General features: G+C 33.0%; 3 protein-coding genes and 2 long non-coding RNA genes across 7 annotated transcripts; 2 read left to right on the top strand and 3 right to left on the bottom strand.

Annotated features, from left to right (window-relative positions):
* Window positions 1–29,318: 29,318 nt before the first annotated feature.
* Window positions 29,319–30,221, bottom strand: LOC145157954 (uncharacterized). The gene has a single exon (XM_079076926.1). It carries the CDS (start codon window positions 30,219–30,221, stop codon window positions 29,319–29,321), a length of 903 nt encoding a protein of 300 aa, XP_078933052.1.
* A 619-nt stretch (window positions 30,222–30,840) lies between these two features.
* On the top strand, window positions 30,841–32,665 carry LOC145159704 (uncharacterized). Of its 3 annotated transcripts, none has more exons than XR_013737858.1 (4): window positions 30,841–30,998; window positions 31,094–31,181; window positions 31,342–31,419; window positions 32,415–32,665. It is a non-coding gene; the product is annotated as an uncharacterized LOC145159704 (long non-coding RNA). The 3 variants fall into 3 exon arrangements; XR_013737857.1 differs by having other exon boundaries at window positions 30,842–30,998; window positions 31,107–31,181; XR_013737856.1 differs by lacking the exon at window positions 30,841–30,998 and having other exon boundaries at window positions 31,005–31,181.
* Window positions 32,666–33,454: 789 nt separating this feature from the next.
* Window positions 33,455–34,922, bottom strand: LOC145159703 (uncharacterized). Its single transcript, XM_079078724.1, has 3 exons — window positions 34,794–34,922; window positions 33,947–34,051; window positions 33,455–33,852 (listed from the first exon to the last, which is right to left on the bottom strand). Exons 1-3 carry the CDS (start codon window positions 34,806–34,808, stop codon window positions 33,655–33,657), a joined length of 318 nt encoding a protein of 105 aa, XP_078934850.1. The 5' UTR covers window positions 34,809–34,922; the 3' UTR covers window positions 33,455–33,654.
* Window positions 34,923–40,628: 5,706 nt separating this feature from the next.
* Window positions 40,629–42,566, bottom strand: LOC145159702 (uncharacterized). The gene is made up of 3 exons (XR_013737855.1): window positions 42,243–42,566; window positions 41,937–42,038; window positions 40,629–41,765 (listed from the first exon to the last, which is right to left on the bottom strand). It is a non-coding gene; the product is annotated as an uncharacterized LOC145159702 (long non-coding RNA).
* Window positions 42,567–53,407: 10,841 nt separating this feature from the next.
* LOC145157953 (uncharacterized) lies at window positions 53,408–53,926 on the top strand. Its single transcript, XM_079076925.1, has one exon. The coding sequence runs from the start codon at window positions 53,408–53,410 to the stop codon at window positions 53,924–53,926; it is 519 nt and encodes a 172-aa protein (XP_078933051.1).
* Window positions 53,927–72,089: the final 18,163 nt, after the last annotated feature.

The raw sequence follows: 72,089 nt of genomic DNA, 5'->3' as shown, positions 1-72,089 counted from the left end.
CTTTATATAATTATACTTATTAATGAGATTATGTCCTATCAAATCTATTCGGTTAATGACCCTACACCATACAAGAGAGCGGTGGGTAAGAATGGATACCCAATGACGCTCAGTTTATTAGTCACTTCCTTAAACTTCCCTTATAGTATGACTTCTTGAATGAGGCGTACTAACGATTTGACTGACTTGTCTTATACATATAATGTATTAAAATTTTAATTATATATAGTATAACGTGTATTTTAAAACATTTAAAATACAAGGTTTAATCCTTTAATTATACATTTAATTAAATCAATAATGAGACCCTCCCTCCTAGAGGTTGAGGGTTCAAGTCTCATTGGAGATATATGTGGTATTAGGAGTAGTTTAGGAGTAGTGTAGATTTGTCGTTCTAAAAAAAATTAATCTTATTATTAATAATTATCAAGTCTAAGGATATCTCCTAACATTTAGGGTTTTAATTATTTATCTAATATAGGCAAAAAAACATATTATGGAAGATATTGAACCAGATAATTACCAATTAACAACCATATAAATCATATTAGGCAAGAAATTCTGAAAACCTAGATCTGGCAAGATGTCACATTGTGAGAACCAGATGCTCACAACGTGAGAAACAGTTTTCCAAATCCAACAATTGGATAATACTACGAATTTGACATTAATTATTAAAATTAATTAGTATCTAAATTAATCATTTACACATTTAAAATTAATTATATTAATCAATTAGACAGTTAATCAAGTGAAAGATTTATCACCTAATTTATAGGATTTTATTTAATTATCAAATATGCAGCAGATTCGGATTTGGTAGATATTTAAGGCAGATAATCACCAAATTAAAGGCATGCAAATCAGATTGGGCAAATAAAATCGAAATTTTCGAAGTCGATTGATCTCACATCGTGAGTATAAACTCTCACGTTGTGAGATCCATAAAACAAAATAAAAAATAAAAAATAAAAAATAAAAAAACTTGTATGATCGATTCACCAATGTGCAATTAGATGAAAGATAGCCATAGGCTCTAATACCATTGATGGAAAACGTAAGTTACAAAACAATGATCCAAGTGGAAAAACCTTTAATAGTTAAATAATTAGGTCACATGCAACCTATGGAGGATCTATGTCTTTCATGTAAAGGCAACATACTATGAACTATCAAACTACAAAAATTCCAAATGAAATCTGAATTCATAAAGAGAATTTACATACCTTATTGATTGTTGTAGAAAAAAAAATCAAGAATCCTTTCTTCAAAGCTTTTGGAAGTGAGCACCACAAGTGTCGTGCCTCTGATGGCTCACACCCAACCCTAGCAACTAAGATACTTGAAGAGAGAGAGAGATAGAGAGAGAGAGAGAGGAAATAGGTAATTAATTTTTGTCTATTTCTAGAGAATTATGAGTGGCCGAAAATTGAAGTACTAGGGGTCCTTTTATAGTACACCTTGGAAACACAAGATAACCCTAAAATGAATAAAATGATGTTTATTCAAATTGGCAATTATCCAGCTTTCTATTTATCTGCAAGAAAATTTCCAAATGTCCTGGAATACCCTAATTTCGTCCACCTCCTTCCAAGTAAGGTTCTAGACTCTTTCATGTTCAACTATTAAACAATTTCACTTTAACCCTTGCACTTTCAATTAATACAACTAATCCCAAAATTAATCCCAATTAATTTTTTAATTAATTATTAATTAAATAATATGATTTTTAATTAATATATTACCTTCATAACATATTAATAAATTCATTTTGATTTCTAATTAATTTATTAATCACATAATAAATTAATAAATTAGTCTCTCTCTAAAAGTCATCATATTTAATTACTAGGTTTGAGGGCAACCCAAAATGACTTTGCTAATAATTCAAGATTATATTAATTTTGTTGTTGATTTAGACACCTAATCCAACAATAGCTACCAAACATAAAATTTATCCTAAAGTTTTAGCAAGCTAACAATATAGTATAATATCTAATATTTTGAGTGAGCAAAGTAGCGATATAAAATATATTATTTGAAAATAATGTTTATAATACAACGATATAACGATTTGTAATAAAATAACATGCATTCCCCCCTATATTTTATAAAACGAAGGAAGAAGGGGCATTGAACTCACCCTTGAAGCGTGATACTGTTGATGTAGGGTAGAATCGAGACTGGGACTTGAAGATTGTCTCGGGATCGACTAGACTCAAAATTTATAATAATATATAACTAAAATATAAAAATCAATTTTTCTAACTTTTATAAGAGATTTTTGAAGCAAATTCGAGAGGAAAAGAGATAATTGGTTGTGAGGGAATGAGGGGCAGGAAGCGCTCTTTTATAGGCAAATTTTTGAGGTGCACCCCGTGCATTTGGCGTGCACCACATGCAAATGAGAGGTGCCTAGGGGGTGTCACGTGTCAATTTCTTGGTGGTCCGTGTCGCCCATCTAGAAGACGGTGTGTGATGCAACATCCTTGTGCTGGACGCTTTACGCAAAACTTCAAAATCCGTAACTTCTTAATACGAGCTCCGTTTTCGACGTTCTTTATATCCATGCGTAGCTCTCGACGGGTACTTCAACTTTCCTTTAGGTTGTATTGGCGAATTCCGACTTTTATTTTTAGCCCTTATTTTTACATGATTTAATGATTTTATAAAAATCATAGCTCTCTCGTATGGACTCCGATTTTGGCGTTTCTTTTAAAAGAACTCATATTTTAAAGAGAAATATGATTATCGTCTTGGTAACTTTACCTAAAAGTCAATCATTCTCTCCATACCTTTTGACGTTAAAAACTTGAACTACACGACTGATTTTTATATCTTATAAAGTTCATATCTCCTTCATATGAACGCTGGTTTTACAAAATTTATATTTTCGGGACCGGGAAGATGCGCACTTTCTAAATATATAATAAAATATATACGCTTTGGTGTACTAATTTTTACAACTTACGGACGATTTTGTTGATTTTTCCTATTTTTCTTAATACGAAACTAAAGATTTTTATCATATATTGATATATTTTATGTATTAAGTCAATTATATTCGATGTTGGTCACTTTTCGTCAATAACGATCGGTGCCAAAAGTCGTAATTGTTACATTCTTTCCCCGTTTAAGGAATTTCATCCCCGAAATTCAACTAGGAGTGCTTGACGCGAATGCACAATTGGGAGAATATTGTGAATATATTTTCAATCATTATTAATCATCCTTATTATTTAGTTCTAGATTTTTGAACTGGTGATTAATGTTTTATTTTATAAACAATCACTTATCAATTACGATAGTCGTGATTATCATTTTATCTTATCACCTATCATTAGAGTATTTTTCTAAGATAATAGTGATTTTATTTTATAAACAATCACATATCATTTACGATAATAGTGATTATTATTTTATTTTATAAAAAATCACCTATTATTAGGGTATTTCTCTTAGATAATAGTGATTTTATTTTATAAACATTCACCTGTCATTTACGATAGTCATGATTATTATTTTATCTTATATATAATCAACTATCATTAGGGTATTTTCTTTAGATAATAGTGATTTTATTTTATAAACAATCACATATCATTTACGATAGTCGTGATTATGTCTAGAGGGGAAATATTACTTATTAAGTCTTTAGATTGAGAGTGGCCCCTCAATCAAGTACTTACTGATACCAAGAGTGAGAGTCAGAGTGATCCTTCAGTCAAGTACTTACTACTGATACCAATAGTGGGAATGAGAGTGATCCTTGAGTCAAGTACTTACTTATACCAAGAGTGAGCGTAAGAGTGTCTATAATAACTGAAAGGTTTCTTAATAATTCTTTTTAGAATTTTCAAAGGATCATAGTATTACCAGAATGATTCTTTTACCTTTCATTATCATCCGTTTTAATGTTATCTAGTAGAACGCTATCTAGTTATTTTGTGAATATTATCACATGATGTTAAAATTAGACAGTTTTTCGACCATTTGATTCCAATCTATTACGGTTAGACTCGGATGAGAGTTGTGCAGTATAGATGAACCATACTTTCTAAAACTATTTAAATTTGCAATCATATAATCTATGTATCCATCCTATAATTAATAACATGAATTTCTTAGATTTATATTTTAATGTGTTTTTATCGAACGTTTATAAAACTATACTGTTATCTAGTTTTCTCGTAAGTTATAAGGAAGGGCTTACCAATTCTTAGGGGAAGATTATGAGCAGCGTCTCTCATGCCAACGATAAAAGAAAACAGTCGAAAACGTAGCTCGTATGCGAAAGATATGGACGAAACTTAGTCCCTACTCTTCGAGCGCGATAAATTCGATACAGTTTTGTAAATCGGAGATAGAATGAAAATTAGCCAACGGGGTCTAAATGAAAGTTGTATTACTCGTAAATACCAACGCGTGGATATAAAGAACGTTAAAAACGGAGTTCGTATGAACAAGTTATAATTTTTAATAGCATATTTACGTATTAAAATAAAGTGTATATATATATATATATATATATATATATATATATATATATATACACATATGTATATATATCATTAGAAAGGTATCGACGATGCGGTCGTTATAAGACTAGTGTTGAGTACTTTCGACATTAGTTTAGTACAAATATCATTAAATCTATTTAAAATAGTATTATAAAGGGGTGCTTAGTTGTTTATATAACTATAAGGTCATTAAGTAACTATGAGGGTAGTTTTTAAAAATTCAATTACTATAAATAAGAGCCCTAGGCTCTCATATTTCTTGTACTATTCTCTTGATTCAAGAGTCTTTTTCTTCTTATCCCCCGAGCATTTCAGTCCCTCGTGATTCGACTTCTCTTTTTGTAGTTTTAGTATAGTAAGGTGAGCGCTGAAGCGCTGCAAGAATCTTTCATAGAAAGATTCAGCGACAAAGTTCTGCCCCTGCAGAGCCCGACTCCTAACTAAAACCCCCCTTGTAAGTAAGTTATGTTTACCCTACTTTTAAGTATAGCTTATAATTAATATTAGTATTGTTATTATGAACTTATAATAAATATTTGGGCTATTATTATGACTTATATAACTGTCGTTATAATGCCTTTTTAACTACTCGTGGTACGGGGAATCCGGTTTGAATGTCCGCTTGGGTTTTTGGATTTCAGAAGTGTTATTATGTCAAAATGGTCCTACCATCCGGTGTTTCATGTCTGGCCCTGTCTGTACATAGTGGTTGAGAAGTATTGTTTAACGCTTATATAATAATAATAATATTAAGACTAATAATTAGTCTCGGTGAATATTAGACTAAACTCTAGTGGTAATAATACTAGGTTTCGTCAAAGGAAATTGTTTTTTAGACGCGAAGCGTTGTCTAAACTCAGAATCACCACCTTAACAGGTGAGTGCATAGTTACTTTCATCTTACACATAGATATGAAGTATTCTATATAAATTATGTGCTATGTGTGCATATTATCTGAATACTTGTTGTCTATGTTGGATGAATAATTTTATACATGTTTTAAATGATTTAAACTGTATATGTATTTTATATCTACAACATGTGTTGGTTAAAACATGGGTAGATGTAATAGTTGGTGTGTGATGAAATAAAATGATGAGAGACCTCGATGTTGACGATGTTTTAGTCATCTAGCAGAGTATAGATGACGACCACGAACTCTTCTAGACAGTCCAATGGAACGCTAGCAGGCTCGTACCTGTAGGTGTTTGTGAACGATGTGTTCACCGGTGTACTCCATCCCCCTCATGGTTTCCTTAAGGACATTTATTGTTGAGGAACCCCCTTAGTAGTAGTGTCCATCCCGATGATAATCCTTAGGCTAGGTCCCTTATGATAGGGGTGTTAGGGACGTAAAGTGAGGATAACGGGAACGGGTAATCGGGTTGTTTAGTTAGATGAATTTAATAAACTTTTTTATTGTGGGTTGAAAACCCTATATGCTCACCAGGCTCCCAAGCCTGACCCACTCAGTTTCTTGTATTACAGGTAGTGGCACACGAGCATATATGTGATGTTCGGATGAGGGATTACGGATTAGGCCAGTAGATATAAATAAATGTTGTAAGGCCTATGTTGTTTTGTTTATGCTTTTGATCTGTATCGAACATGACATCCCGAGATTTTGATATAATGAAATACATTTCTTCAGAAATGCTTTGATAAATCTTTATCATATTTTCTTTTGGGAACAAATTCCGCAACACTTTTCTGTAAAAGGTTACTCTGATTTTCAAACAAAGCATAAACAAAATCGGTCTTTTCTGGCCGTGAAAATGGGGATGTCACGCCTAAGCAAAGTATTAGGGTTTTCACCTCAAAACCCTAGCAGCCACAACTATAAATAGACCCTCATATATGGAGAAATCGGCCCTAAGCTATTCTAAGAGAACCCTGGCCGAATTCCACCTCTCTCCTAATTCATCCTTTGCAAGAGTGTTTGTGACTCCATTAGAGGTGCAACACTTGGGGCACTAAGCTTTCAAAGGTCTAGGAGTTCTTGTTATTGCTACATAACAAGTAAGGTAATGTTCTAATCCTTTCATACATGTAATTTTCGAAATTGGTATGCTAGAATTAGGGTTAATGCTTTGGACGCGAATTTGCATGTATAACTTGAGAAAAACCTAGATCCAAAGCATTAGGGTTGCATGTACACCATAGGAATGTTGTGTTGGATTATGTGTCTAAGCCCATAACTATTTTGGTATGTACTTGACCTAATTATGAGCAGGGTCCTTTTGGGTTGCCTTCACCATAGCAACTGATAGGATGAATTAAGGAGAAAGAGGATTATATATGATTTATTAATATATTATATGAATAATATATTAAAAGAGAAATCATTTTGTTTAATTAATATTGATCAAGAATTAATTTAGAATTAATTTTGTGGTCAAAAGAGATTAATTAAATAAATGGGACTGATACTGTAATTATAAGATAGTTACAAAGTTGGGCTTAAGGTCCATAAGGTATCAATGGATGAATTCTATATGAGAGTCCATATAGAAATCGTCCAAGGGGCCTTCTGGAAGGTGTTGGATTAGTGTCTAAGTCCATAACTATTTTGGTATGTACTTGACCCGATTATGAGCATGGTCCTTTTGGGTTGCCTTCACCATAGCAATATGTAGGATGAATTAAGGAGAGAGAAAGGTTTAATTATGATTTATTAATATATTATGAGAATAATATATTAAAGGAAAAATCATATTGTTTAATTAATATTAGTCAAGAATTAATTGATAATTAATTTTGTGGCTAAAAGAGATTAATTAAACTTAAGGGACTGGAATTGTAATTATAAGATAATTGCAAGAGTGGGCTAATGGACTCCATAGAGTGGAGTGGACGAAATTTATGGGGAAGCCCATAAGATTTCGTCCATGACTCTAAAGAAAGGGATACATGGGTTGCTTAGGGCCTAAGCAGTCAAATTAGGGTTTCCTAGTTGAAAACCCTAATAGCCTACATGTATATATAGGACCCTTAAGCCCCAAAAACGTGGACAACTCTTAGATTAGGGTTTCTGGACGTTTTGGCTGCCTCCTCTCTCCTCCCTCTTCATCCAAGTTGCTTAGTGGTGTTTGTGACTCCATTAGAGGTGCAACAATTGAGGCACTAAGTTTTCTGAAGCAAATCAAAGCAAGGATTGATTGTTATTGCTATATAACAATCAAAGGTAATTACTAAACCCTTATTTCAGTTCTTATTTGATAGATCTAGGGTTTGTAAGTCTTGGATTCAAAGCATGTACAATAGAGAAACCTAGATCCAAGCATTAGGGTTTGTATGAGCACATAGGATTGTTCTTATGCATAAAACCCATCAGTGGTATCAGAGCCTTGATTGGTTTCAATTGTATGTGATGCTTAACTGTTTTGTTTGCTGAAAAAAAACGTTTTCTTGCCTCTGCCCGACTCAACTCGGCGAGTCAGTATTTGGACTCGGCGAGTTGGCCCTACTCGGCGAGTTCAGAGCTGACTCGGCGAGTTTGTGCGTCAGGCAGAGGATATTTCGAGATTTTGTTGCTATTTTGACTTTGATTTGATGCCTAAATCGTTTTTGAAGTTAAAATCCGAATTTTATCTTAATTAAATGATTATCCTTGCCAAAACAATCGATAATTTCAAATCTTTTGAATATTAGTTGTTTATTTGATAAATATGGATTATTTAAAGTTATTTGGTAATTATCTAATGACTAAAATTAGATTAGGTCAAATATAGATAATCACTAAATTAATTATTTGATTTATATTATTTGTTATTTGATCCATAGTAAGTTTGAATAGTTTCAAATTACTCCCTTTAGGTTTTATAGTTTAAATTTGAACTTAAAAGTTTTGTTTTTCAAATTTAAATAGTTAAACCCTAATGTTTTGAAATGTTTCAAAACTTGCCCTCAAGTTTTGGAATTTAAAATTTTGATTAATAGTTTAATTATGTATATTTAAATTCTAAAACTCTAGTATTTTGAAAAGTTCAAATTACACCCTCATGGTTTTGTTAAGTTAATTAAAAGTTTAATTAAAAGAGAAAGTTAATAAAATCACCTAGTATTTTAAAAGTGTAAAATACACCCTATACTATATATATGTAACATTAAAAGTCTAATATTATATATGAGTAAAGAGTCAGTCTTACCGTTAGTAGGCCTCATTCACGAAGCTGGTCTACAAGGGGTGTTTAAGGAAATTGCCTATAAAATGGCGATTGAATGGGTATCCACTCTTACCCACCGCACTCTTGACTAGTGGAGGGTCGTTAGCCGAACGGGTAGGATAGGACGAAACCTTCCATTATAAGTATAATGAAGTACAAAGTAACTAAATGCTTTTATAAATTCCCAAATCATAGTTACTTTAGGAAAATATGTGGAATTGTATGCTAATCCATGGAATTACACTTTGTACTTTTGTCGAAACGTTAGTGGAGCGTGTGTGGTTAACCGGCACACTAATTTGGGTTTGGCATTGGTGGCGAAGGCTGATTCGATGTCTGTCATAGATCAATGGAGCGTGTGTGGTTAACTCGCACATTGATTAGGTGAGCATGACATTGAGTGCACCAAGTACATTCGCATGGTTATTCACACCTTATTTGTGATCCTCGGCATCCCAGTCACAAATAGAAGGGCATAATCGAGATAAAACATGCCATTGAAAAGTTCAATGAATCTCAAAAGATCTAGGAGTTTCAATTCATTTAAAACTTAAATTTCTTTTTTGCTTTTCATGGTGGAAATTGGTAAATCGTCATTTACCTACCTTCAAATATTCTGCAACTAGATTACGGCATCCCTCCTCTAGGTTGTAGAATGTTGTGTTGGATCCTAGCCTTGATGTTTCATTTGGGTGTTACATCAAGGATTCTTATCAACTAACTTGAATATTCTCCCGTTTTGTAGATGTCTAAATCTTACAATGGTCTTCCCAAGTCCCTTGGAACAAGCTTTCCAAATGAAGATGGCGTTCCTCGATACGATCAAGGAAATGAGAGTCATGCTTCACTTCCTCCACCTCCTCCAATTATTCTCCCTAACCCACAAGTTCAAAGGCTTGAAAAGTTCAAGCTCACTCAAGCCCTTTTGGCAAGTAAACACGAAGATAGGAAACCTGTGTGTGCACACGTCTTAGAGATGAAGTCACACATTGATAGGTTAAGAATGATGGGTGTCGATATCTCAGAAATGTTGGCTGTTGACTGGGTTCTTCAGTCACTTCCTGAATCATATAGTAAGTTCGTTAGAGAGTACTATATTATGGACCATGACGTGACCCTCATTGATTTGACCTATTTGCTTATAGCTGCTGAATCAGAAATGATTTGGCGTGCTAATCGAGCAAATTTGTCTGGCAAATCAAACTCCCAAACTTCAATGGACATTGATAATAGTGATATTGGAAATCCAGAAAAGGTAAATTCTGAGATAGTTCCTTGTGCCATTCCAAAAGAGTCCATCTGCTTCTACTGCCAAGAGAAGGGGCATTGGAGACGAAGCTGTCCTGTTTACCTGAGAGATCTAAGAGATGGGAGAGTCAAGACGTATGGCTCTACTTCAGGTAAAATCCAATAACTAACTCTATAAGTTCCTATTCTTTGATTTTCAATACATGATGTGATAAGATTACATTTTGATGTTTTGTAGGATCGAAGAAAAGAGAGGAATCTTAAGGGAAGAAGTAAGCTGAATCTGATCGTGAAGAAATGGATTTCGATCGCATTGCTTGAAGATCGGATTTTTGAGCTACTACTTTAGAGTTAGAATAGATTGCTTAGAAATTGAAATAGCATAGTTTTCATTTGAATTGCATTGTAAGGACAAGTTTTTCCGCAATAAAATGAATTTTGATTTCGTCCTATTTATTTATCCTTGCAATGGCATATGTGAAAATGGATGTTTATGTATTTCTAATTTTAGCAATGTTGAATTGGATGTGATTCTTGATTATGTTATTTGTGAAATGTCGAAGATTCTCATCGCCCAAGTTTCAGTTGGACAGAAACTTGGAATCATGGAACTTGGTTGCGTGATGAATGAGAAACTTTATATTTGGAAATTAGACTAATTCTTTGACAAAGTGTCAAGAGAAGGACTAGGAGATCGAGTACACTAGGTTGTGCGTTGATCAAGTCCACCACAAGAGTGATAAAGATATTCGTCATGATTTACTAAAGTTTATTAAATATGGTTATACTTATAAGATTAAGTATAATTCTGAGTTGATTGAAAGAGTTTCAATCAATAGCAGAACGAATAAGAAGAATCGAGTAGGCAGAAAGATAAAAGTTTCTCCATTCCAAGAAGAAGGGAGAGTACCTTTTATTGTGTTTTATGATAAGTCTTAATGATTAAGAACCATATCTCAATAGATCCTCTAAGTGAGTCTTAGTGCAATTGCATGTCTAAGAAGAGGAATCGAGAATTGTAGAAATGGTTAAATCAAGAAGTCTATCATACTTCGTTCCAATATCAAGTCTTAGAGTCAAGATTCTGACATGAGTGACAAGTCTTAAGTAGGTTTATAACACTCGACAAATGTGGAATTTGGAAAAGTTTTCTTATTCTTGCACATTTGAAATTGGTAAGTTGTGATGTCTTGGATAAGACAAAGACCAACCAGGACCAATTGTGTGAAGTGTTGAACTTGACAAAAGGCTACACTAACTCTTGAATATTTGTTTGTCAAGAAATGTTTCTTGACAAGAGAATCTTATATGTCAAGGATTCAGTGGGAGTCTTAATGGTCTTGAAAAGTTTCAAGAACAAATCAAGAGTAAACCTAGTTGATCATCACTAGCACACGACTTGAGGTCTAAAGCCTATCGTGGATGACATACTCTTTTTTTTTTGTGCCATTCCAATTGAGTTAATTATGCATGTGAGTTCTTTGAGTTCTCATTTGAATGCATAAAGACAAAGCACCTTGATCAATGGAAAGTACATTGATACGAAAGGGTGAGTTGCTTGGAAGACATGGTGGGCATTCATGTTACCATGAGGCAAGAAATCAAGATTGAACAAGTTCAGTCCATATGGTTCTAGATTTGCCGCAAACTTTCGTTTTGACAAATTCACATGGATAGGAACACATACATCATAAAATCTAAGTGTCATAAGGTTTTCCTCCTTCATGAAAATGATTGTGAGGAAATGCTTTCACTAAGAGAGATTTTAAGAAGATAGCAATTGAGAAAATTGTATTCTCAAATTCGATTATGATTACGACATCCCTTTTCATAGTTCGAATTGTGAGATTTGGCAATTGATCTGAACATTTGGGACTTAGTAACATAAATTCTGAATTGTTTAGACACACATGTGAGATATCTAAGGCAAAGGTGTATGAGCTTAAAAAGCTTAGATAAAGGCTTATCAAAGCATTAGGTATTAGAAATATGAACTTAAGGAATTCAATAAGCATTGTTTTCTAGAAGTTCAATTGTTTTCTGAATACATGTCAAAGCTAGTGGGAGCATAAGTGTTATGCTGGTAAGAAGATAATCATCATGTTAGTGGGAGCATGATTATTATGGTAAGTATTGCAAGTTAGCAATATTAATTATAGAAAACAAAGATTCACTTTGCAAAGTTGCAAGGGTTGAAAAGTTGTTTTGCTATAATTAAGGGAGAGAATATTATACTTCGTTTCAAAATTCTAAAGCTTAGATCAAGAAATGTTAATAAATTTAGTCAAGGATACATAGTGCATTCTCAAAATTCGATTATGATTACGGAATCCCTCTTCATAGTTCGAATTGCGGGAACATGGCACATAAAATATTATGGCAGAAGGCTGATAAAGTATCACGTCTTTATATGAGACATTATGCATCGTGTCCAATACGCTTCGGGTATAGGATCGATTGCATATGCTATAATATTTGACCATTCTAAAATTTTCCAAATGCCTAGGGCATTAAGAAGGAAAAGGGACTAGAACTGGTTCTGACTAAAATAATTAAACAACTATCAAAGGACCATCTGAGGTTCACTGAGGATTTGTCACTTGTGAGTAGTTGGAAGTATAGTACTTGATGGACTATATTGACATTATTATGAATAGATAAGATTCTATGAAGAATGAGGTGTCATATGGCAAATATGGAAATGTTTCCATTAATGGGAGTTGGATATTAAGAAATATGTCTAGATTAGAAACTTTTATGCAAAAAGGATGTTCAAAGGAATGTACTTTGAGTGAGAGACATCACATCTATATAATTGTTTGTAACAATTTCAGATAGAGTATTTTGTGATTTCATTGGCCAAGTCTTGATGTCTTTTGTGCTATGACTTTACGAAAAGATCGTTGCATAAAATGTTAGAATCTGACATATTGGGGACTGTGAAATGAGTTTCATTGGAAAAGTTTTCCAAGTGATCTATTTCATAAAGTATGGACCATAGGAAACCAAAGTGTGCATGCTTGGAGCATGAGACAATTGTGGTTATAATTCGAGTGATAAGTTGATTTTCTGAAACAGTAAACAATGAATAATGAGTAATCAATATGGTGTTTAAATAAAAGTGTTTTTATTTACGCTCAAAGGTTTTGGGGCCATATAGGATTAATATTATTATTGCGTTTCATTTTGCATGTTTTGACTTCCAGAATAACTAGGTTATTCGAACCTCCACAGTCGGTCATACGTTGGAAGTAAGTATGAAGGAAGACTGTCATGAATCTGTCTGTAGATTGTCTAAAGTGTTTAGACATAGCACAAGTTTGCTGCAGAGTTCATGAGTGCTTTGATAAGATTAAAGTATTGGATTAAACCCACGCTCATTTGAATCACTTCATGGTTTTATCACGAGTGATTGGTGAGACGATAATATTGTATATTCTTGAAACCAAGACGTGTGAGTTGTTACTTGCTGATCAGTTGAACATTGATGATAAGTAAACGCACCAGTAACTTGGTGTTATAAAACTTATTGGTGTGTGTGATTCGATTAGTAGGTGCAAGCAAGCATTTGAGTCAAAGTTTATCCATTCCTTTTACCCAAAGTGGGATAAAAGCGATATCTGTGGGCCCCTCGATGATTTAGTGATGACAAAGGAAAGTGCTCGGCCGGGCCAGGACTGATTTGATTTGTTCAATTAGTCAGTTGTCATATATCGGAAATCGGGAAACGACACGTAGACTGAGAGAATGATTTCAAACCATGTCTCATGTCTATACGATATCTTGTAGAATGGAGGAATATATAATCCCTTATCTAAAGGACACGCGTATCTGATAAGATCAGAGTTGACAGCGGCTTTGAAAGCTACGATTGCTGATCAGGTTCTGAAGTCATACGCATAATAGTTATTAGACTTATCCAAGTGGGAGACTGTTGGATTAGTGTCTAAGTCCATAACTATTTTAGTATGTACTTGACCCGATTATGAGCATGGTCCTTTTGGGTTGCCTTCACCATAGCAATATGTAGGATGAATTAAGGAGAGAGAAAGGTTTAATTATGATTTATTAATATATTATGAGAATAATATATTAAAGGAAAAATCATATTGTTTAATTAATATTAGTCAAGAATTAATTGATAATTAATTTTGTGGCTAAAAGAGATTAATTAAACTTAAGGGACTGGAATTGTAATTATAAGATAATTGCAAGAGTGGGCTAATGGACTCCATAGAGTGGAGTGGACGAAATTTATGGGGAAGCCCATAAGATTTCGTCCATGACTCTAAAGAAAGGGATCCATGGGCTGCTTAGGGCCTAAGCAGTCAAATTAGGGTTTCCTAGTTGAAAACCCTAATAGCCTACATGTATATATAGGACCCTTAAGCCCCAAAAACGTGGACAACTCTTAGATTAGGGTTTCTGGACATTTTGGTTGCCTCCTCTCTCCTCCCTCTTCATCCAAGTTGCTTAGTGGTGTTTGTGACTCCATTAGAGGTGCAACAATTGAGGCACTAAGTTTTCTGAAGCAAATCAAAGCAAGGATTGATTGTTATTGCTATATAACAATCAAAGGTAATTACTAAACCCTTATTTCAGTTCTTATTTGATAGATCTAGGGTTTGTAAGTCTTGGATTCAAAGCATGTACAATAGAGAAACCTAGATCCAAGCATTAGGGTTTGTATGAGCACATAGGATTGTTCTTATGCATAAAACCCATCAGAAGGATCTTTAGGCTACTTAAGGACTAAGCAACTGGATTAGGGTTTCCAAGTTGATAACCCTAGAAGCCTCAACTATATAAGGACCCTTAAGGCTCCCAAAAACATGGCTAAGCTTTCTTAGAAGATCTTGGACGTTTTTGTGCCTCTTACCTCTCCCTCTTGTTCATACTTATTGCTAGTGGTGTTTGTGACACCATTAGAGGTGCAACACTTGGGGCACTAGGCTTTCAGAAGTCAAGATCAAGAAGGTTTGTGATTGTTATTGCTACATAACAATCAAGGTAATATTCCTAACCTTATTCATATGTTAATTTCGATTATACATTATAGTATGCTAGATCTAGGGCTTATGAGTTTTCGATGATTATTGCATATATAACTAGATAAACTAGATCCAAAGCTTTAGGGTTTGCATGTGCACCATACGATTGATGTAATGCTCAAAAACCATCAGTAGTATCAGAGCCTAGGGTAGTTTTTCTGTTATATGATGCAAAAGTTAAGTTTTTCAAAGCTGAAAAATTGCGAATTTCGAATCTGACCAGACTCACCTCGTAAACACAGTCTGACAGTAGATTTCGAATTTTTTGCCCTAATTTGATTTGGATAATTACCATAAATTGTCTTTCCAAATAAAAATCAGATTTTTCAATTATGGTAATTGATATCCTAATCAAATTAATGGATAAATGCCAATTTAAGATAATTACTTGTTTTATAAGATAAAGATTAATTATTTGTATTTTGATTTGAATTATATTGTAAGAAAAAAATTGAATTAGGTCAAATTATGTGATAATTATTAATTATATGATATTTAATTATTTTTTAAATTTGATCTAAAAGATATTTTGAAAAGTTTCAAAATTTTCCCTCATGTTTTTGGAATTTAAAATTTGATTAAAAGATATTAATTTTCAAATATTAAATTCTAGAACCCTAGTGTTTTGAAAAGCTCAGATTACACCCTTATGGTTTTTTAAATTAATTAAGTGTTTAATTAAAAGAGATAATTAATAGATCCATAATAATATGGTTTAAGATTAATAAAATTAAAAGTCTAATTTATTAATAATTTAAGCCAATAAGTATTTTAAAAGTGTAAAATACACCCTTATACTATATAAAATTAAAAGTCTAATATATTATCTATGTATAAGTAAAGAGTCAGTCTTACCGTTAGTAGGCCTCATTCACGAAGTTGGTCTATAAGGGGTGTTTAAGGAAGCGGCCTGTAAAATGACCGTCATTGGGTATCCACTCTTACCCACCGCACCCTTGACTAGTGGATGGTCGTTAGCCGAACGGGTAGGATAGGACACAACCTTCCATTATAAGTATAATGAAATACGCAGTAACTGAACACTTTTACAAATTCCCAAATCTTAGTTACTTTAGGAAAAATGTGGAGTTGGTGCTAATCCATGAAATTGCACATTGCACCTTGTTGGTCGTTAGTGGAGCGTGTGTGGTTAACCGGCACACTAATATGGGACCAATGAAGGATGTCAATGGGTAGCTCGTAGATTATCATAGATCAATGGAGCGTGTGTGGCTAACCGGCACATTGATTAGGTGATAGACATCTTCAAGAGTACCAAGCTAATTTGCATGGTTATCCACATCTTGTTTGTGATCTTCGGCATCCCAGTTACAAACTTGAAGGGCATAATCGAGATTAAACATGCCATTGAAAAGTTCAATGAATCTCAAAAGATTTTTGAGTTTCAATTCATTTAAAACTTAAATTTCTTTTTCGTTTTTCATGGTGGAAATTGGTAAATCGTCATTTACCTACCTTCAAATGTTCTGCAACTAGATTACGACATCCCTCTTCCGAGTTGTAGAATATTGTGTTCGGTCCTAGCCTTAATATCTCATTTGGGTGTTTTATTAAGGACTCAATCAACTAACTTGAATTTTCTCCCGTTTTTGTAGATGTCAAAATCTAACTATGGTCTTCTCGAATCCTATGTAAATAGCTTTCCACTTGAAGATGATGTTCCACGATTGAACCGTCGAAATGGAAATCATGCTTCACTTACTCCACCTCCTCCAATTATTCTCCCTGACCCACACGTTCGAAGACTTGAAAAGTTCAATGTCACTTAAGCCTTGTTGGCAAAAAGACATGAAGATGGAAAGCCTGTGTGTGCACACGTCTTGGAGATGAAGTCACGCAATGACAAATTGGGAATGTTGGGTGTCGTTGTCTCAAGGAAGTTGGATGTTGACTTGGTTCTTCAATCACTTCCTAAGTCATATAGTGAGTTCATTGATGATTACTATATGGTGGACCATGACGTGACTCTCATTGATTTGACTTATTTGCTAATTGTTGCTGAATCAAAGATGATTTGGCACACTGGTAAAGCAAATGTGACAAGTAAATCAACCTCCCAAGCTTCCATGGACATTGACAATAGCAACATTGGAAGTCCAGAAAAGTCTTCTCTTCCCAATAGAAAGGGATCGGCCAAGGTCAAACCGTTTGACCAGATGGTAAAGAGAAAAGCTGAATCTAAGGTTGTCCCATGTTCTGTTCCAAAAGAGTCCACTTGTTTCTACTGCCAAGAGAAGGGGCATTGGTTGCGAAGCTGCCGTACCTACCTGAAGGATCAAGAGGATGGGAGAGTCAAGATGTATGACTCTGCTTTAAGTAAATCCACTATCTAACTCTATTAAGTTCCTATTTGGAGATTCTTAATACATGATGTGATAAGATTACATTTTGATGTTTTGTAGGATCGAAGAAAAGAAAGGAAGCTTAAAGGAAAAGTGAGCTAAGTCTGATCGCGAAGAAATGGATTTTGATCGCATGGTTCGATGATCGGATTTTTGAGCTGCTACTTAGAGAGTTATGATAGATTGCTTAGGAATATGTAATAGCATAGTTTTCATTTGAATTGCGTTGTAAGGACAAGTTTTTTTTCGCGTTTTTATAAATAAAATAAATTTTGATTTTTGTCTTATTTATAATTCCTTGCAATGACATTTGTGAAAATTGATGTTTGTTTGTTTCTATTATTAGCAATGTTGAAATGGATGTGATTCTTAGTTATGTTATTTGTGGTAGTGTCAGAAATTTACCAAAGAAGGAAAGATTCTCATCGTCCAAGTTTCAATTGGACAGAAACTTGGAATCATACAACATGTATTGTATGATGAATGAGAACCTTCGTATTTGGGAAATTAAGACTTATTCCTTGTTCACACAAGTATGTGAGGGACTGAAGGACTAGAACACAATGTTGTGCACTGCGCAAGTCCACCACAAAAACGATAAGACTGTTCGTCATGATTTACTAAAAGTTTAGTAAATATGGTTATGCTTACAAGATTAAGTGTGATTCTGAATCATTGGAAAAGTTCCAATGAATAGCAGAACGAATAAGAAGAATCAATTAGGCAAAAAGATAAAAGTTTCTCCAATCTGAAAAGAAGGGAGAGTACTTAAGTATCATGTTTTATGATCATTTTAGTGATTATGAAACCGTATCACAATTGATCCTCTAAGGACACCTTAGTGCATAAGTATGACTAAGAAGAGGTATCGGGAATTGTTGAAATGGTTAAATCAAAAGGATGAGTCGTACTTCGTTCCAAAATCGAGTCTTAGAGTAATAATCCAAGATTGTGACTTGAGTGACATAATCTTAAGAAAAGGTTGAAGAACACTCATCAAATGTGGAGTAGAAAAGTTTCTTACTCTTGTACATTTGAAATTGGTAAGTTGTGATGTCTTGGATAAGACAAAGACAACCTAGGACCAATTGTGTGAGGTGTTTATCTTGATAAGAAACCACACTAACTCTTGAATATTTGTTTGACAAGAAATGTTTCTTGACAAAAGAATCTTATATGTCAAGAGGTCAGTGGGAGTCTTAAAGATCTTGAAAAGTTTCAAGAACTAATCAAGAATAAACCTATTGTTAATCCACTAGTTGACACAATTTTGTTTCTATGCCATTCCAGTAAAGTTACCTATGCATATGAGTTCTACAAGTTCTCAATTGACTGCATAAAGGCAAGCACCTTGTTCAATGAACGTGCATTGACTAGTATAGGTGAGCTGCTAAATAACTTGGAAGCAATGGTGGGACCCTTGATGGCAAGAAATTAAGAATGAACAAGTTTTGCCCATAAGAGTTTGGATTTGTCACAAACATTATCTTATGATTATGGTTATGACAAATTCACATGGATAGGAGCACATACACCATAAAATCTAAGTGTCATAAGGTTTCTCTCCGTTTGATGAAAATGATTGTGAGGAAACGCTTTCACTAAGAGAGATTTTAAGGAGATATCAATTGTGACATATGCGTTCTCAAATTCGATTATGATTACGGCATCCCTATTCATAGTTCGAATTGTGAGATTTGGCAATTAGTCTCAACATTTAGGACTTATTGCTATAAGTTCTAAATTAGTTTAGACATACATATGAGATATCTAAGGAAAGGTGTATGAGTTTGAGAAGCTTAGATAAAGGCTTATTGAAGCATATCGTATTAGAAATATGAACTTTGGAAGTCAATAAGTATTGATTTCTAGAAGTCCAACTGCTTTCTGAATACGTGTCAAAGCTAATGGGAGCATAAATGTTATGCTGGTATGGATATAATTATCATGTTAGTGGGAGCATGATTATTATTTTAAGTGTTGCAAGTTAGCAATATTAATTATAGAAAACAAAAGTTTCACTTTGCAAAGTTGCAGGGGTTGAAAAGTTGTTTTTCTATAATTAAGGGAGAGAATATTATACTTCATTTCAAAATCTAAAAGCTTGGATCGAGAAATTTTAATCAAATTTAGTCAAATGACATATATGGATGTTATGTTGTAAAGGTTCAACTTAAAAGAATTCTATATATGACAATATTATAGCAAGAAACTGGTAAAGTATCATGTTTTTCATGAATCGTGTCCCATACGCTTCTGGTATAGGATCGATTGCATATGCTGTAATATTCGACGGTTCTAAAATTTTCCAAATGCCTAGGGCATTAAGAGGGAAAAGGACCAGAACCGGGTATGACTAAAATAGTTAAACAACTGTCAAGTACAATCTAAGGTTCGCCAAGGATTGGTCACTTGTGGACAGTTAGAAGTATAGCAATGGATGGACCATATCGACATTATTATGAATAGATAGGATTCTATTTAGAATGAGTTGTCATATGACAAATATGGAAATGTTTCCATAATGGGAGTTGGATATTAAGAATCTATGTAGATTAGAAACTTTTATGCAAGAAGGATGTTCAAAGGAATGTACTTTGAATGTGAGACTTCAATAGAGCACTTTGTAATATCATTGGCAAAGTCTTGGTGACTTTGGTGCTATGTCATTACAAAAGGATCATTGCGTAAAATGTTAGAATCTAACACATAGCAAGAATTTGGTATTCTTGTACTTGTGATAAGGATTAGGAATTGTGAAATGAGCATCATTGGAAATGTGTTCAATTGATCTATTTCACAAAGTAAGGACTATAGGTAAACATAGTGTGCATGCTTGGAGCATGGGACAACTGTTGTTATAATTCAAGTAATAAGTTGATTATCCGAAACATTATACAATGAATAATGTGTAATCAATATGGTGACTAAATAAAATGTGTTTTATTTATACTCAAAAGTTTGGGGCCATATTGCATTCGATTATTCTTGTGTTTCACTTTGCATGTTTTGACTTCCCGAATAATAAGATTATTCAAATCATCCACAGTCGATAAATACTTTGGAAGTAGGTATTGAAGCTAGACTGTCATGAATCCGACTGTAGATTGTCTAAAGTGTTTAGATATAGCAAAAGTCTGCTGCAGTGTTCATGAGTACTCCTGAAATAAGATTTGAGTATTGGATTAAACCCACGCTCACTTGAATCACTTCATGGATTTTATCACGAGTGATTAGTGAGACGATAATATCTTATATTCTTGAAACCGAGACGTGTGAGTTGTAGTTTGCAAGTCGGTTACACATTGACATATGTAAATGCACCAGTAACTTGGTGTTATAAAACATATTGTTGTGTGTAATTTGATGAGTAAATACAAGCAAGCATTTGAGTCGAAGTTTATCCATTTCTTTTACCCAATGTGGGATAAAAGCGATATCTTTGGGCCCATCGATGATTTAGTGATGACACCCTAAGCGCTTGGCCAAGCCTGGACTAAGTTGATGTGTTCAATTGTAGTTTGTTGTCAGTCATCATAAATAGGAAATCGGGAAACAACACATAGACATAGATAATGATTATAATCCATGTCTCATGTCTAGACGATATCTAGAATGGAGGAATATATGATCCCTTATCTAAAGGACGCGTTACTGATAAGATCAGAGTTGACATCGGCTTTTGAAAGCTACGATTGCTAATTAGGTTCTGAAGTCGTACTTGCAAAATAGTTATTAGACTTATCCAAGTGGGAGACTGTTGGATTAGGTGCCTAAGCCCATAACTATTTTGGTATGTACTTGAACCAATTATGAGCATGGTCATTTTGGGTTGCCTTCACCATAGCAACTGATAGGATGAATTAAGGAGAAAGAGGATTAATTATGATTTATTAATATATTATATGAATAATATATTAATAGAGAAATCATTTTGTTTAATTAATATTGATCAAGAATTAATTTAGAATTAATTTTGTGGTCAAAATAGATTAATTAAATAAAGGGGACTGATACTGTAATTATAAGATAGTTACAAAGTTGGGCTTAGGATCCATAAGGTAGCAATGGACGAATTCTATATGAGAGTCCATATAGAAATCGTCCAAGGGGCCTTATGGAAGGATCTTTGGGCTGCTTAAGGACTAAGCAACTGGATTAGGGTTTCCAAGTTGATAGCCCTAGAAGCCTCAACTATATAAGGACCCTTAAGGCACCCAAAAACGTGGCTAAGCTTTCTTAGAAGATCTTGGACGTTTTTATGCCTCTTACCTCTCCCTCTTGTTCATACTTATTGCTAGTGGTGTTTGTGACTCCATTAGAGGTGCAACACTTGGGGCACTAGGCTTTCAGAAGTCAAGATCAAGAAGGTTTATGATTGTTATTGCTACATAACAATCAAGGTAATATTCCTAACCCTATTCATATGTTAATTTCGATTATAGTATGCTAGATCTAGGGATTATGAGTTTTGGATGATTATTGCATGTATAACTAGATAAACTAGATCCAAAGCTTTAGGGTTTGCATGTGCACCGTAGAATTGATGTAATGCTCAAAACCCATCATGTTGTAGTGCTCAAAACCCATCAAGTATAACATATGAAGATCGATGGTGCTGGATGGAGTATAGAACAGGATTAGTGACGACGCATTCTTCCCCAAATCCATATATATAAGGTTAACTAAATCCTGTTTTCCCTAAGTGTAACTCTTCATTTTCTTCTTAATAGGGTTTGCACGCAACTGACCGATTCTATCACCCATTAAAGTTTTGGAGAGCATGAGGTTGTGAAAGGAAGAAGGAAACAACATGGACGGTGCTATGGTGATGCGATGGTGCTAAAGCATTGATAATCTAAAATCGAAATATAGATTAAACTTCCTCATTGCATGTACACACTACGTAAGTTCATTTTAAAAACAGAATTCTTTTAATTTATATGGTAATTTCATTAAATTGAGGTGTTGGTAGATGATAAAAGGTGTTTTGTTGTCATTCACAACACATGTTCGATAAAATTGTTGGGTTTTGAGCATAACAACATCTTATGGTGTACATGCAACCCTAATTGCTTTGGATCTAGGTTTTTCTAATTTGAACATACAACTATGAATACCAAAGCAATAACCTTATGAACTATCATATAATTCGAAATTAACATATTATTAGGGTTAGAAACATTACCTTGATTGTTATGTAGCAATAACAATCACAATCCTTCTTGATCTTGACTTCTGAAAGCTTACTGCCCCAAGTGTTGCACCTCTAATGGAATCACAAACACCACTAGCAACAAGGAAGAACAAGAGAGAGAGAGAGAGAGAGAGGAGAAGGCTTTAAAAACGTCCAAGACACTTTAAGAAGGCACTGGAACGTTTTCTGGGAGCCTTGGGGTTCCTTTTATAGTTGAGGCTTCTTAAGGTTATCAACTTGGAAACCCTAATTCCCTTGCTTAGGCCCTAAGCAACATATGGACTCTTATTTGGTAAGCCTTGGACGAAATCTTTATGGACTCTCATAGAGATTTCGTCCACACTATACCAATAAGGTCCATGAGCCCGAACTATAAATATTATTGATTTACATAATCAGTCCCCGTTAATTTAATCAGTCTCTTTTGATCACCAAATTAATTCCAAACTAATTTCTGATCAATACTAGTTAAATAATATGATTTCCAAATAATATATTAATCTTGTAATATATTAATAAATCATAATTAATCCTCTTTCTTCATAATTCATCCTATTAGTTGTTATGGTGAAGGCAACCCAAAAGGACCATGCTCATAATCGGGTCAAGTACATACCAAAACAATTATGGGCTTAGACACCTAATCCAACAAAAATGCCCAATCTATTTTTATGAATTTTCATATATGCGTTTCAGTGGCTATAGGGTTATTTAATATCTTAATTGCATCTCAATTTATTATATTCATACAAGGTTTTTTTAGTATTTTAATTGCATCTCATTTTGTTATGTTAATGTGAAAATATTATTGTAAACAACCATGCTCATTCTAGATATGTACTCTTTGCCTCATTACCTAAAAATGTAGATAAATTATTAGTTGGTGTTGTTATTATTTTGACTATTATTTCCCCACTTATGAAACAGAGTTGAACTAGATTGATGTGAAATGCAGTGGTGATGGTGATGAGATGGGAAAGAGAAGAAATTAGTGGACTTAAATTCTATCTTGGGAGCCTAGAGCCTCTGTTTATCACAATTTCTTGGTGAGAAGCTTATTTGTATGTATTATTTCTTATTTCCTAGATAATTATAGGGATGTAGCTTCTATATAAACAAAAGAAAAGTGAAAGAAGTGAAGTACACGTATTTCATGATAAACAAAGATCAGAAGCGATTCACCTCTGATGATTTTTTCTCTCATGTCTAAAATACTTTATAGTATCAAACCAAGAATGTCAGAAAACATGTTGATTTGGTTAGGGTGAAAGAGGTGTTGAGTTCTGTAATGCTTATTAGAAGAAGCAACAAGATGAAAACCAGGTATAAAAATTAATCATTTATGATTTAAGTATACATTGTTTTACCATTCATTAACTTCATGTACATATCATGTTGTGATTACTGGTCTTGACACCTCAAATGTTACAGACTCTTTTTTTTGTTTCTATTTAAGCATCTTTTTTCAGATTTCAAAGAAAATTAGGTATTTAACATCATATGTTTGACATTATTTTATTAGTTAATACAAAAGTCTTGATGCTTTTGGGTATTATTGCTATTCAGATCTGTGGGATGTCTTACCATCATTTGTATGTTAATCAAACACTCAAAGCCATCATGCTTTTGTTGCCTACCTAATAAGGAGTGTTGATATGCAGTCTTTCATTATGGCTACAAGCGATGTTTAGGAAACGGGTGACTTAATGTGGTTGACCTTTTAAAGCCAAAGGTAAAAGATATTTCAATTTTCTTTTCTTGAAGTTGATCGTTAAATCTCATTAGGTAATTGATTTCAGGAGGGTATAGTGTCAATGCAAAAGTAGTCAAATTTTCATGAATCTAATTATGAGAAGGTTATCCACTTCTACATCTCTTCCCCTTTCTTGCTTCTCTGTTTATAGTATACATGGACTTTTTAGGCTAAAAAAATTCTAACTATGTTGAAACCATTACTCAAATGGAATTTCAATGTCTATTGAATCCATTACTTGTGTACTTTTTTGATTTCAATCAACATAAATAACATAACATATAAAAAAATTAAGAATTTCTTATAATGTATTCTGTTTTGGGATGTTATGTTGGTATCATATGTACATAAAATTGGTGTAACTATGTTTTACTTATGAAATTTATATTTTTCAGTAGATTTAGCATCATTAGGTTCCCTACCATAGCTGCCCACATGTTGTTTTAATAACAATTTAAGTTTTAGTTCAAACACTTGAAGTCTATAAACTTATGTTTTGGATAAAAAAAATTAGGGGTATATTTGTCATGTTTGTCTCTTCCACTAAACAAAACTTTTGCAATAGTTTTACGGATATCCATATGAATTTCAAGATTTTCAGTGGTTGATTCCTTTACACAATTAATGCCAACTCGTTCCTACTTACACCTTTAGTTATAAAGTTTAACAAACTTATTAAAAACATTAGAATTTTAAAAATTTGTATTATTTTCTTGCAGCGGTAGTTTTGAATTTTGATTAAATAGCCCTTCCAGATGTTTGCTCTAGATGAGCTTTGCAGAAGGGTCCAATTGAAGAGCTAGTGTGGTATATATTCTAACTTTTTTTTTATTAATGCTTTTGATGTTGATCAGGATAGCAACATAGTTGTGGAATATAGTTGAGTAGGATGTTGACAGAGCTACAGGAAATAGATTTTTGATAGTTGGCTTTAAAGTCAAAATAGTCAAAGAAAATATTTAAGAAAGTTAAACTTTTGTTGAGTCTTCCGATGGAGTCTGTCGTTCACAAGCTCACAAATGAATTCAAACATAAACATGCCCCAGAACTACGTTGCTATTTTGTTTCATTAAGCCTTTTTATATTGTTATTGAATATATATATATATATATATATATATATATATATATATATATATATATATATTTCTTCGTGAAAAAATTAGGTATTTACTTGGTAATTACATTGAGTTGATTTTTTAAAATCATAAGCATCGTGTGGGTTGTGGAGAATTTATATACAATTAAAAGAACAATATAATGGAGAATATCAACTTGAACGTTGATCAACATAGATAAAAAAAATGCAAGCCTGTTCCAACCTTTTTTTTTATAGAAATCAATAAAATTAGAGAAATGAAACAAAAATTGAAGTAGAACATATGAAGATCAATGAGTTTGGTTTTCTTGTCTCTGTATCACTTTATTTTTTGGTTTCTTTTAACATATGACTAGATGTCCATGCTAAAGCAACAAGAAATCTCAGGAACCCTCACAAGATCCATTTTCTGACACACAAGTGGCGGGAGAGGCTTATATATATTTGCTTATGATTATGCTTACTAAAATAACTTATATCTTTGCTTATTGACAGGTTGGAAAATATTATTCCCTAAATGAACAAAAGAAACATGCATGAAGATGATTTTTGTTGTTCCTTACTAACAGAAGTACAATTTGGAGCTGTTTAAAATTGCCTCAAGGTTTGTTACATACTTACCTACTTTTACATGAGGTTTTTTGTTCAAGTTTAGTAAGTTGTAGTTTACCAACTGAGAACTGCACTCTAGAAGCTCATATGGAAGTATTTAATACATGCAAGATAAATGTAAGAGACTGTGGTAATTAAACCACTACTAATCCTTCCTCGTCTTAATAGGAGTTGAAGGGTATTTTTGAGCTTTTTTTATTATTATTTTAATCTTTTATAAAATGTCAGAATATTAAATTTTCCTTTTCCAGGTACTCAGTACCCCTGTTTGCAACATTATCTTCTAACTAAGCATGTGATTTTCTAATTGAGTTATTGATTGTATATTGTTTTTGATGTTTTTAGTTGGATTCATTATGATATAGAAAATGCAAGCTAAATGTTTGTTTTTCCTTCAAATAAGTAGTTTTTATTTACTTACTCACCATTTTCTCCTTCTCATTTTCATACATGATGTGGGATGTAACCAGAAAGGTAAAAAGAATACCTTAATAAAGTCAAAGGTTAGTCTTTGTTATACTATAGTTTGTAGTTACTTAATGTGGTTATGCTTTTGATTTGTTTTATTTGAGGAATTTAATATAAGTTACTTAAATCTTGAAGTAGGAAGAAAGACCATTTTGCACCCTAAATTCAAATTAAAACACCTCTTGAAAGGTTGAAATGCTGGTTCTTTATTTGACACTAAATTATTATTTTTTTTTTTACTTTATTTTATGCTTGCTTATGTCTGGTTCCAATATGGATTTGAGTAGATAATAATGTTATATTGTTCTTTATAATTTAAAATTGGATTCTGGGATTATGATAGGTGGTAGTGCTTCTATTTATTTTCTAAATTTCTAATTCTCCAAAAACCAACGTAAACATATTCTATTTCTAATGTTACTATGGTTTTATCATTAAATCTCTCCATCACAAGTTTGAGTGGGGAATTGGCTTGGCATCTGAAGTCTAAACATTAAAAGTATTGTTTTTTGCTACTTTTAAACCAATAAATGTATATTTATAACTAAACAGTTTCTTTTTTTATCTTTATGCCAATGGCTCAGAAAGATCAACAAGGTAAACGCCCAACAAAATTAGCAGCCCATTCCCCTTATGAAGCAACATGTTTCTTGCCAACTTGCTCTATCATTTTTTTATACAAGTCCGGTTTTCTCCTGATTTGTATATTTAAAATGCCCTGATCTTAGGTACAATATATAGTGGGTATACAATCCAAAAGATAATATGTGCTCAACAATACATACATTAACGATGTTTGTTGTTGTTTTCACTTTTTAGGTTAGGTACTGTTGTATAATAAGAAGAAGTTGATTCACTTTTCTACTTGTGAAATATATGATAAAAATTTGTACTTGTCTTCCTGATCACAGTCCTTATGATAGGTGAGGTTTCAGATCATTGGTTTTATGTGTTCTTGCATATGTTTTTCTTTTGCAGTCTTAGCTAATTATATTAAAAGTATCGTGTGATATTTGTTTTTTTAATTTTAGCCCATGTACGTTTAAAGCTCGATTTATGGATAATGTTACTTTTAAATTATGATTTTTAATATACGTGATCATTTATGCACAATGGGTATTTTCTTAATGTTTGTTTTTTGTACTATATGAAGATGCCTAATGACATCTTTCATATTTGTTTAACTAGATGCGGGCTTTAAAATAAAAAATCCTAATATATTTTACACACATAATCAAATAGCAATATACTTTAGTTTTAGATAATGTGTAATCTTTTTTCCCTGAACCAAATATAAATAAAAAGTGAGAAAAGTAGGATGCTATTAGATGCAAAACAACATTGACCAAAAATAACCAACATTGTCAAAATGGTCAATTTGACCAAAAAGGTCAAAATTATCATTATTTTCAAGATTATTTATACTTTATGTTATACAACTCTCGTATCATTATAAAGTTTTTTTTGTTCATTTTTAACTCATCCAAATGACAAAAAATAATTCAACAAATTTACTAAAACGTCTAAAATGGTCAATTTTTTATGTATTTACTTGACCACGAATCGTTGGAACCACATACAAAAACCTCTACCTTCTTGTTTTTAGTGTTTCATATTAGTGCTTAATATTAGTACATTGTCCAAAAAGAACAAAAAATGTCAAAAATGTCAAATTGACCAAAATCGTCAAAATTGTTAATTTTTTTTTTCAAAAATAATTATATGTTTTTAGTATTCAAAAATAATTATATGTTTTTAGTATAAGACTTTCTTTTGGATCTCGCATTTATTTTCAAGTTTTTTGTTTATTTCTAGAGTGAATTACTGAAAATGCCCTTATGGTTTGGTAAACTTGCATGTTTGGTCTCTAACTTTTTTTAGCATTTAGATCGTCCTTATGGTTTGATTTTGTTGTGTTTTTCAACCCTATGGTTTGGTCAAAATTGCACGTTTGGTCCCTAACTTTATATATGTAAGGGACGAAAAACGCAACAAAATCAAACCACAGGGACGATCTAAGTGTAGAAAAAAAGTTAAAGACCAAACATGTAATTTTGACCAAACCATTAGGACATTTCAATAATTTACTATTATTTCTATTAACTCATGTTAAGATTGTTTTATATTTAATAGTCTTTTGGATTGAAATTTAGTCCCCATAAAAGAAAATTTTTTAAGTGCATCATGTAATGCTTCATCAAATGTATAAACATTAATATTAAATCAACAATATATTATAATTCATTTATTGGTCCACCCTTTCACCGAACGCGTATAACAAGGGTATGACGCTAGTTAAAGTGAAAAGCCTATCCATACCAGTCCACCCTTTTATCCCCCATCCCCACTCACCCGTCTTTTCCATTTTCAGATTTTGAAAGATAAACATGCTCTTATACTCTCTTATCAGTCATCTCTAACCCTAACGCCAGCTACTACCCATCGTACTACCGTCTGCACCACCATCGCATTCACCAAGACCTCCACCTGCTTGTGGCTTCTTTCTGGTTAGGCTGGAGGGAGTGGTGCCACCGAAACCGCACTTCCTTTACCGCCACATAAGCGTCACGTCACTTTTTGCCACACAAGTGTGGTTTCTTGTCACACTAAGGGAGTGGTGCCACACTTTTATTTTCTTTTTTTTTTGTGTTTTTTTTAACTATTTTAATTTCATAAAACTTCTTTTTTAATAAAAAAAACATAATTTTTCATTACTTGAAAATTAAAAAAACATTACATTGAAAATTCAAAAAACATTACATTGCATTACGAAAAAAACACACATGACATTAAAATAATCCTAGAAACTTAAAAAAACACAAATAAAATAACTAAAGCATACTACATAAAGTCGTTCTCCGAGAACTCGTCTTCCGAGTCATCCGGTGGATCCAAATTAAGGTTAATGTGTTGAATCCCGTAAATGTGTTCCACAAAGTCATTGCGAAGATTGTAAAATGTTTCAGTGCAACGTATCCCTGCTCTCCTGTTCATATACTCTTCGCCACCAATTTCTATTGGTTGTGTCTCTGGTATGGTTTCTTCCTCGTCAAACGCACATATCGCTCTTCCTTCGTCTTCAATAATCATGTTATGCAATATGAGACATGTATACATGATTTCTTGAAGTTTTTCATCGCCTAAATTAATTGTTGGTTTTTTCAATATGAACCATCGTTTCTTCAGAGCTCCAAAAGCACGCTCAACATCCTTCCTAGCTCTTTCTTGAGCTCTCTTGAATTTTTTTCGTCTAGAACCATGTGGACACGTAAGCGATTTAACAAACACAGCATACTCAGGGTAGATTCCATTGGCCAGATAATACCCATACTTATATGGAGTTCCACGCACTTCAAAAGAAGAATCTGGTGCAGATCCATCATATATGTTGTTAAATATAGGTGAACGATTAAGAACGTTGATGTCGTTAATCGAACCAGGAGAACCAAAAAAAGCATGCCAAATCCACAGATCATGTGATGCAACTGCTTCAAGTATGACCGTTGGGTGACGATGATCACCTCGGGTAAATTGCCCATGATATGACATAGGGCAATTTTCCCATGCCCATTGGAGACAATCTAAACTTCCTATCATTCCAAGAAACCCATGCACACTAGCATGATGAGCTTGCAATTGTAAGATGTCATTACGTGTAGGCTTACGTAAATATTTTGGACCATAAAACTGAATCACAGTTTTGCAGAAATAGTGGAGACTGTCTCGTGCGGTCCTAGCAGACATCCTAAAACTCTCGTCTAACGCATCAGGCGTAATGTCATATGCTAACTGACGAAGTGCGGCCGTGCATTTTTGTAAGAGAGTGAAACCGGGTGTACCTCTAGCATCGTAGTGTTGTTGAAAAAAACTGCACTCCCTCGTTACATCTTCAACTATACGTTTGTATAAACGTTTGAACATGCTGAAGCGCCTACGAAAGTAGTACCCTTGATAAGTGGCATTCTCTTGAAAATAGTCTTGTACCAAACGTTAGTTGGCTTCTTCACGATTTCTGAAAATATATTTTTGTGTTCTCCGTTGAGAACTTTCAGCTGTTTTAAAGCATCATATGTTTGTTCCGCCATTTGAGCATACGCAACAGCGGCATCAAATAAAACTTGAAAGTCTTCAGAAGATGAAGAAGATGACATTTTGAGAGAGAAAAGTGAATTTTTTTTCTTTTAATTTTAAGAGAGAATGGTGATTTTTTTTTGAAAAATAATGAAGTGGGTGGTATAATTTATAGGAAAGAAAGGAAAAAGAAAAGAAAAAAATTAAATATTCGAAATTTTGACTGTTCAACAGTCTTTTCCCATCAACCAATCAAATTGCATGGCTATAAAGGCGGCCTAAACTGCATGAGACCGCGGTCAGGGGCGGTGTGCGCAGCTGAGGTGGCAAAACCGCGGCCACTCCCTCAAGCCTTATGCTTCAATGTTTGCTTATCTGAAACGGAATACGACAATCTGATTGCTCCTTCTCCATCGATGTAAAGACCTCCACCACAGGCTTCCAATCCAGGTAAAAGATATCCACACCCACTGTCTACTTTTTTTTTCTGTGTTTCTATTTCTCTTTTGGAATGATTTTTGTTTTGGAATTTGTTTGTTTAAAAGATTTAATTTTTAGGGTTTTTGACGAACCATGATGGGTAAAAAGAGGTTACATTCACTACTCCTGTTTACTACCACCACCGAACATCAGGTTACTTTTTCCGTTAACTGATACTAACAATTTAGATCTTCAATATTTTCTCACAAACGAGCCCAAAGTAATTTTGTGTTCGATTTTCTGGTTTTATTTTTTGATGACAATCCTTAATCTATGTCTTTTGTGGCTTCATGCTAAGTTTTATGTGTTTCAGATCTATGTCCTTTTGTGGCTTCATTAAGATAATGCTCTGCCTTTGCGTTCTTGACAGTTCTACAACTCGTGATACCATGTAAGTGTTCTTTGATCTATCAAATTAAAACCCATTTGATTAAAATTGATGATATATATGCTGAAGTGTTGGGATATTTTCTTATATGAAGTGCTTCTATGATTATAATATCAATATTGGTTGTAGTTGTATTGCAAGTAACAATTTTTACTCAAACTCAAACAATGCTTGCATACAGTTGTAGGTTCTAATAGAAATTACAACTCAAGAACATCAGGAGATAGTTTTAGAGTTTTGTCTATAGATTCCTAAACCTGACTTAAGCAACAAAAGTTGGAAACCTTATTTATGAAAACTATTGAAGATTTAGATGATATATACCCTTGAATTACTTCTTTCTGTTGCACGAGAGTAGAAAATCCCACCCCAATTCAGGAAGGAGTAGAGCTTTGCAAGTTTAACATATGTCTTTTATCAGTTTTTCAGGTTGTATTTATCTGGATACAAGTTAAAAATTATTAGATGCATGCTGGTATGCTTATTTGGTTTCTTTCATATTTATGCTTGTGTCTTTATTCTGGTAAACCTCTCATATGTGTATTATGTAATATTTGTGTAGGCTAATTATTGGAAGCTAGACTTGAGCTTTAAATATGCTTCCATATGCCTTTGTAAACCCCATTGAAACATATAAATCTGGTGAAGTGTGAATGTGGCTGCAAAAGTACTTGGATTATAGAAAAGCAAATGAAATATAGAGGTCATGAGGGGATATAATTATATGTCTGGTTACAAATGATCTAACATTAAAAATAGAGTATTAGAGTAAATCACACATTTGGCCTTTGTGTTATCCTTGACAATATACAGTTGTGCACTAACATTATACCGATGAAAAAATAACAAAGTTAACATTTTATCTAAAACAGTTTAAAAGCAAACCAACAATGAGCTATGTGATTTGATGATTATAGAGTGAAATCATCTAAATTGTAAAATCCTTGCTGCAACTATTTCCTCTAACTTGACATTTGATTATTTCATTGTCTGACCAGGTTGCCCTTAAGAGAAGTATTGAGTCATCAGTCACTCACTGCAAGTTCATCATTTGAGTTGCTTCAATGTTTTTTTTTTTTTTTTTGAAAAATTGTTGTAGTGGATAAACTTATTAATTCAGTTTTCATCTGACTTTTTTTGGAATTAAAATGGTAGAACTGTCGTTTTTTTATGTGGTCGGATGTAATTAGAGGCACAACCTGATCACACACGAATAAAGTTTTTTGGAAAAATTGTTGTATTGGATAAACTTGAAGCCCATGTTTTAGATAAAAAGTACAAAGGCACAACCTGATCAGGTTGATGTAGATAAATAGTTTGAACCATATCTGTCGTACTTGTTTATTACTATCAAAATATAAGCATTGTACTTTTAATTTTTTTTTAGTATAGTCTTGATTTGCTTTTTATGGTAGTAAGCCTCCAAACATTATATAATAAGGAACAAAAGCAATTTGTATGTTTCAGTGTATGGCAAATGAAAGAATCAAAAGCCGATAATCGGAAGAAAGCTATAAAAATTACCAACTAATGAACTGTTTAACCGTTGTCAACTATTCATTTTTCTGTATATAACCTTGAGTCACCGTAACTTTTGTTTTATACTTTGAAATAAATTTCATTATTCTGTTAACTCCATGCGTTAAATATTTATGCATCACTTATCAAATACCTTGATAAGAGATTGGTACTATTTTTTATTATAATAAAAAAAACTTTAACTATATAAAATATGGAGAACAACTTATTTCAACAAGTAATTGAACAAACTAAAATGGAAACTAGATACTAAAATGGGAAAAATGCGTTTAATAGCGATAAACTATACTTTGTAAAAAATAAATAAATGAATTATATTGCTAATTTTATATTGTATTGTATTTAGCAATATAAGTAACAAATAAGTTATGCCAATTTTATATCTTATACTTGAGAAAACTGTTACTTAAATATAAGTTTAGAACAATATCATATATATGTTGCATTTTCCATTTTACCAAAATTACCTTTACTTAAATTAAAAAGTAAACAACATAAATGACAAAAGCCGAAAACGGCCAGATTCATTTTAACAAAATTTCTTGAGAGTAAAACTACACTTTAAAATGCATAAAGGCAAAGAGATACTATTGTTCCCTTACACAAGATTCACGTCAAGAGAAAAAAAGACTGTAATTTGTTCCCCATAAAGCTTCAGATATTAATTTATGCTTATATACCTAACATTAAACCCACCAACTACTCATTCCGGGATCTTTTGTTTGTTCCCCTTTTCCTCATAAGACTGTCAGTCGTCCCGGTTTGGCCATGGTAATTTCCTGTTTCTATATGAACCGAGTCGCCAACCTCCTGTTGTTTGAGAGGCGAATCAAGGTTTGAGGTGGTATCAACTGCAGCTTCTGCACCACAAAGATCCCATGGATCCACATGAATTACCTGTGCAAGTCACTCAGTTAATTAATTAGTAGATATAATAAGTTTGATTTTTAACAATAGAAAACAAAGGAGATTGTATTGTATTGTACCCTACCGTTCCATCAGCTAAGACAATGGCATGGGTTGGATGAACATACTGTCCTTTCATTCCTGAATACTGTCCCTCAACCACAGTAACCTCGTCCCCATAACTGTATTTCTGCACATGCAGCAAAATAGATATTGATTTTAGTATAAATGAGGGTTTAATACAAAGCGACTTTTCAAGGCGAAACTCGGTTATTCGATTTGCTGTTACTTTAAGCATAGGCATGTAAATTCCTTGAAGCATCGCTCTAATCATCTAACTACCAATTTGTCACATCCTATTCTTAGATGTACGAATATCCGATGTCCCTAATTAACCTGAAACCCGAACCGATCTACCCGAATTGAAAACCGGTTGGTCTGTTTATTTGGGTATCGGTTATTATATAACTCACAGTTTGTGAAGAACTTATAAAACATCATTACTAATCGGTTTACAGTTATGTTACCAAACCAGGATGAACAAATTACTTTTGAAGCTACGAATGTCTAAAGATTTTTAAATGACGAGTATACTAATTTCTAAATGACAAATTGCAAGGGACTTGCATTCATTCTTTTATATGAAGACCATCTTAGAGGTATGCAAGTGGAATGGTTTCATCATGATGGAGATATGATGGAGATGTGCAGTGAAGAAGAACCAAGAATTTAGTTTGATCTAAATATTACTAATGATGCTTGAAAAGAAAAACGTCCTTACTCACGGTTTGATTTTAAGATTCCCATGGAACATGGTTTTTTTATGTGGTATTCATAATAATGTTCGCAAATTAGGGTTTTCAGAACGATATTGGGAGAAGACTGAAAAAGCAGATAGAAATCAACAAAGGAAACATCAAGAAACTACTTACCCTGTAAACATCCATGCGTAGTTGTTGTTGACGATTGTTTCCTCTTGGGATTGATTGCTCTTGATCGATAAAGCAGCAGAATGGGAAGCTTTGGGTTTTAACGGCAGTGAAAAAAGAGATTTTATAAAGTAATTTAAAGGCAGTCACTTTGGGCCACGTTTCAGACTCGTCCCATGACCCATCACGCCTCTCACTCGTATTTAGGGTTTAACATGAGTATGATTTTAATCTGAGAGAAATAACTAAAAAATACTAACATTACAAAAATAGCCTTCAAAATTGTAGATGGATAAGAGTCATCTGTGAATTTTACCTTCTCAAGAGTGAACGTACAAGTCGTTAAAACATGGACGTACATTACAAGTTGTACGTTCACATATTATCAATTTGATGGGTATAAAATTGGCAAAATCACTCCAAATTGCAGTTGAACTGCAGTCCATTTGCGATTTTTTCTGCTGCTCATCTGTGATTTTTTTTATAACAAAATTGATAAGTCTGACTACAAAATTAGTAGGATATATATATATATATATATATATATATATATATATATATATATATATATATATATATATATATATATATATATATACTAGCCGTTTACCCGCGTGCCAAGCGTCGGGTGTGAATAGTTTTTTTTTTAAATTAGTTTCCAGAGACGATTAGTTGTTTGCGTAAATAGTTACTACATCTAAACAATTACCAATAAGAGTCATGTTAGCTGTAAAATTAGTAAAAATTAAAAATAAAAAGTTAGGATTCTTTATAAATACACATGAACAAATGATTGATTGTGGATTATTAATCGTGCAATACTTCTTTATACACCACATTTAGAGAAAATACACGTCCTACCAACTCGGAAATGATTTAAAGAGAATACACATCCCACCAAATTCATGTTCAGAAATAGTCCTACCAACTCGGAAATGATTTAGAGAGAATACACATCCCACCAAATTCATGTTCAGAAATAGTTGCCTCCAATGATGTGGGATGCTTGCCAACATTTTATCTCTCTAATATATGTTATGTAAATTATAAACAAAACACATAAAACGACATATAAATTGTATTGTATTCATAATTACGTTATGATCGAGCATCCAAATGAGAAGTCTATTATTTGTTCAACGTCGTCGAAAACATACAAAACTTGAACAACTACTATGTTCCACCATATGTAAATGTATGTTCCACCTTACGTAAATGTGTCGTATTGGCAAAAATTCTTGAACATTGGTATTACCATCCATTACTAAATATTTCATGTTAGTATGTAATAATAGTATTATATTTTTCGCTTGATTTTTGTAACTACATAAATTATACTTTTTCCTTAAACGTAAAATCTCAAATGCAATATATGTAAATAATTTTACCTTGGTATTAAGGCACTACATAAATTATACTTATAAATAAGTTTAACATGTGAGGTATTTTAAATAATTACATGATATTTTTATAATAATAATCATAATAATAGTAAAATTTCAATTAAAGCCTAAATTATTACAATATTTATTTGTGTGTATCTCTGAAATTATATAGTTGTCCTTCTACATTAATTACCTTTGGTATTAAGGTTTATGCAAATATTAGTTGGGCAAAATTGATGGATTATTCCATTTACCCAATTGATACGTTGAAGAATCTTATCCTATCGTCTCTAACACAATCAAACACCGTTCCTCGTGGAAAAAAACTACAATTGTTGCCATTCTTGTCTCTCAAAGGAATCAATCTACAACAGTATACTCTTCAAAGCCACCAAAAGAGCCACCGTATGTCTTCCTCACCACCATCGAACAACAACCGCCATCGTTCACCTCTATCACCACGATTCTAACCCTAAACAGCTGACACCTGCGGTTTTTAGGGTTTTGATGAAGTCGGCTAGATTTTCCTAGGATTAAGGTCAATTTTGTGCCGCTATGCATAGGGTTTTGGTGAATTCGCAGTCATTTTTAGTGTTTGCCATCCACCCAGTAAATGCATCTGTCGCCACCTCCTGACCAGGTAATATTTTGTTTGTGGAGACCCTTCAACATCACACCACTGTCCGTCATTTGAAGGCCTAACTTCGTCGATTTTATTTTCTACTTTTTTTGGATTATGGTGGTATAAGGGCTAGAAGATTCATAAAACTACTGGATATATACATGATTTCAATAGGAATTCGTTTGTGTTGTTTTGAACAAAAAAAACATGTATTTTCAACAGTGATTGTTATTAAAGGCTTTGGTGGAGTTGGTTTCATATTTGGTAGCTATGCTAGTGCAAATTTGCTGGTAATTAACCATATAATTTCATTATTGAATGTTACTTGTACAAATTGAATATAATTCTTATATTTTTTATTTGATATATCCAGACTCTACAATTATGATGTTGAAGGCTAACAATTCTATGGTTGTGGGAGTAGTATATAGACTGTAAAACAGGTAAGCAAAATCTTGACTGATTTCAAATTTGATGATATTAAATCCTTTAATTAATTTTTTATAACATTTCCCATGTGTGTTTATTTTTACAGGTTTGACAAAGGTTTTACCAACAAAGTTATCATGTGTTTTTTCTGTTCTAGAATAATCACACTTTGTGGTAACTTTCTGCTTCTTGGAGTTTATTGTATACTATATTTTAATTATTTAACAAAGAGTCCAACTATAAAAGTGTTTTTATGCCGATGTCTACTTTGCAAGTTGTTTTGTTAGAAGTTATTTCCATTTTGATAATTGTAAATTATTAATTTTCACTTATATTGGTGTTAAAAGATTTAGAGCAACTGTTTTTTGAGTTGTTTGTAGTTGTTTTTATGGGTAAAGTTCATTAACTTGTGTGTGAATAAAATTAGGGTATCTACCATTATTTGATTTTGGATTTAAAAATATTTTAAAATTGATTAAATCAAATTTAATGAATGTTAGTGGTAAGTCAATAGATGAACTATAAATATTCCCACTTACTACCATTTACTTATTTTTTTTCATTATATTAACCTACTTCCATTTCTTTTTAATACAATACAATATTTTCATTTTTTTTCCATGAAATCATTATACTATGCAAAATCTATCAAATTAGGGTGGTGAACTTTTTTGTTTTTGTATTATGTGGACTTGCATTATTGTTGTAATGTTGGTTTATGACCACATTTTTATATATTTGTTTTTTGATACTTTTTAATCACAGAAAATTTGGTAGACTACAAGATGTAAAATGTTAAACGTATGGAAGCATATGCATACAAAAAAGGTACACAATTCTAATACTTTTTCCTTTGGAATATTGAATACCAATATAATATATGATGGTTGTTTATATGGATTGCATTATTAGTGTTGTTATTATTTTTTTTATTGTATATGAGTTTTGTTGATACAAATATATTTGAGTGAACACAGTTACTGTTTTGATATGTGATGTAATTAAAATACATTGAATGAAAAAGTATAAATCACAGAAATAATTATAAACAATGAAATACATATCTGTTTGTGTTTGATTAACCAAGCTAACAGATGTTTACGACTATAGAAAGGAAGAAATATTGATTTACTAAATATTGAATTTCAAATTTTGTATTTTTAGGATAAGTATTATAAATATAAAAAGTATGATAATGTCATTTATCTTAATATTGTATCGTTTTATACTATTAATAATTATTTATAAAAAGTAGGATTATGAAATAAGTTTTTTTTTCGAAAATTATTTTTTGTAATAAAGTAACACTAAAAAATATTAAATTGCAGAATATAACATTAAAAATATTAAATTGCATAAATTGAGGAATAAACCTTAAAATGCAGAAAAACTACAATAACATAGGAATGTACTAACTAATCAGTTAAAATAAGTTGACATGAATGAAACTGTTACAAAAAGACAATGGAAAGTATGATACACAACCATATGAATGTCTTATTGTGTGTATGTGTATTTGTGTGTATTAAAGCGTATGTATCCAATATTTATTTGTGTATTTGTATGTGAAAAAACAACCATTTGTGGATTTAAACACCAATTGCAGAGAGAGTTAGATGGTAGAACTGTAGAAGCGGTGGTGGTAGAATGTATTCTTAACAGAGACGGAGATGGATAAAGGGATGACACAAACCATGGACCTGATATAATTTTTTGTGTTCATGAATATAAGTTGGTTTGATGTTGCATCTGAGCCTGTAAACACAAGAAAAACACACAAACACACCATTAAAGACAGAGTTAGAATGTAGAATCATTTACAAAACACACACATACACACACAACATTAAAGATACATGATATTTGTTTTTTGTTTTGCATAGGAATATAAGTTGGATTGCTGGCTGTTTCGGTACCTAAACACACAAAAAAAAAACACCAATTGCAGAAGAGAGAGAGAGAGAGAGAGAGAGAGAGAGAAGGTAGAAGTAGTTAAAAAACACACACATACAACATTAAAGAGACCTGATATTTTTTTTTTCTACAGGAATTTGTTTTGATGGGTTGTTTGATCAGGTGGGAGTGTGCTTTTGGCTTGCTAGAGTTTTAAAGAGAAAGTGAGATTGTAAAAGAGTACGTGCTTACAAAATTTAATAGACATTCGAATTTTTGTAATCTAACTCTAACTCTAACTTATCCCCAATTTTAATATGTTTGACTGAGTATTTCGAATGTTATTGGATTCCAGCTAGCAATATTTAAGATGTCTGTATGTATTATATTATGCATTAAGTAATTGTAATTCATGCTTCAAATCTTGTACTACTTAAATTTAAGACTTTCTTGTCCTAAAAAAGGTAAATGCTTTTTAAGGTACATATATTATAAAGAACATATAACCCTTATTACCGAAAATAGTTTATCTGTTGCTCAATGTTGGACTACTCTCATTTTTATGATTTCCGACAAATCCATAACACAATCATTAGACCACACATTATTACCGGTTTGTTTTTTAAATTCTTGTTTTTGTTTGCACCACCCTCTATTTACAATAAGTCCATAAAAATGAACTTGACAAACATCTTCTATGTTCTCTTTTGTGTATCCCATGCTAAGTGCAATGAAGACCAATGATATATTTCTTAAATTTGTATTTTTAGTACTTACCCAAGTAATTAGATTAGAATTTGATGTATGTCATCTTTTTCTTTTTGTTTATGTGTCATATTTTCTTTTAAGATCATATTAGGCTTTTATAAAAAAGAATATTACTTGTGAAATCGGATCCTATAAACTTGGTATGTTAAATTAAAATCGGTTCATTGTAAAGAAAGTTATACTTTGATAAAACACAACCATATATAAAGTATAATTGTAATTTAAAGAATACAACATAATTTAAATGATTAGTAGTAATTTATAGAACACAATAGAATTTAATTGTTGCTAGTTTAATAGCATAAATATAATATTTATCTCTATTTTTCTTTGATAAAAATAATATTTATTTATTTATTTCATAAAATATAAAATAATAGAACATTTCAAATAACTCTTATTTATTTACAGTATAGTCTTGCTAAATTTTCTGGGCAATAGAGTCAATTTATATAAAACATAGAAACAGAGTATGATATTATTACTAACAAAAACCAATGGCAAGATCCGATTTCAACTTAAGGGCACAATGATAGCATGAAACTACTTATTACATACACACACTGGTTGCAAAGTGAATATATGAGCAGATTCATAAAGCATGTTTAGTGCAATAAATGGTGCCATACTTTACTGAATTGTTTCTTATAGCATCCTACTTTCAAAAAACATGTTCAGTGCACAAAACACACTTACGCTTTCTAATAAAATAAATTAAAATAACATGTTATAGTAAACAAATAAAAGAAAGTAGGTTGTTATGATTAACAAAAAAAACTGTACAAATAACAATAAATTAAAGTAGGTTGCAAAAGGCCATTGTAAAACACTTGGTTGGCAATTTCACCATGTGATTCTGTTGAACGTCTATGAAGTTGAGGCTGCAACCAACATCGTGAGCTGCAAAATATTCCTTAGGACGCCTTCTAAATTCGCTGATATCGGTTGTCAAAACATTAAAAGAAGAAAAAATGAAAAAAATAGTTACATGTTCATCTAAAGTTAATCAATACATGTATAGCTTCACCTCCGGATCATCTAAAAGACAAAGGGCACCACAAGTGAGTAATTGTTTTGAGTTCAACTGAAGAGTTGTATAATCATGAGAACCAAAAGTTTAGCAATTAAGAAGATTTTTATTTTCTAGCTTTACTCATTAAAAATAATTACAGGCTCCTTAACCCAACCACCCTTTCATTTATAGTAATCCTAATTCACACTTACTTTCGCTATTAAACTTAAATAGCACCAGAACATAGCTCGCTATTGCAACCTTTAAATTTTCATAGAAAAGTTAAAACATACACATACACACATTATATCAAACAGATGGGATGCCTAAACTGAAAGTAAAAAAGAAAGACCAAATTACCCTTATTCCATAAATTCTTCCCATTTTCGTTCTTGCACATTCATCTTCAATCAAACGTCATGCAAGGGTGCTATGATGCTTGTTAATAAATGACTTCTTTGGAACTCTTCAATTACCAAAAAAAAATTATCAATAATGAGGGAATTCATAGAGTAATTCAAACATTCAGACAAATGAATTTAAAAAAATAAAAATAAAACTCAGAACTCGGTATGGATGAAGAAAAACTAAGTACAGTAACCAATTTCCTGGATCTAAACAACACCAATTCTTGGAGAAATTACACATTCAAAACACATCGAGTCATTATTCTCAATCTTTACCTAATAATCATCAACACCAACACATCTAGAATTTGTCAAAAAGGGAAACAGTTAAAAATAATTGAAAAGAAAAGAGAACAAATCAAAAGGAAACTGACCAGCCAGGACTGTATAACTTACTGATGTAGAAAGCTTCAAATTTTTCTTTTTAACTTTGTCATTTCATGACTTTCTTCTTAAATCCTGGTCATGCATTTTCATTTATTTCAAATAAGGGAATCAAAATCAAAAATCAACTAAATGCAAAAATAAAACGAAAATTAAAGAGACATCAGAATAAATTAAAAAAATCAATAGAGAGAATCAAGTATTAAAAGATTAGAATAGAGAGGAGATGTAGAGAATGGGTTTTACCTAAACCAGTTCGATTGAAACTCCAATGAAGAGAACAACAATTCAAAATCCTAGTTTCCAGGTAAGAAAATATCTTCCATGTGCGCTGTAGCCATAGAAGTCCTATATGGTAAAACAGGAGTCAATTGAGATCAGACAATAAAAATAGGATGAAACAAAGAACATAAATAGATGAAAGTCGGTTCAAAGCACAAAGAGAGCCGAGAGTTAGAAAATCGAAGCACAAATAGGGTTCTATGGGTTTTAGTAGGGTTTATATTCTTTTTTTCACGATCTAGAAGGAAGGAAGTAGCATAAGAAACATACCTGAGCGAAAGATTTAAGCATCAAACAAATAAACTTCAGCCACAAAAGAAAGCTTCAAACATATAAATTTCAACAAAGAAGATGAGAATCTTAGCTAGATTTGTGGTGGGAGTTGTTCGCTGTAGGCGATGGCATCGTGGGGTAGAAACGACAGAGTTTATGGACCGGCTAAGGATGACTTCGATTAGGGTTGCTCTTGGAGAGGGTGATAAATGGTGGTGATATTGAGAGAGGAGGTCTTATAAAGTGTATTTCATATTGACCGATTCAATTGATACTGAAAATGGGGGGATTCAAAATTGAATTCCGTAACCAAGTGGGCGAAATACTGGGAAGAAGAGGGATTTTAAAAAAATTGGGACCGGAGAAATTGCCTTTAGTACAGCCTGTCATTGACCGAGTATGGGAATGAGCTGGCAGGTCGTGCTTCTTTTACTTGACTTTTTACTAATGTTAGACAAATTAAGATTTTAATGCATGAAGTTATTGTACACATTATTGTACACACCGTATATAAACTTGTAACTCTTAAAGATCAGCATTATAGGCTAAATGCTTATTAATATATATATATATATATATATATATATATATATATATATATATATATATATATATATATATATATATATATATATATATATATCTTTCTAATAAATAAATAGGTTGAATGTAAAATAACTGTCATGTGTCAAATAACTTGAAATAACTTGGTATAATCGGGTATAATATCACAATACTATTTGATTCCATAAAATCAGGTCCTAAATTTCAGTAAATATTTTTTTATTTTACAAATTTACATGCATTGAAATATAGATAATACAGGTACATATATCATATCCCTAAAAATCAGCTATTGATATTTCAATTTACCCCTTTTAAACCTCTTTAATTCCAATATTCACTACCATATATACGATTTCGCTTATTTTCCCGCTCATTCTTTGCTGTAACTCTTGAAATTATTATATCAATTCCAAGAAATCAGCAAATCAGTTTTAATACTCCAGAATCTGACCTGCATTCAAAAACATTCGGTTTATACTTATATAGGTATATAAAGAATATAAAGAACATAAATAATATAAATAATTGATATCCCTGAAAATCAGCAAAGAATTGATGATTACTTTATATTTATACGTATAAATTATACCTATAAAATACCAGCAAATATCGATTGATGGTCGTTGTTTTCTTTACTGTTGTATTCAAAAAGCTTTCAGAAGCTAATTCTCTTCCACATCTCTGCATCTACATTAACTTTCATACCTGATCTTGATGTCTTGAAGGACAGCTTCACTATGAAGCTTCGTGTTATCAGATTATGGACACTGGAATGTTACTATAACAAAGATGAAATTTTCTCCATTCAAGTTATTTTAATGGACGAACAGGTATACTACATATATGGTTTTAAATTATTTACAGATTTATATTTTTATTTATCTTTTTAATAACAAAACTTGAATGTTTTCAAATCGACAGCCACAAGCCCAAAAAAGAATTTGGATGCAACGAAAGGTTTGAAGCGAGCTCTTGAGGATGATTTTGTTTTGGATGTCAACGACAACATGTCATAATCAAAGGCCACAAAAGTTGTAGGAGGGGAACAACATAAACTTGTCAAGGTTAAGTTGGAAAAGTGATTGGTCACCTACCTTTTAAGAACAATAATCAGTTTTTAAATTTTTTCCTAAAGGTATTAAGACATTTTCGTTTTTTTTTTTAATTTTTTCCTAAGAGTATTAACACATTTTCGTATTTTTTTTTGTTAGCGATTTGATGGATTTGGTTGTTTTTTGGTTTAAATTATTTTTTTCTTAATAGTTTTTAGGATGACTTTATATTATGTGTTTGTTTCTTAATAATTTGTTTCCTGATTTTCATAAAGTACAATCATATTTATATCATGTTCAATAAACTATATTGTTATTTTCTACAATTTTAACAATAAACTAAAAGGTCATTGATTTAATTTCTAAACAATGGCGTGCAATTTCTTAAGTAAAGAAATGTATACCTTTTTTAGATCTTCATTGTTGGGTATTATTTCTAGAACACATGCCATAATTCCACGTCCCATTTAGCTACATACTCACTTAAACCTATAAAAAACAAAAACAGTGACAAAAGTCAAAAATCCTTATACAGTATAACATTAATTTGTGTATTCGGGTAAAAATATTAACTTATGACTCTAAAAATATTGACAATTATGCCCCTGATTTAAAAATGAACAATTGGAATATGAAAGAATAGTTTTTATTGATTTAAACAATAAAGGACTCATCCAAAGCTTGAATTCATAATCCTTTTAAAGGTGTTGAATTCCTTATACATTATAACATTAATTTGTGTGTTCGGATAAAAAATTTTAAGATACACTCTAAAAAATGACAATTATGCCCCTGATTTAGAAATCAAGAATTGGAATATGAAAGCTGAAAGCTGATTTTGTTCCACAAAAATCCAATATTTATCTAATGAAAGCTGATTTTTTCCATAAAAATCCAACTATTGTATTTTTATTAGAATGTATTTTTATTTTCTCATCACCGGTTAAAGATTTTGCTTACATCATTCGATTCCAACATTTTAAATATCATTTTCAATGACTTTTAATGATTGTAATAGATTCAAAACTCAGTTTAATCATGTGATAACATTTCTATAACATCATTAAATCAGGGGCATAATTGTCAACTTTTAGAGTGTATCTTACAAATTTTTATCCGAACACACAAATTAATGTGATAATGTATAAGGAATTCAACACCTTTAAAAGGATTCTGAATTCAGTTGCCCCTGGGATCTCCAGCTTTCTGGGGACAAAAGAGTAATTATATGTCAAGATAAAAAAGACCTGGTAATGTTCTGAAGAAGTACAAATACATAAGAAATGTAAACATATAACACCAACACACAACAAGCTACTGTTATAAGATAGACAAAACTTACAGAGAAATATCAATGACTAAATAACAAATTTAATGTCTCTAATTGCTAATACCTTCTACACAAAACTATGATAATGAGTTAAACTTTTTTTTACCTTTTTTGTTGTAAACTTAATTAAGTCTTTTGTTCTATACTAAGTCAAAGGGAAACAAATACTTGTATGTTGTTAATTAAAGGAAAAAGAATTTCAAGGATAAAAATGGAACTACTAAATAAAAACTAATTTCAATATTGAAAATTAAAGAAAAATGAATGTGAAGGATACGAAATGGAGTCATAAAACCCAAGGAACCTAAAGAAAATGGCACAAATGTCCTTTAAACATTCATGTAGCCTGAAAAAAATTTAAAAAAGGTAAAATTATGTAAATTGGCAATCTCATCTTAGAAACCACACTCAAATATCCATATTATCCAAGTATATTTTTTACACATTCAATTCTTAATACAACCTTTTTTTGTACGTTTTAGCTTTAGTGTGTCAAAGTCAAACAAATTGTAAGTCAAAATACATGATGAAATGTAGAAAAATTCCCAAATTATTTGATTTGAAAAATGATGGAAGTGAAAACTCATAACCAAATATCAGTTCCATCCCTACCAAAGTTATAAGAAGATCAATTTTCTCATTAAGAAGCAAAATTTGTTCATCTTTATATGTCTGCATAAAGTTGAAGAATAGTGACTCTGCTACAAAATTGTCCTTACTCATGGTTCCACATATTTATTTAACTTAATCTCCTTCAACCATATCAAACGAAATAGTTACTTGATTTCCCATTATATCCAATAAATGAATGCAATTTGCTATTATATAACTTCTAGGTAAGACGATTATATTACTGTTAAATATTTGTATACACCTGTTATAGTCCAGATGCAAGTTGCTATTATACCTGTACATGTCACTTGCTTTCTTTCTTCATTATTATAATTAATTTGGGTTTTTTTAACCTAACCAACATTGCATAGCTATGTGATTTGGAGCAGTTTCTGGGATATGAACTAAGAAAAGTGTCGTTATTAAAGAACAAGTGGCATACCTAAGTGTTGAATTCAAGCTTCAATTCATAATAAAAAAAAAAAACCATTCTTTCATATTCCAATTTTATTTGAAGTGTCATTTCAAATCAATTTGTTTCAATCAATCCTCATTTTCAGGCTTCAATTTAGCAAACCATATATAAGGAAATCAATTACTTATTTTTTTTACTTTAAAATCAATCACGTCTGAATTTTCCATCTTCCCTTTGCCTTCAATTTTACAAAAAATTCATCCTGTGAGGAGTGAGAATTTTTAAAAATCGACAACTATTACCAGAAAGTTAAAACCCTAGATCCAAATAAGCTACAAACCTTTTGCTGAAATACGTTGATGACGCTCTAATCTCTCTCCGTTCTCAGTCCCGACTCTCTGTTTTCACTCTCTTCTTCAGCTATCAACCTCTCACTGACTAACCAACTGAAATACATCTTACAATCGCCTACACTTTTTGCCTCCGTCTGTTAGCCTACGATCAAGCTCCGCCGGTAGACTCATACGACGTCACTACCCTCTAGGACACTCGAAATCTCGTTCGCCGCTGCTGCACGACTCTTCGTTGGTATCGTGTCTTTATTTGCTTTTGAAAATCCTTTCATCACTCACTTGACTGTATTCTGCGTTCTTGAAGAGAAGTGCTTCTGGTAGCTTTTATGTGATAAAAAAATAATGAACTTCAATATTATAAGGAGTATATGATATATAATTATTATTGTTTCTTTTGTATGTAATATATTATTCTTCATAACATGTTTTCTTCTTATTATTAATAAGACTTTGTTAATTTTTCTTTTATAATTTCTTATTTTTTTTATAATATACGTTTATTTTAACAACTTAATTTTTTGATTTATTTACCAATTTTAATTTACTTCACTAATTGGGGTTGTTTTATTTTTACAATAAATTTAATATATCATTATATTATATCGTAACGTTTTTTTTTCACAAATAAAAACTATATAATATATATTGAAAATTAATTTCACATACTTATTTGAATCAACGATTTTAATTTTACATAACTATATAAAATAACTATTCATTAATAATTTAATTATATTATTTGATTAATAATTACGATATTTTAGTATGAAAATGTAATTAATTTCGCTCCCGTGGTTCCCACGGGTTATAAACTAGTATATATATATATATATATATATATATATATATATATATATATATATATATATATACAAATTTGGGAAAAAAATTTCATTTACCATTTTTTTTGGAAGATTTGTTTAAAACATCTGTATTAAAAATGAGTGAATATTTTGTTTGCATTGTAACTGGCGGGAGGTGGGAGTTTGTACGGATAAATCTGGAATATTTATGTCCACAAGGAGGTATTTTTGAATTCGTTTTGATATTTTCAAAGTATATTAGTTATAGTGGTTTTATATCTTTAAACCCTGTTCCTGAGTCGAAATTAACGAGGGAAGCGGAGAGAAAAGAAGAGAATTGGAGAGACAGAAGGAGTCAAGAGTGTTCCCGAGTTTATTTTTTGGAGTGATTTGGGAAGAAAGGAAAGGAAATCAGAGCATTCTTTTCTCTCCTAATCTTCCTCCCAAATTGGAGAGATTTGGAGAGAAGAGAATCACCGATACAGAGAAAATCCCGATGATTACCAAAATACCCCTATATACATTCACGTACAACATCACAAAAGAAAAAAAATCCATGCTTCTCCTCTTCACGCTCTGCATCAGACGATTCCATTGACTGGTTCCTCACTCATTCGTCTTCAGGGTTCAAGCTTCCATCATCAGGTTTCATTTTTTTTCTTTGATTTGTTTTTTATGTTTCTTATACCCTATTCTTCTTATACACGATGCCATCTATTTCTTGGTTATTTCTATGTTTCTTATCTGTTATTTGGTGGTATCTGTTATTGTCTTTTTCTGCCTCTATAAAGTAAATGATTTTTAAGGGTTTAAGATTTCAAGCATTCCTTGATGAAAATGCACACAGCAAATACTATACGGTGGTAGATCATAAATCTTAATCTTGAATAAACAATGACTTACATATATTCTCCTAGGTATTTCCATAAAGTTCTCTTCATTGTTTTACAAACATAATAAAAACACAGAGTTTTGAGCACAATGCAACCATTGTAGCTGCCACCCAAAGGTCTATCTGATATAGGTATCCCCCAAGGGCGATATCATCCATATCTAAAAACATTAAAATACCAATGTCCCATCTTTCACAATCTGAAAGTGTAATTAAAAACCAATGAAACAACATTCCAATAGTAGTAATTTTTTATTTCTTTATGTTTCTTGTTTATTTGGTGCTATTTAGGTAGTTATTTGGCCTCAAGTTAATCAATAGGTAAACAACAATAATAGTGTACCTTGTATATATAGTTAACTATTTTTGGCTAAAGCAACTAAAAATGTTTACCCAGTCAAAAAACAATTAGACCATATTACAAATGGTCAAAAGGGTAAATATCCCCTACATGACCCATCACACTTATCCTCCCTTTTTCAAAATTTTCAATGGAATGGAATCCTGAATTCCAATTCCATCGGATTCCATCAGAATACACAAACTTACAACACGTATTATTTCTTCTTTATCAGCTATGCAAGGCAAGATAGCTCCCAATATATCAGCATAATAAGGAACCAATTGATCACCCCCAAGTTTTACAAACTCGTTTATTTGCATTAATTTAATAAAAAGTTGCAGGATTTCTCAAAAAATCTCATTACAATGTGCAACTAAATGTAAAAAAATAAGTAAAGAAGTTGAGAGGTAGGCAAGAGTTGGCAAAAAAAAATTACGCATAATTTTGTTTTCAGGAGAATCATGTGGTATATACTTGAAATTATTGAAAAAAGGTGACAAGGGTATAATTGTCTACTTTTAGTTTTCATTTCTTTTCCTTCCAACTCGGGAACACAAAGAAAAATAATTTTCCTTTCCTTTCTCTCAAACTCGGGAATAGAAAAATACATTTTACTTTCTTTTCCTTTCCTTTCTTTTCTCTCCATATTTCTCTTCTCTTCTTTTCTTTCCTTTAAATGAAACTCGGGAACAGGGTGTTAGTGAAAATGAAAACCGATTTATTAGATAGTGTAACGCCCCGATTTTCAGGTATTGATTTAATATAAAGTTTCTTGATTTCAAGGGCTACTCGACGAGTTGGTTGCCCTACTCGTCGAGTAGCAGCGGGTTAGTCCACGCGTTTTAATGAACTACTCGCCGAGTCCAAGAAGGGACTCGACGAGTAGGAGTTGGCAAATGAAACCCTAAATCCCGGGGTTTTGCACCATATTTAAAGGATCAACAGCCTCCCTTTATCCCCCTTGCAGTCTTTTGAGAACCAAACCAACCCTAATTCGTGTGTGTGCTTCATTTTGTGTGTTATAAGCTTTGGAAGGTGAATCTTAGTGAGGAAAGCTTGGAGAAACAAGTGGCTAGAAGCAAGGAACTTGTGGGGATCAGAAATCTACCTCAGTTAGCATCATTTGAAGGTATCAAGTCGTCACCTTTACCTCATTTCTTTCTAGATCTCATTTGGGTGAAGTTTAGGGATATTATGGCTTGGTTATGATGATATTGTGGTGTATGAGCTAGATCTGAAGTTGCAACTTCAGATCTGGACCCTTTTTGGGTTCTAGGTTCATAAAGTTTCGAGCTTGGTCATGTATGAAGCCTTCCTTGAGTGTAAAACTCCATTATAATCTTAGATTTGTCATTTAGAGCCTTTAGAGCCATGTATGCACGTAAAGTTAGCAACTTTACGTGATAAACATGCCTTAGAAGCTTGGATCTGCAATATGGAGCCGCTGCATGGCTTAAAAAGTGTTTGTATGGGTGAAGGTCTGAAGGGGCTCGGCGAGTTGCATAGTCAACTCGGCGAGCCACATGAAGATGGCCATGTACTCGACGAGTTGGATGAACAACTCGGCGAGTCCGTTGAAGATTGCCTTGGACTCGGCGAGTCAGTCGAAGACTCGGCGATTCGGCTAGGGTTTTTCTCAACCTTTGGACATGTATGAACTCGACGAGTTATAAGGGAACTCGACGAGTCAACCTAGGATTTCACGACTTCTCGAGTTCAGGAAGAACTCGACGAGTCGGTGAACTGCACTCGACGAGTTGGGTCAACATGGACTGTTGACCTTGACTGTTGACTTTGACCTTGACCAGGGGTTGACCAGTTGACCTCTGGGGGTATTTTGGTAATTTGGAGATTTATGGAAAAACGGTTTTATGGAAACTATAGGTGGTGGAGTTCGTGTTGGTGATTCGAGAGTTTGAGCCTATCATTTTCAGTGCGACATTGTGAGGTGAGTTATCCTCACTATACTCAAAGGTCTAAGGCACCAAGGCTGGCCCTTTGAATTGTTATTGGTTATGTTATGCTAGTATGATCTGTTAGATCGATATCCTAGAGGGTAGGATGATATTATGTGGTATGTGGTATGATCCGTTAGATCAGTTGTGTCTATAAACTATTATGTGATTATTTGTTATATGTGCACATGTTTGTTTGGCGGTTGAGGCTTATCTGCTTTGTGCGAAAGCCAATAGACCTGGGCATTCCAACCTGTTGGTTGTGGGCCGTGAGTATTCCATCCCGAGGACGATTGGATTCATAGTATGTGGGCATTCCAACCTGTTGGTTGTGGGCCTGGGGTATTCCATCCTGAGGATGATTGGACCCATAGTATGTTGGCATTCCAACCGAATGGTTGAGGGCCTGGGGTATTCCAACCCGATGGTTGACTGAACCCATAGTATGTTGTTCATGATTATATGTGTGTTGCTGCAGGTATGAGTATTTTGGGGGAACTCACTAAGCTTCCAGGCTTACGGTTTCAGTTTATTGTTTCAGGTACATCAGGGGATCGCGGCAAGGCGAAGGCATGATCGTACAGCTCCTCATGATTTGCTTATGTTTCTGGGAAACTCTGATATTATGCATTTTGAAAACAAAGTTGTAACGATTTTAATGGTTTGAAATATTTTAAAAAAAAATTAAATTTGGCATGATTTTTATGGGTATTACAGATAGATATAAAATTAGTCTTCGCTTCCATAATCCTGAATTGAATCATTAAATAGTCGTTGTTGAAGACATTGATGATAGAATGTTGGTCAAGATAATCAAATCGGTTGGAGGAAAAGATGTGAAAGTGTTTATGGTGGTTGATAAGGACAGCGAGAGAGTAAATGAGGCGCTTGCTAATTTATCCAGCGATAAATGGAGAAACAACTCAATAGGTACTTTCATGAATCCTAGTGTACCTCGGTTTCATTGTGTTGCTGAAAATGTAAATGTGATGTATTCACCTATTCACTATGTGGATCCTGAAAATTACACCTACGTTGGTGATGATGATGTTGCTACATATCTTAATGACGTGGGTGGCTGTTATGTTAACGTTCCCTAACAATAAGTTAAGGTTATCAATAGGGGTGGAGTACTTGAAACTAAAAAGAAAAAAATTATGATTCAAAAAGATGAAAATCCACATGGTTATGGGGATTTTGTTGATCTTGCTGATGTAGATTTAGATATAAACGACTTAGAAAGTAATTTTGATGGAGATGAGTTAGGTGATGAACCTAAACGTAAGTTTTATGATAACCTTTTTTGTGGTATGGCCCTTCTACCAGAATGTCCAGTTGATGGTAATGAAAAATCACATCACAGAGGGTAAACTCTAATCAAAAGATTAAATGCCTCCAGATATTTGAAAACAAAGACCTTCTAAAATAGGCAATTGGGAAAAAACTGTCTTGAAGAAGGTTTTCAGAAGAAGACAAGTAGATTGAACAAATCAAGGTATGAGGTTGTGTGTGTTGAGAAAATTTGTTCTTGGATAATAAAGCAAAAGGAATCTAAGTTATGACGGACTTTTTCCAAGTGAAATTTTTTGTTAATGTACACATATGTTCTTTAACAATGTTGCAACCTAATCATCGACAAGCTAACAAAAATGTGTTGGGTGAATATCTCGTTGATGTTTTGGCTGAAGACTATAGTAGAGTATATCGGGGAGAAGAAATTGTTAACGATATGAACATACAATTGAAAATCGGTATCTCGTACCATCAGGCTTGGAGTGCAAAACAATATACACTATTGTTGTTAAGGAGTATCAAAGAGGATTCATTTACCAAACTTCCAGCTTATTTCCACAATTTGGTCAAACAAAATCTCGACAAGGTGACACATATTCAAATATTCAAACAGATGCTAAAGATCGGTTTGAGTTCTTGTATATCCCACTTGGTTGTTCGGTCAGTATTACCATATTTTTTACTATTTTTTTGTGATGTAGTTAACTATAATCATTATTTTTGAATAGATCCATAGTGTATTGTAGGTACGATCTTTTGTCAATTGTTGTAAGCCGACCCTTATTGTAGATGGAGCCCACCTAAAGGGGGAGTTCAAAGGTACCATGTTACTTCCAGTTACTAAGGACGGACAAAACCAAATATTACCGGTTGCATATGGTATATGAAAAAGTGAGTGTACAGATTCTTAGACATGATTTTTTCAAAAACTACATGATTACATAAGCAATATAGAGGATCTTGAAATTATATTTGATAGGGCTCCATATGTTGCAAACATTTTTCCTAACGCGCATCACAGAATATGTGGTGTCCATTTGTATTTCAACATAATATCTAGATACGGGTAGAGTAAGACAGTTAAAGCAATTTTCTAGGAGGCTTGTAGAGCGTATACAGTTGATGTTTTTGATGTTGCCATGGACAAAATAAGAAGGACAAAAGAAGATATATGGGAATACTTACAAAGTATAAATCCTGAAACTTGGTTTAGGGCACATTTTAGAGGCAACCGATACAATCTTATGTCCTCCAATAGTTCAAAGTCTATAAATGCATTATCTAGACATGCACGTAAGGTGCCTATATTGATGTTGATCCACTTTTTTCGTGCAACAATGCAACAGTGGTGCTTTCAAAGAAGAAAATTTACCGGTAGTAAGTTCTAATATTAATGTTTGTGTCAAATGTTATTGATCTTAACTATGTATTTTTCTCTTTTTTAGCGGAAGCAACAACAATACTCACCCCTTGGGCCGATGATATTGTAAAATAAAAGATAAAAATACTTTTACTAATTGGGATGTTCGCATGATCTCAAGACTTAGATGCGAGGTCAAAAAGGGGAGAAAAACGTCATTGTTGATGTCCAAGAAATGGCATGTATATGTAGGCAGTGGAAACTTGACTGCATACCTTGTGGCCCTATCATAAGAGTGCTAACAGTGAACAAATATGATGACTTCTCGATGTATACTTTAAAAGCTTACTATATCGAAACATTGAGGAAAACATATGAGGAACCAGTGAACCCTTTACCAGAGCCCTCCGAATGGGAGATCCCCGATGGTTTGATGATTGTTAGGCCACCTATAATGGATAAACATCATTCAGGCAAGCCAATAAACACAGAATATATTCCATCCCAAGGTGAGGGTCCAATAAAAAAAGAATGTTCTACATGCGGTCATGTAGGTTACACGAGAAACAATTGTTATGGAAGGGCGTCTGGTAGCGGATCAATCCGTACGAAAAATACTACTAGGCAGGAGACGGTAAATAATAATGGGGCTTCTACGAGTGGTTCACATAGCTATAACGCTAATTTTGATTTAAATCTACCTTAAATTTAAGAGTATTTAGCTTCTTCTTCTTCTTCTTCTTCTTTTTTGAAAGAGTATTGTAATTCTTTTATTAAATTTTTAAGATGGTGTTCTTATGCTTTTATATTATAATTTAGTTATAACATCACAAGACTAAATGAAGTTTTTATTCTTCACTTTTAAAAATACTTTGAAAAAAATGTTAAACAAACAAATTTTTATTAAACTGATAAAAATACATATAGCAAACCCAAGACATATAATAAACTTACAACAAGTTTTTACCAATTATTAACTTCAGGGAACTGCAATGGATACTTCTCTTTCTCCATTGTTATATAGTTATACCTAATTCTCATTTTATCTTCTAAACGATCATTTTGCAGCCTAAGATCTATCATCTCTGCATCCTTGTCAGGAAGCCATTTTTCAGTCATTTTGATAGTCTTCTTAGTCTTTTTTATCCATTCTTCATGCTCTTTGATTTTCTTTTTATTAATATGTATCCATTCTAGAGCGTCTTTTCAATTTGATGTAATAACTTCACTGCGTTTAGTGAGAACCCAGGACGACTCTTTATCCTGTTTTTGTTGTTCTTCAGCCCATTGCAATTCTTGAAAAAATTCATCAGACATATATGGCCGTTCCGAAGAGGGAGCAACAAAGGGTCGACTGGATCACAATACTAACAATCTACATCGTCGCATGAGCAAATTTGGAAATTTGAAGATGAACTCATAATAAAGTTGAGAATATATATGTTATTTTTAGTAAGAAAACTTTCTTATATGTGATATTTATACACCCTAGTAATCGGCAAATCATAGTTCAAAGGCAACCATTTCGTTTGACATGACAGATCACTATAGTAATATGAAATTCATATTCCAGATGCAACCATTTCGTAGTCAAACTCGGAAATCATAGATGCCTATTTGACATGAAAAGTCACTATAGTAATCTGCTGATATGGGCATATTTAGTCATATAATTTATATATTATCTTAATACTTTATGTTGATTTTATCTCATTTAATGAATAAAAGATGCTTAATTAGTTTAGAATTTCATTTTTCAGCAACAATGACATGCTCGGATGGAAAAGGAAGCGGATTTAGCAATTTGAAGCTTGGATCTTAGATTTTGAAGAAAGAAGGATGTTGCTGGACAACTTGACCACTCGTCATTGTTTTGGCCATATCTCATGAAACGTAACTCCGAGTGACGAGATTCAAAATGTTCTAAAAACTAGACACAATTTCGGATGACTTTCGTGTTTTGAGAAAATGTCGATTCCAAGCGAACTCGACGAGTTGATCATAAAGTTCGCGATTCTTGACGCTGACTTGCCGTACACAGGATTTTAACGACCAACTCGACGAGTTGGGTCAAAAACTTCATCGACTTGGCTCTGTTTTCAGAATATATATATAGGATTTCTTTCATTCGAAACCCTAACTAATTATGGAATCTTTGGACGATTTTTGGAGGCCAGAAGGGTTCTTAGAGTTGCGGTTTTCGAGAATTCAATCTATAAGTCAATTTTGAAGAGATCAAAGGCAAACAAACATTACTTTTATCTTAATCTTTTGCATGAACCATGTTTCAATCATTAGATTTCGTTTTTAGTTTGTTATTTGCTATAAATATGAGCTAAAAACTCATTACTTCTGTTTAGACTAGATAAACTTAGGAATATGGTTTGATTTTATGGTTTGGATTAATTTGATTTGGTGAATTGTCTTGTTAAGCTTGTTAAAGACCCTTATGTGTTGACAATAATTATTTTCTGTTAATTATCAAGTCTATTAAGTTGCATGAACATCCTCTTAATTGCTTGTATCATATGGTTTTTGTAAAAACAATATTATATGCCTAGTATTAGTGAATATGAACCTAGGATTAACTAGAAAATAAGTAAGTTAATGTGTAAGCATGTGTGATGAACAACCATACATGAGTTGATTGAATTGATAAATTTAGTTAACTAATATTACAAGTCTTACTTGATCCGAACTGAACACTAGGAAACTTGTTAGTTTAATCAACTAATCACTGTTTCAATGAACTTGTTTACTAAGGATTAGTAATAGTGAACATGAACCTAATCACATTAGAAATCGGTAGCCAATGACATATTAATCCATTGCACTTGCTACGAAATCAACCATAGGAATAAGTGAATCGAATCTAAACGGAAGTCTCTTTAAGTTGATTGAATCTAGTTGTCTTTTGTTTCTTCTTAGTTGTTAATTGTCCTTTGTTTAAGTGTTTAAGTAGTTGCTTAAGTTTCTAGTCTTGTAAAACTAGAGAAAAAATCCTTCTTTTTACTTGTTTTATCTAGATAATATTAGCATTTATTTTAATTGTTACCGTTCCCTGTGTTCGATAACCTACTTACCTGAACTAAACTGCTAATCTATAGGTACATTGCCTTTCGTGTGTTTGTATTTGTGTTTAAGTTAGTAGGATTAAAACTAGTACAATCACACGTATCAAGTTTTTGGCGCCGTTGTCGGGGAACGGTTCAAATAGTTAATTTTATTTGCTAATTGTTATTGTTTTTAATTTATTGATTAATTTTTTTTATATTTAGTTTAATTTTTATTTTTATTTTTATTTATTATGTATTTTTCAAATCTCGATACTCTTGATGCTTTTCTTGAGGAAGTAGTACAGGAAATTGAGCAAGAATATGAGGAGTATGACTCAGATGATGAGTTGAAGAAATTTGGAAGATGGTTAGATAACATCTTGCCTAATAAACAAGAGCAATCTGAGTAACAAGAGCTATATTTACAAGATGAAGAATTTAATCCAGAAAGAGACTTGGAGGAGTTGAAAAGATTGCTGGCAGAGGGGTCAGACGAAGAACAAGAAGAAGCTGAGTTGCAGGAACCAAGCCGTGGATTGACCATTACCACGATGTGGCCCCCTGTTTCTCCAGTTTGTGTTTCGAAGCATGGGGTGACGATTCCAACTTTGGAGAAAGTTCTGAAGCGTGATCCATTTCTGATTAGTATCCAACCGGTTCCAAACATTGTCAAGATTTTTGGGTTTTATGAATTCAAGCTTGGTTGGCCAATTGTAAAAGCAAAGAGCCAAATTTTACGGATTGATCTACAAAAGATATTCAATGCAACGGATGGATGGGCATTGAGTTTATTAGAAGTTTATTAAGTTGAGAGTGCAGCTCAAGACTCGCACAAAAAGAAGCGCTTGTGGGAGGCAACCCGTCATTTGAGTTTGCTTTTCTTTTCCTTTTTCTTCTAATATTTAGGGATAATTTAGGAATTTTAATTTTGATGTTTGTTTTCCTTTTTATTATGTGGTTTTGTGTTTTTGATCTTGCGGATTTTAGGGTGAGAATTGAGCGAATAATTACAAGAGTGACGAAATTAAAGTGAGGGGTCAAGTCGTTTGACACCCAAAGCATGGATGAGCTGTTCCCATGCCAAAGGCAGTTGAAGATGGAGCTCAAAAGAAGAAAGATCACCCTCGCCACTACTATCCCAAGGGAGTTTGTTCCAATTCTCTCTTTACTTTTATGTTCTTTAATTGTCTTAACATGCAATAAGGACATTGCATAAATTAAGTGTGGGTTAGGGGGTTGGTTACATTAGTTACATTAGAATCCTTGGTTTAATTTTAAAAATTTTGCATAAAAATTGCTAGGGTTAATTTAGAAAATTTGGTAAAGCAATTAGGATTCATGCTAGTATTGTGTTTGATGTGACAACCGTCAATTTCTAGTCAATTCAAAGTCAAAAAAAAGTCAAAAAGTCAAACCGGTCAACTCAACTAGTACTTGTATGTTAGGGCTTACTCTATGTTTACTAATGTACAACTCTCTATCTTAATACAAAGTATCACTCGGAAGTTTCAAATGTTCAGAAAATCTAAACCCTAAATAGGGTGAGTGATGTAACGACTTGATAAAACACTATTACACACCCTTCGGGGGTGTATAACACTCATAAGAAGGCGTATTGGAGTTTACAATCCTTGCACTATGGGGCAAAACACTAACAAAGGCCACGGGCAAAGTCTCTCTAAATCTCTCTCACTCTATCTCTCTCTCAAATCTCTCCCAAACTCTCTCAAACCTCTTGGTAATAAAAATCACATTTTCCAAAGTTTATATGAACATCCATACCATCTCGAACCTTCCCATTGTCGAAAACAGCTTAAAACGGAAGAAAGAAGTCAAAAAGAGGCCTGAAGGTTTGCAGGTTACTGTTCATTTGCGAACCCTCGCAGGCCCTCGCATCCTCCTAGCCCAAGTTCGTTTTTAGATAGAGGTTCGATTCTATCCGGGAGGTTTCGCATCTGAACCTCTCATAAACAAAACTGGGCACGTTCGCATGCTACTCGACAAGGCTCGCTCCAAACTTCGCATTCGCACACTAAGAACCGGGCAATTTCGCATCTTAAAAACCGAGAACTTTCGCAGTGAAGCAGACAAATTCGTATCTTCTCGGACCCTCTCACACTGAACCTCACATTCGCAGGCAAACCCTCTCGCATCCGAAACATCACCTGCCTGCAAACCCTCTCGCATACAGCCTTCCCTTTGCAGGTTCGCATCCTCTTCCCGGTTTTTTACCACTTTCGCATTTTAAGCCCGTTTTTGTCGTTTTTGACGTGGGATTTTCACCCACCTCATATTTTTATCATTTTAGACCCTCTAAACTCATATATTATCCACATCTGGAAGATTTATTAATTATAAATCATTATTTTACATTAAGAGATATCTAATGATAATTAGATATTATATTACACAAGTGGGTCAAGTGGATCCCTACTTGCCACCTTTATGTCACTTCTCAGTTCCCATTGGTCATTCCTTGTCCCCATCACACCAACCAGTGCAAACATCACTTCATCTAAACCACTTGCACCAGCCTTCCTTTCCTTGCATATAAAGAAATCCCTTGGGAATTTAAGATCATCTTCATCATTTCATACTCTTTCACACTTCATTCCCACCAAAAGAGCTCCCATTTCCTCTCTATTTCCAGCCATATTTTTGAAGTGTTCTTGAGCTATCTCTTCACTTTTTGGTAAGTAATCTATCTAAACTCTTGTACCCTTACATATTTCCATAACAATCTCGAATCATCTACACACATATTCACACATTATCGTATGTAGGATCATCAAAATCTTCAAGTGTTATTCAAGTGCTCGTGACTTGAAAACTCGTCATCATCAACCTTTCACTCTACAAGAAATCACATAAGGTGAGTTCATACCCCTGCATTTGATGATTTTTATACAAAAGAACATCCTATGTGCTCATACACATCCCTAAAGCTTGGATCTAGGTTTCTCTATTGTACATGCAATTCATCCAAGACTTAAGAACCCTAGATCTAGCATACATATTTCGAAATTATCATATAAGATCAGATCTAGATGGTTACCTTTAGAGTCACAAATGTCACTTCTCTAATGGCTTACAAACACCATAAGCAAGAGAATGACTTATGAGAGGAGAAGAAGGCACCAAAAACGTCCAAGAACCCTTAGAGTTACTTCCACACGTTTTTGGGGCCTTAAGGGTTCCTTATATAGTGAGGCTATTTGGGTTTTGAACTAGGAAACCCTAATCTGACTGCTTAGGCCTTAAGCAGCCCATGGACTCCTTCCTTAGAAGCCTTGGACGAATTCTAATGGGTTTCCCCATAGATTTCGTCCACTCCAACTTCTATGGAGTCCATTAGCCTAATATTCAACTATCACACAATTGACAGTTCTAGTCCCCTTTATTTAGTTAATGTCTTTTAGCCACAAAACTAATCCTTAATTAATTCTTGACTAATATTAATTAAACAATATAATTTCTCTTTTAATATATTATTCATATAATATATTAATAAACCATAATAACCTCTCTCTCTCTCTCTCTCCATAAATCATCCTATCAAGTTGCGTTGGTGAAGGCAACCCAAAAGGACCATGCACAACCGGGTCAAGTACATACCAAATATAGTTACGGGCTTAGAAACTAATCCAACAGTCTCCTACTTAGATAAGTCTAGTAACTATAATGCAAGTACAATCCGATTAGCAATCGTAGCTCTCAAAGACGCTGTCGAACTCTGATCTTATCAGCAACATGTCCTTTAGATAAGGGATCATATATTCCTCCATTCTAGATATCGTATGAACTGAGACATGGATTTTAATCATACTCTCTGTTCATGTGTTGTTTCCCGATTTCCGATTTATGACGACTGACAACAGACTATAATTGAACACATCAACTTAGTCCCGACTTGTCCAAGCGCTTAGGGTGTCATCACTAAATCATCTAGGGGCCCACAAATATCGCTTTTATCCCACTTTGGGTAAAAGGAACGGATAAACTTCGACTCCAATGTTCGCTTGTATCTACTTATCAAATCACACACAATAATATGTTTTATAACACCAAGTTACTGGTGTGTTTACATATTATCAATGTGCAACCAACTTTTAGAATACAACTCACACGTCTCGGTTTCAAGAATATAAGATATTATTGTCTCACCAATCACTCGTGATAAAATCCATGAAGCGATCCAAGTGAGCATGGGTTTAATCCAATATTCTAATCTTATAGCAACACTCATGAACTCTGCAACAAACTTGTGCTATGTCTAAACACTTTAGACAATCTACAGACGGATTCATGACAGTCTTCTTTCATACCTACTTCCAAAGTATGAGCGACTGTGGAGGGTTTGAATAATCTTATTATTTGGGAAGTCAAAACATGCAAAGTGAAACACAAGAATAATACTAATACTATATGGCCCCAAACTTTTGAGTATAAATAAAACAACTTTTATTTAGTCACCATATTGATTACTCATTATTCGTTGTTTCGGGTAATCAACTTATTACTTTAATTTATAACAACAGTTGCCCCATGCCCTAAGCATGCACACTATTTTTATCTATGGTCCTTACTTTGTGAAATAGATCAATTGAACACATTTCCAATGATACTCATTTCACAACTCATAATCCTTATCGTTAGTGTAAGAATACAAAATTTTCGCCACTACTAAAATATGTTAGATTCTAACATTTTATGCAATGATCCTTTCGTAATGTCATAGAGCCAAAGTCACCAAGACGTTGCCAATGAAATTTCAAATTTCTCTATTGGATATTGTTACAAGACAATTTCATAGATGCGAAGTCTCACATTCAAAGTACATTCCTTTGAACATCCTTCTTGCATAAAAGTTTTAATCTAGGTATAAATCCTTAACGTCCAACTCCCAATATGGAAACATTTCCATATTTTCCATATGACAACTAATTCTAAATAGAGTCTTATCTATTCATAATAATGTCAATACGGTCCATCCATTACTATACTTCCAACTGCCCACGAGCGACCAATCCTTGGTGAACCTTAGATTGTCTTTGACAGTTGTTTAATTATTTTAGTCAAATCTGGTTCTAGTCCCTTTTCCCTTTTAATGCCCTAGGCATTTAGAAAATTTGGAACGGTCAAATATTACAGCAAATGCAATCGATCCTATACCCGAAGCGTATGGGACACGATTCATAATGAAAAACATGATACTTTACCAGTTTCTTACTATAATATTACCATATATAGAATTTCTTTATGTTGAATCTTTTCAACATAACATTCATATATGTCCTTTGACTAAATTTGATTAAAATTTCTCGATCCAAGCTTTTAGATTTCGAAACGAAGTATAATATTCTCTCCCTTAATCATAGCAAAACAACTTTTCAACCCATGCAACTTTGCAAAGTGAAAATTATGTTTTCTATAATTAATATTGCTAACTTGCAACACTTAAAATAATAATAATCATGCTCCCACTAACATGATGATTATATCCAGACCAACATAACATTTATGCTCCCACTAACTTTGACACGTATTCAGAAAACAGTTGGACTTCTAGAAAGCAATACCTATAGACTTCTAAAGTTCATATTTCTAATACGATATGCTTCGATAAGCCTTTATCTAAGCTTCTCAACCTCATACACCTTTCCTTAGATAGCTCATATGTGTGTCAAAACCATTTTAGAACTTATAGCAATAAGTCTTAAATGTTCAAATTAATTGCCAAATCTCACAATTCGAACTATGAAGAGGGATGTCGTAATCATAATCAAATTTGAGAATGTAATTTACATAATCACTATCTCCTTAAAATCTCTCCAGTGAAAGCGTTTCCTCACAATCATTTTCATGAAGGAGTGAAACCTTATGACACTTAGATTTTATGGTGTATGTGTTCCTATCCATGTGAATTTTTCATAATCATCATCATAAGACGATGTTTGTGACAAATCCAAACTCTTATGGACAGAACTTGTCCATTCTTAATTTCTTGCCATCAAGGGTCCCACCATTGCTTCCAAGTTATTGAGCAGCTCACCCCTACTTATCAATGTACTTTCCATTGATCAAGGTGCTTTCCTTTATGCATCCTATTGAGAAATCGTAGAACTTATATGTATAATCATTTTTACTGGAATGGCACAGAAATAAGAATATGTCAACACGATAGGTTACAAACCTCAAGTCGTGTGCTAGTGTCTTATTAGGTTTACTCTTGATTAGTTCTTGAAACTTTTCCATGGTCAATTTAGACTCCCACTGACCTCTTGACATATAAGATTCTCTTATCAAGAAACATTTCTTGACAAACAAATATTCAAGAGTTAGTGCGGATTCTTATCAAGACAAACACTACACACAATTGGTCTTAGTTGGTCTTTGTCTTATCCAAGACATCACAACTTACCAATTTCAAACGTGAAAGAGTAAGAAAAACATTTTTCTACTCCACATTTGATGAGTGTGTTAAAAAACTTATTAAGATGTGTCACTCAATTCACAATCTTGGAGTATGACTCTAAGACTTGATTTTGGAACGAAGTATGACTCATCCTTTTGATTTAACCATTTCAACAATTTCCGATTCCTCTTCTTAGCCATACTAGTACACTAAGATGTCCTTAGAGGATCAATCGTGATATGGTTCTTAATCATTAAGACGATCATAAAACACGATACAAAAGTACTCTCCCATCTTCTTAGATTGGAGAAACTTTTATCTTTCTGCCTAATTGATTCTTCTTATTCGTTTTGCCACACATGGAAACTTTTCAATGATTCAGAATCACACTTAATCTTGTAAGCATAACCACATTTACTAGAATTTTGTAATTCATGACGAATAATTTTATCGTTCTTTGTGGTGGACTTGACCAGTGCACAACATTTTGTACCAGTTCTCGTAGTCCTTCACTTGACTCTTTGTCAAGGAATTAGTCTTAATTTTCCAAATATGAAGGTTCTCATTCATCATACAATACAAGTTGTATGATTCCAAGTTTCTGTCCAATTGAAACTCTGGCGACAAGAATCCTTCCCTATTTGGTAAATTCTCGACATTACCACAAACAACATAACTAAGAATCACATCCATTTCAACATTGCTAAAACTAGAAATACACAAAAGTCAATTTTCATACATATCATTGCAAGGAAATATATAAATAAGACAACACCAAACTTTATTTTATTTATAAAAGGTGCGGAAAAACTTGTCCTTACAATGCAAATCAAATGAAAACTATGATATTACATATTCCTAAGCAATCTATCATAACTCTAAAAGTAGCAGCTCCAAAAAATCCGATCATCGAATCATGCGATCGAAATCCATTTCTTCGCGATCAGACTCAGCTCACTTCTTCCTTTAAGCTTCTTCTCTTTTCTTCGATCCTACAAAACATTGAAATGCAATCTTATCACATCATGTATTAAGAATCAAAAAATAGAAACTTATAGAGTCAGTTAATTGATTTTACCTGAAGTAGAGCCATATGTCTTGACTCTCCCATCACTTAGATCTCTCAGGTAGACAGGGCAGCTTCATCTCCAATGCCCCTTCTCTTGGCAATAAAAGCAAATTGACTCTTTTGGAACAGCACACGGAATTACCTCAGACTTTGACTTTCTCTTATGGTCAAACTTTTTGACCATGACATTCCTTTCGTTGCCATTGCCTATGTCCATGGAGGTTTGGAAGGCAGATCTACCAATCAACTTTGCTTCTCCAGTGCGCCAAATCATTGTCGATTCAGCAGCAACAAGCAAATAGGTGAGATCGATGAGAGTCACGTCGTGGTTTATCATATAGTACTCTCTTATGAACTCACTATATGAGTCAGGAAGCGATTGAAGAACCAGTCAACTGCCAGCTTCTCACAGACAATGACTCCCAACATTCTTAACCTGTCAATGTGCGACTTCATCTCTAAGACGTGTGCACATACTGACTTTCCTTCTTGATGTTTACTTGCCAAAAGGGCTTGAGTGAGCTTGAACTTTTCAAGCCTTCGAACTTGTGGGTCAGGGAGAACAATAGGAGGAGGTGGAGGAAGTGAAGAATGATCTTTTATTCCTTGATCGAATCGTGGAATATCATCTTCATGTGGAAAGCTTGTTCCAAGGGATTTGGGAAGATCATAGTTAGAATCAGACATCTACAAAACGGGAGAAAATTAAGTCAGTTGATTTAGTCCTTAATAAAACACCCAAATGAGATATTAAGGCTAGGACCCAACACAATATTCTACAACTTGGAAGAGGGATGCTGTAATCCAAATTGCAGAACATTTGAAGGTAGGTAAATGACGATTTACCAATTTCCACCATGAAAAACGAAAAGGAAATTTTAGTTTTAAATGAATTGAAACTCCTAGATACTTTGAGATTCATTGAAATTTTCAATGGCATGTTTAAATCTCGATTGTGCCCTTCATTTGTGACTGGGATGCCGAGGATCACAAACAAGTTGTGGATAACCATGCAAATTAGCTTGGTACTCTCGATGTTACGAATAATCTAATCAATGTGCCGATTAACCATACACGTTCCATTGATCTATGATAAACATCAAGCTACCCATTATCATCCTTCATTGGTCCCATATTAGTGTGCCGGTTAACCACACACGCTCCACTAATCGACCAATAAGGGTGCAATGTGCAATTTCATGGATTTGCACCACTTCCACATTTTCCTAAAGTAACTAAAATTTGGGAATTTATATAAGTGTTTAGTTACTTCGTAGTTCATTATACTTATAATGGAAAGTTGTGTCCTATCCTACCCGTTCGGCTAACGACCCTCCACTAGTCAAGAGTGCGGTGGGTAAGAGTGGATACCCATTCAATCGCCATTTTATAGGCAATTTCCTTAAACACCCCTTAGAGACCAGCTTCGTGAATGAGGCCTACTAACGGTAAGACTGACTCTTTACTTATACATATATAATATTGGACTTTTAATTTTATATATAGTATAAGGGTGTATTTTACACTTTTAAAATACTAGGTGGTCTAATTTAATAAATTACACTTTTAATTTAATTAAATGTAAACCATATCATTATGGATTTATTAACTCTCCTTTAATTATACATTTAATTAATTTAATGAAACCATAAGGGTGTAATTTGAACTTTTCAAAAACTAGGGTCTTAGAATTTAATATTTTAAAATTAAACTTTTAATCAAACTTTAAATTCCAAAACTTGAGGGCAAGTTTTGAACTTTTCAAAACATGAGGGTTTAGAATTTAAATATTTCAAAATTAACCTTTTAATCAAAAATTTAAATTCCAAAACTTGAGGGCAAGTTTTAAAACTTTTTAAAACTATCTAGATCAAATTACAAATAATTAAATTAATCAAATAATTGGTAATTATCTAAATTTGACCTAATTCAATTTCTCACAAGATAATTCCAAAGAAAATTACAAATAATTAATATTTAAAAACAAGTAATTATCTTAATTTTGACAATTATCTTCTATTTTGGCAAGGATAATCATCAAATATTGATAAAATTCGGATTTTATTAATGAAATACATTTTTGGTAATTATCTATCATCAAAATCAGCCAAAATCCGAAAAAAATCCCGAAATATACTCTGTCTGACCCCTGGACTCGCCGAGTTCATCCATTGATTCGCCGAGTCAGGTCGGACAGAGGGCAGAAAAATTATTTTCCGCAAGATGAACATACAAGGCATCAATAAATTAGAAACTAATCAAGGCTCTGATACCACTGATGGGTTTTATACAAGAGAACATCCTATATGCTCATACAAACCCTAAAGATTGGATCTAGGTTTCTCTATTGTACAATCAATTCATCCAAGACTTAAGAACCCTAGATCTAGCATACATATTTCGAAATTATCATATAAGATCAGATCTAGATGGTTACCTTTACAAGAATGGCTTAAATCTTCTTTCCTTGGAGCTTAGAGTCACAAATGTCACTCCTCTAATGGCTTACAAACACCATAAGCTAGATAATGAATTATGAGAGGAGAAGAAGGCACCAAAAACGTCCACGAACCCTTAGAGATTACTTCCACACGTTTTTGGGGCCTTAGGGGTTCCTTATATAGTGAGGCTATTAGGGTTTTGAACTAGGAAACCCTAATTTGACTGCTTAGGCCTTAAGCAGCCCATGGACTCCTTTCTTAGAAGACTTGGACGAATTCTAATGGGTTTCCCCATAGATTTTGTCCACTCCAACTTTTATGGAGTCCATTAGCCCAATATTCAACTATCACACAATTGACAGTTCTAGTCACCTTTATTTAATTAATGTCTTTTAGCCACAAAACTAATCCTTAATTAATTCTTGACTAATATTAATTAAACAATATGAATTCTCCTTTAATATATTATTCATATAATATATTAATAAACCATAATAACCTCTCTCTCTCTCTCTCTCTCCATAAATCATACTATCAAGTTGCTTTGGTGAAGGCTGCCCAAAAGAACCATGCACAACCGGGTCAAGTACATACCAAATATAGTTACGGGCTTAGACACTAATCCAACAACATTTTCATGTTTTCTTCAAGTTTTAAGGGGGAGTATACAAGTTACAACACTAAACATAACTTAAACTTAAAAGACAACTTTTCACAGAAAAGTTGAATCATGTTCACGTACTGTTTTGACCATCTTAAACTTAATATCTTTCAAAACTGTACAATATGCAAGTAGTTCAGTTCTATACCTTTCTAAGGACTACTCGCACGTGTTCATACAATTTTTCTACAATTTATGGAGATTTTTACCAAACTGCCTATCATTTCAAAATGTATTTCAGACCAGTCAGTGAAAATGGACATTTTCACACTGGTTAAAGACTACTAAAGTTCATAATAAAAATTATGGACAAAGTAGACTCGTTTTCTAAACTCTCAGAGTTTACGGATTTAGATTTCGACTTACGATGATTTTTCTATAATTTTTCTAAAACAGATACAAAAAAGGGTAAATCTGTCAAAATGTTTTATGGTTCATTTAACACTTTGTAACATGTTGAGCAAAGTGTGTAATATTATAGAAATGCATATTGATTATATTTAATGTTATTTTACTTGCATAAAAAGGTAATATTGTGAGCTAAAGTCTTCACGTACAAATCCATGTACCCACCAAGTCCTGTATTTTAACCAGAGTCTCTTGTGGGGAGAGCGTGATATTTGTGTATAGATCTATATGGGACTGACAATCCTGCACCTAAACTGTTAGCTACAGTTAGACCGGCAGGTCTGGAGTGACAAATGTCATAACATTCTGACGCCTAAAGAATGTCGTAACAGGCCATCTATGTCGTTTAGTATGGTTATAATAACTCACATGGGGAAACAACGACACATATAGTTTATGGGGATACTTTCATAGTTTTTACGTAATTCAAAACTACATATACTATTTTAAGTATGGATTATACTTGAACATTTCGATCTTTGGGTCTTAAGACTACAACTCATTTTAAAAGGAAAATATTGGATTTTCTGGAACAAACTCTACTTATACAAATAAAGGATTTAACACTACATTCAAAAGCTTATGAACTCACCAACTTAATTGTTGACACTTTTCAAAACTACTTGTATTCTCAGGTAATAACTAATACAGGAAATCACAAGCTTTTGAGGATGGGACGCTAAGGCATCAGACAAACCATTTTTTTTGACATCATGTTGTAATTGAATGTTGAAACATGTAACACGTGAAACAATGTAACATTTTCAATTATGTATATGATGGTTGTGTTTGCTTTCTTTACTATTATGCAACTTTTATGATACTATACATGAAGTCATCCCACCCTCGGACGTTTCCACCATCCTAGGTTTAGGGGTGTGATATTTATACACCCTAGTAATCTGCAAATCATAGTTCAAAGGCAACCATTTCATTTGACATGACAAATCACTATAGTAATCTGAAATTCATATTCCAGATGCAACCATTTCGTAGTCAAACTCGGAAATCATAGATGACTATTTGACATGACAAGTCACTATAGTAATCTGCTGATATGGGCATATTTAGTCATATAATTTATATATTATCTTAATACTTTATGTTGATTTTATCTCATTTAATGAACAAAAGATGCTTAATTAGTTTAGAATTTCATTTTTCAGCAACAATGACATGCTCGGATGGAAAAGGAAGCGGATTTAGCAATTTGAAGCTTGGATCTTGGATTTTGAAGAAAGAATGATGTTGCTGGACAATTTGACCACTCGTCATTGTTTTGGCCATATCTCATGAAATGTAACTCCGAGTGACGAGATTCAAAATGTTCTGAAAACTAGACACAATTTCAGATGACTTTCGTGTTTTAAGAAAATGTCGATTCCAAGCGAACTCGACGAGTTGATCATAAAGTTCGCGATTATTGACGCTGACTTGCCGTACACAGGAAACCTATAAGTCAATTTTGAAGAGATCAAAGGCAAACAAACATTACTTTTATCTTAATCTTTTGCATGAACCATGTTTCAATCATTAGATTTCGTTTTTAGTTTGTTATTTGCTATAAATATGAGCTAAAAACTCATTACTTCTGTTTAGACTAGATAAACTTAGGAATATGGTTTGATTTTATGGTTTGGATTAATTTGATTTGGTGAATTGTCTTGTTAAGCTTGTTAAAGACCCTTATGTGTTGACAATAATTATTTTCTGTTAATTATCAAGTCTATTAAGTTGCATGAACATCCTCTTAATTGCTTGTATCATATGGTTTTTGTGAAAACAATATTATATGCCCATTATTAGTGAATATGAACCTATGATTAACTAGAAAATGAGTAAGTTAATGTGTAAGAATGTGTGATGAACAACCATACATGAGTTGATTGAATTGATAAATTTAGTTAACTAATATTACAAGTCTTACTTGATCCGAACTGAACACTAGGAAACTTGTTAGCTTAATCAACTGATCACTGTTTGAATGAACTTGTTTACTAAGGATTAGTAATAGTGAACATGAACCTAATCACATTAGAAATCGGTAGCCAATGACATATTAATCCATTGCACTTGCTACGAAATCAACCATAGGAATAAGTGAATCGAATCTAAACGAAATTCACCTTAAATTGATTGAATCTATGTCACAACCCCAAACTAGACGGCGGAAACGTCCGGAGGTGGATGACTTCATTTGTAGTATCACAACACATGCATTATAGTAATCAAAGTACAAACAACCATTGCATTAATATGAATAAGTTTTTACATGTGTTCGATCAATGTATATTGACACCAAAATAGTTATACAAAAGTGTGACATCCCCAATTTCACGGCCAGAAATGACCGATTTGTTTATGCTTTGTTTTAAAATCAGAGTAATCTTTTAAAGAAAACAGTTGCGGAATTTGTTCCTAAACAAAATATGATAAAAACTTTATCAAAACATTTCTCAAAGAGAATGTACTTTTCATTAATAATAAAACCTCGGGATGTCATGTTCCGATACAGACCAAAAAGCATAAACAGTACAATTAAACCTTACAACAGTTATTTACAACTACTGGTCTATAATCCAAAATCTCTCGTCGAGTCAACCAACTTATACTCTTGTGCCATTACCTGTAATGCAAAGAAAACTGAGTGGGTAAGGCTTGGGAGCCTGGTGAGCATATAGGGTTTTCGACCCACAATAATATAGTTATTATATTCAATCATCAATCAATAAATCAATCAATCAATCCAAATTACCCATCCCCATTATCTCCTTTATTTCTTAAGGATTTACCCTAAGAATCAACTATCCTTTATTCATTTAATTCCTAAGGATTGACCTAAGGAATTGACATAAAGTCCACCACTGCTCAGGTCCTCAAATTACAACCGGTAAACACTTAGTTCAACATACTTAACGAACACCACGTTCTAACACTCCTAGTGAACACTTAATTCAAAACATCTGGTGAATACTTAGTTCTAAAACACTTAGTGAACACACTCAGTTCAACAACACTAAGTGAACACATCTAGTTCAAAAATACTTAATGAACACAATCCTCTAATGAACAGATAGTTCAAAAACACCTAATAAACACATAGTTCAAAACATCTATTAAACACTCAGTTCGAAAATACTTGATGAACACATAAGTTCAAAACATCTAGTGAACACTTAGTTCAAATATACCTGATGAACACATAAGTTCAAAACATCTAATGAACACTTAGTTCAAATATACCTAATGAACACGTTGAGTTCAAACACCAAGTGAACACATAGAGTTCAAAATACTAAATGAACACATTGAGTTCAAAAAAACACCAAGTGAACACATAGAGTTCAAAAATACCTAATGAACGCATTGAGTTCAAAAAAACACCAAGTGAACACATAGAGTTCAAAAATACCTAATGAACACATTGAGTTCAAAAACACTTATTATTTCGTCTCACATCAACTATTTCATCTACCCATGTTCTACCCAACATATTTGTAGATGCAAACACATATACAATTTAAATCTTTTAAAGCATGTATAAAACATTATTTCAACATCCATCTCAAGTAAACAAACAATGTATAAACACATAGCACGTACTTCATAGAAAATACTTCATATCTATGTGTTAGAAGAAAGTAACTACACACTTACTTGTTAAGACGATTGTCGGACAACACTATGGCTCTTCAAATAGAAATTCTTCTATGAAACCGGGATATCTTCACACACCAGGCTTCTCGTAGACAGAGCTTCGGCTTGAAACTCTTTTCTCCTCGGGATCTACGGGGCTTCGGGACTCGCTTAGGGTGTCGGGGATGATACCGGGGCTTCGAGGCGCTAAAAGATAGCTTAAAGATGAGTAGAGTAGGAGAGAGGTTAAGAAATTAGCAACCAAAACCGGCTGCCTTCGATTTCTATTTATAGGGCTGAAAATTCAGTTTTCACGTCCTGAACCATCATTTCACGTCGTGACCTTGGACGTCATCAGGTGCGTAGTCGCGATGTTCAGTCTGTCAGGCTCTAGAAGACGTCAGCACTGAGTTCACGTCGTGAACCCCTTTTTCATGTCGTGAACTCTGACACAGTGTTGGGGTTCGCGCCCCAAACTTCATAAATTCATAACTTTCGCATACTAGCTCCGTTTTCGACGTTCTTTATATCCACGTGTAGGTGAGATTATGCTCTACAACTCTCGTTTAGACTCCGTCGGCTAATTTTGAATTTAATTTTTATTATATTTATTTTTCGTAGGCCGGGACAGAAAAACTCCGTTTATAAACTCATAACTTCTTCATCCGACGTCTTTTTTCGTCTGTCTTTTTACTGTTGCACTACTATCAACGAGATCTTCGATTTTAGTTTAGATTGTTCCGGCTAAAAAATCACTTCATCGTAAATTCACTATTTACGTCGCGCTGTGTCGTGCCAGTTCTGTCGCGAAACTTCGACATGTCATACCTTCTTCGTTATAACTCGGATTTCAGCGTTCTTTATATGTACGGAACCCTTGTAACATATACTACAATTTAGTTAAGATTACTCCTTCTAAATAATCTTCCATCAAAAAGTCACTTTTGATGCTTATCGTCTCTAAATTGACTAGCCCGGATCTACGGGCGTTACAAAAAGAAGAAGACATGACTCAAAAATAGCTCCATCTTCTCAAAAGCTCGGGGAGTACCTGTCTATTGATTCCCTGAGAATACAAGTAATTTGAAAAGAGAGTATCAACATATAGTTGAGTGAGTGCATAAGTATTTATGTTTTGAAAGCATGTTTTCTGTTCTTTGAATATGTAAATCATTTCCAGAAA

Source organism: Lactuca virosa, chromosome 2 (genome assembly GCF_052849685.1).
Source record: "Lactuca virosa cultivar CGN04683 chromosome 2, Lactuca_virosa_CGN04683_v6, whole genome shotgun sequence".
NCBI lineage: Eukaryota > Viridiplantae > Streptophyta > Magnoliopsida > Asterales > Asteraceae > Lactuca > Lactuca virosa.
The sequence above is the reverse complement of the archived record's forward strand: the minus strand, read 5'-3'. Positions and strand labels throughout refer to the sequence as shown.

Coding starts and splice junctions, on each gene's coding strand:
- LOC145157954 (XM_079076926.1), bottom strand. CDS start 30,221: ATGTCTGCTAGGACCGCACGAGACAGTCTCCACTATTTCTGCAAAACT.
- LOC145159703 (XM_079078724.1), bottom strand. Junction 33,853..33,946: donor TTGTCTTAGCTGATGGAACG/GTAGGGTACAAT, acceptor TGACTTGCACAG/GTAATTCATGTGGATCCATG.
- LOC145157953 (XM_079076925.1), top strand. CDS start 53,408: ATGCGAGGTCAAAAAGGGGAGAAAAACGTCATTGTTGATGTCCAAGAA.